Source organism: Sapajus apella, unplaced genomic scaffold, assembly GCF_009761245.1.
Source record: "Sapajus apella isolate SASKATOON/1434 unplaced genomic scaffold, GSC_monkey_1.0 scaffold68, whole genome shotgun sequence".
Lineage (NCBI taxonomy): Eukaryota > Metazoa > Chordata > Mammalia > Primates > Cebidae > Sapajus > Sapajus apella.
In genome coordinates, this window is record NW_022437008.1 from 1,721,366 (window position 1) to 1,791,176 (window position 69,811).

General features: G+C 50.4%; 2 protein-coding genes and 1 pseudogene across 12 annotated transcripts in view; 2 read left to right on the plus strand and 1 right to left on the minus strand.

The window, feature by feature from the left end:
- The first annotated feature begins 2,809 nt into the window (after positions 1-2,809).
- On the plus strand, positions 2,810-31,786 carry CUNH19orf47 (chromosome unknown C19orf47 homolog). Of its 7 annotated transcripts, none has more exons than XM_032248757.1 (9): positions 2,810-2,942; positions 9,500-9,551; positions 14,301-14,388; positions 14,482-14,596; positions 19,175-19,256; positions 23,516-23,653; positions 25,549-25,701; positions 28,800-28,870; positions 30,471-31,786. In XM_032248757.1, exons 2-9 carry the CDS (start codon positions 9,533-9,535, stop codon positions 30,963-30,965), a joined length of 1,161 nt encoding a protein of 386 aa, XP_032104648.1. In that variant the 5' UTR covers positions 2,810-2,942; positions 9,500-9,532; the 3' UTR covers positions 30,966-31,786. The 7 variants fall into 7 exon arrangements, with proteins under 7 accessions (XP_032104648.1, XP_032104647.1, XP_032104651.1 ...); XM_032248756.1 differs by lacking the exon at positions 2,810-2,942 and adding an exon at positions 3,563-3,646; XM_032248760.1 differs by lacking the exon at positions 2,810-2,942 and adding an exon at positions 3,657-3,761 and having other exon boundaries at positions 9,500-9,604.
- An 8,679-nt stretch (positions 31,787-40,465) lies between these two features.
- LOC116530622 lies at positions 40,466-41,321 on the minus strand (annotated as a pseudogene).
- A 6,390-nt stretch (positions 41,322-47,711) lies between these two features.
- Positions 47,712-69,811, plus strand: part of AKT2 (AKT serine/threonine kinase 2) — a 57,183-nt gene continuing 35,083 nt past the window's right edge. For 2 of the 5 annotated variants that reach the window (XM_032248762.1, XM_032248768.1), the window contains exon 1: positions 47,712-47,916. The gene's annotated coding sequence lies outside the window, so the exon portion shown is untranslated. Of the gene's footprint in view, positions 47,917-52,008; positions 54,266-61,330; positions 61,352-68,289; positions 68,560-69,811 lie in introns of those variants that run through there. The other 3 variants (XM_032248765.1, XM_032248763.1, XM_032248766.1) reach the window with 3 other exon arrangements.

A 69,811-nucleotide genomic window follows, 5' to 3' on the forward strand; every position in this document is an offset into this window, starting at 1 on the left:
GGTGATCCACCTACATTGGCCTCCCAAAGTGCTCGGATTATAGGCGTGAGCCACCGTGCCTGCCAGAGATATTTTTGTCTGTATTGTTCACTGAGGAGTCCCAGTGCCTAGCAGTGTTGGGCACATACACAGTACATGCTTAAGAATTATGTGCAAAATTAAAAAAAAAAGTGAATTAAAATAAAATAAAAAACAACAACAACAAAAAAGAATTATGTGCAGAATGGTTAATTTGTGTTTTCACCCCTATATTGCAGATGCAGTAACTGAGGCACAGGGAGGTTAAGCCACCTGCCCAAGAGCATGCAGCTTTTTTTTTTTTTTTGAGACGGAATCCCACTCTTGTTACTCAGGCTGGAGTGCAGTGGCATGATCTCGGCTCACCACAACCTCTGCCTCCCAGGATCAAGTTATTCTCTTGTCTCAGCCTCTGAGTAGCTGGGATTACAGGCATGCACCACCATGCCCAGCTAATTTTGTATTTGTAGTAGACATGAGGTTTCTCCATGTTGGTCAGGCTGGTCTCAGACTCCTGACCTCAGGTGATCCACCTGCCTCGGCCTCCCAAAGGGCTGGGATGACAGGCGTGAGCCACTGTGCCCGGCCCATCATGCAGCTTTTTAAGTACTAAGTGCTAGAACCAAGATTGGAGCCAGAGAGTTCCAGGCCCTGGGCTCACATTGGGAACCACTGTACAATACTGCCTTGCTAAGATATGCTGAGAATAAGACAGTTTCCTCTCCACTTGGGGATTTTTTTTTTTTTTTTGAAAAACAATTAATTAATATTTTTTTGAGATAATGTCTCACACTGTCGCCCAGGCTGGAGTACAGTGGCAACATCGAAGCTCACCGCAGCCACAAACTTCTGGGCTCAGGCAATACTCCCACCTCAGCCTCCCAAACAGCTGGGACTACAGGCATGTGCCAGCACACTTAGCTGATTTAAAAATTTTTATTAACTACTTTTTTTTTTGCTTTTATTTTATTTATTTATTTTTTTTTTGAGACAGAGTTTCGCTCTCGTTACCCAGGCTGGAGTGCAATGGCGCGATCTCGGCTCACCGCGGCCTCCGCCTTCTGGGTTCAGGCAATTCTCCTGCCTCAGCCTCCTGAGTAGCTGGGATTACAAGCACGCGCCACCATGCCCAGCTGATTTTTTGTATTTTTAGTGAGACGGGGTTTCACCATGTTGACCAGGATGGTCTCGATCTCTTGACCTTGTGATCCACCCGCCTCGGTCTCCCAAAGTGCTGGGATTACAGACGTGAGCCACCGCGCCCGGCTTTTTTGCTTTTAAATATGTTTTATTGGTTTACTTTGTCTATGGGATTTTTTTTTTTTTTTTTTTTTTTTTTTTTGAGATAGAGTCTCTATTGCTCAGGCTGGAGTGCAGTGGTGTGGTCTCAGATCACTGCAACCTCTGCCTCCCAGATTCAAGCGATTCTCCTGCCCCAGCCTCCTGAGTAGCTGGGATTACAGGATTCTACCACCACGCCAGCTAATTTTTTGTATTTTTAGTAGAGAAGGGGTTTCACCATGTTGGCCAGGCTGGTCTCGAATTCCTGACCTCATGATCTGCCCACCTCGGTCTCCCATAGTGCTGGGATTGCAGGCATGAGTCACAGTGCCCAGCCAAACAATGTTTTTTTAGAAGATATATATTCAGGTGTGAGCCAATCATTGCACCTAACCACTTAAAAAAAAATTAATGTTTTTTAGAGATGGGGTCTCACTCTGTCACCCAGACTGGAGTGCAGTGGTACAATCATAGCTCACTGCAGCCTTAAACTCCTGGGCTTAAGTGATCAGCAGCTGCGACTACAGGTGTACACCACGGTGTCCAGTTAATGTGTTTAAAATTTTTTTTTGTAGACATGGGGTCTTGCTATTTGCCCAGCCAGGTCTGGCCTCCACCTCCAGGGTTTAAGGGATTCTCCAGCCTTAGCTTCCCGAGTAGCTAGGAGTACAGGCATGTGACACCACATCTGGCTAATTTTTTGTATTTTTAATCGAGATGGGGTTTCACCAAGTTGGCCAGGCTGGTCTCGAACTCCTTGCCTCAAGTGATCTGCCCATCTTGGCCTCCCAAAATGCTGGGATTACAGGCATAAGCTGTTACGTCTGGCCTAGGACTGATGAGATTTGACTTAAATGTGGGAGAAACCTGCCTCATCTCTCCAAAGCCCCAATTCTAAAAACCCTCGGAGGTCTTGGCCTAAGCTACCATAATCTTCCCCTCACCAAGCCCTCCTTGACTCTCACAGCACTAGCTAAATGCTCTCATTTTTGAGGGTGGAGGAAATCACTCAGTCCAAGATAATGAGATAGGGATTAAGTATTTACAGAAGCAAGGTTAGTGATGGCCGATGGCCCACTGCCACAGGTGTGGTGACATGGCAGAGGTGAGGGCAACATGGAGACTGTGGGGTGGTGTGGCTGCAGTGGCAGAGTATCCTGATACGAGGTCTGTGACGACACCCCAGGAATGCCTAGGGCAGCTGGGGAGAGAGACCATGAGGATATGATGAAGGTGACTGGATGAGGGTGAAGGTGACATGGTTAATAGCAATATTAGCCAAAAACACCATGTCAAGCTGAGCCTGCCACAAGAATAAACTCACAGAATCGTCACACGCAGCCCTGATGTGGATGTCCCTGAGTGCATTCTGCAGATGAAGCTGGGATTGGAAAGGTGGCCTAAGGTAATCAAGGTATCCAGAAGTGTAGCGGTGGGGCTGGGCTTCTGACACACCCCAGGTAATGGGCTGCGGTACCCCGTATGTTATGTGAGATGTGACACGGGGAAATGACAAAGACACGGAGGGAAGAAAAATAACTGTAAGGCTGGGTGGCTCCTTATGGGGAAAACCGGAAGCACGAGGAGTGGATGGTGACTGTCAGAGGAACAGTGATGACAAGGGAGGGACAAGGATATAAGGGGTAAGGATGACCTAAGGGTTGCATGAGCGCCATGTCAGAAGAGCGATGGGGACAGTAGCCGTGCGAAGGTGACCTGGGAGTATGATGAGGGTTTAAAGAGAAATGAAGATTTTACAAAGGAGAAATGACAACAAAAGAGGGGTGCAGGTAACATAGGCGATGACGAATTTAAAGGAAGCGATTACGGCCTATGGTGGCAAAGAGGGCTTAAGAGGAACGAAAGCGAGTTAAAGGGGTTGATGGCGATATTAAAAAGGGTGATGGCGACAGCAGAGGAGTGGTGAGGATTTAAGGGGGATGAGACAGAAGGAGAGGAATGACATAAACGGACGGAAGACGACATATGGGAGGAGATGCATTATAGGCAGGAGGACAACACAAGCAGGGCTGAGGCGCCGCGCCTCCAGATCGCACAGTACCTGCACTCCACGTCTCCCACTCCGGGCCCCAGCCCCACAGGCACCTTCCAGGCTGGAGCCCCGCCTGACCGCCCCCCAGCCGCGCGCAGGCGTACTACGGCTAGACTGCGGGCCGGCGGGGACCAGGCATGCGCTTTTCTCATTGGCCGCGCCGCTCGCTAGCGTCCGGCAGAGGCGAGCCCCCGGCCGGAGGTGGGCGGTCACGTGACTGTTATGGTCGCGCTCTCTCTGGTGGCGGCCTGGTAGGCTAGAGCGGCCGCGGGAGGATCAGTTCAGCTTCCGGCGGTGAGGCGGTTGCTTCCGGGGCGGGCAGTTCGGGCCGGAGGAGTGTCTGACAGTTGGCGCTGCCGGCCGGGAGGGAGGGCGGGCGGCGCGAGTGGGCGCGGGCCCGGTGGGCCAGGTGAGGCGCGGGTCGTGGGTGGTGGGCTGGGCCGGATGCGGTGGGGACAGGTGGCGTCCGGGGCTCTGGACTCAGTTCCGGCTCCGCTGTACGGTTTCGGACATACGATTTGTTTCTCTGAGCCTCAGTTTCCTCCCCTGTGGAATGGGGGTCAGAATCCGACTGTAGCACCTGCTTTATAAATGGGTGTGAGAAGTCAGCTGGTGTTCGTCGGAACCCATAGCTCAGCGCCTCCGCATAATGCTCACTTCGTTACACTACTGTTATTGTTAGTATTGATGTTTGCGCTTAGTATGAAAAATTGTTGGGTTTGGAAGCCGTCGGATTTTGGTTCAAGTCCCAGCTCCACTGTGCGGCAGTGGGGCCTGTGTCTTCGCCTCCTTGAACCCCATTTTTTCTCATCTGTGCAATGAGAGCTAATAGTCCCAGTATCATAGGGTCGTTTTGAGGATTCTGAAGAAATGTGTGTGTAAAGATTTTAAGCACAGAGGCTGGCACAGTGAGAGCTCGTGGATTGGGACTATAAAGATGATGATGATTCTGAGAGTCATTGGTGTTGCTGGGAATTCCAGGGAAGTGGAGGGAAAAAGCTCAGAGACAGCAATAGGAAAAACTTAGAACTGGAGTCGGGAAAATCGACATCCTGCCACTTACTGTTTGACCAATTTTGCTGAGTCCTGAAGTATTCGTTTTTTTCTTTTTTTTTTATAATGACTAGTGGATTTTTTTTCCAGTCAATTAGTTTGAGAAGGCAGATTTACATTGCTGTCTTCAATGGAAAACTAGCATTGCTGGCCATGACAGGAAGGAAAAGTTAAGGTAAAATACAATGGAAATTGAACATTGTAAACTGAAATGGAAATATAATTGCGTATTCCCTTTGAATAGGAATAGTGTTTAGAACTTGTACTGCGTGATTCCCTGTTGTCAGATCCCATGGACCCCCATCAAGTTGTCCTTATACTTGGTTCCCAGCTCACGCTTTGTATACAACTAGCATTAGGTTAGTGACTGGCCCACTGCTTCCCTAGCTCACTGAAGATTTGTTTGTTTTATTTGATGCACACTTAACATTGCACCACCTGCCATGCATCTTCGTTCTAAGGACGCTGATTATTAACTCGTTTAATCCCCATAACACCTTTAAGAATGGGTCCTCTTTTTTCTTTTTGAGATGGCGTTTTTAAATTTAAATTTTATTTTATTTTTTTGAGACAAGGCATTGCTGTCATTCAGGCGCCGGCCAAGAATGGGTACTCTTACTTTTTGGGGGCGTTGGAGGGATGGCGTCTTGCTCTGTTGCAAGGCTGAAGTGCCGTGGTATGATCTTGGCTCACTGCAACCTCCGCCTCCCGGGTTCAAGCAATTCTTCTGCCTCAGCCTCCCGAGTAGCTGGGACTACAGGCGCGTGCCACCATGCCTGGCTAATTTTTTGTATTTTTAGTAGAGATACATTTTCACCATGTCAGCCAGGATGGTCTCGATCTCCAGACCTCGTGATCTGCCCCCCTCAGTCTCCCAAAGTGCTGGAATTACAGGCGTGAGCCACCGTGCCCAGCACTTTTGGTTTTTTTTTTTTTTGAGATGGAATTTTGCTCTGTTGCCCAGGTTGGAGTGTAGTGGTATGGTCTCAGCTCACTGCAACCTCTGCCTCCCGGGTTCAAGTGCTTCTCCTGTCTCAGCCTCCCGAGTGGCTGGGATTAGAGGTGCCTGCCACCATGCCTGGCTAATTTTTGTATTTTTAGTAGAGATGGGATTTCATCATGTTGGCTAGGCGGGTCTTGAACTCCTGACCTCAAATGATCCACCTGCCTTGGCCTCCCAAGGTGCTGGGGTTACAGGCTGAGTCACTGTGCCCAGCCTTTTGCTGTGTGATCTTGGACCTGCCATTCTCCTCTGTAACTTAGGGCTCAGTTTTACTTTTTTCTGAGGGTGGTTGTGAGGAGTCACTGAGATGTGTATATACTCAGTTCCTAGTAAACACTCAATGGGAGCTACTCCCTGGGCATCAGAATCGGGGAGAACTTGTTTTTGAATCCCAGTAAGATCAGTTGCTAGATGTGCGATTTGACTGCACCTCAATGAGTTGGGTTTTTTTTTCATTGATAAAAACAGGGCTAAGGTGACTTGGTGTCACGAGAAAAAAAAACAACAACAGGGCTAATGATAGTCCTCACTGACTGAACTGTTGTGAGGCATCTGCAGGATGCTTGGCCCTGGTCCTGATGCATAGTATTAGGTTTGTGAGATGTTCTGTCTGACGTACTGGGACCTTTCTGTGCCTTGTTCTTTGAGAGATGTATGTTGAATTATTATTATTAGTATTATTATTATTTTTTTTTTTTTGAGGCAAGGTCTTGCTCTGTCACCCAGGCTGGAGTATAGTGGCGCAATCTTGGCTCACTGCAACCTCCACCTCCTGGGTTGAAGTGATTCTTCTGCCTCAGCCTCCCGAATAGCTGGGATTATAGGCGCCCACCACCATGCATGGCTAATTTTTGTATTCTTAGTAGAGACAGGGTTTTGCCATGTTGGCCAGGCTGGTCTTGAACTCCTGACCTCAGGTGATCCACCCACCTCAGCCTCCCAAAGTGCTGGGATTACAGGCATGATCCACAATACCCAGCCTCTATTATCTTTGGCCAGTAGTAACATTCAGAAGGGAAATTGGATCTAAGAGTGTTGAGTGCAGGACAGAGTGATGTCTGTGGTCGTATTCATCAATAAGAGATTGCACAGAAGGCTGGGTGCCTGTAATCCCAGCACCTTGGGAAGGTGCTGTGGACTGATGACTTGAGGTCAAGAGTTCAAGACCAGCCTGGCAAACATGGTGAAACCCCATCTCTACTAAAAATACAAAAATTAGCCAGGCATGGTGGCAGGTACCTGTAATCCCAGCTACTCGGGAAGCTGAGGCAGGAAAATCGCTCAAATCCAGGAGATGGAGGTTGCAGTGAGCCAATATCGCACCACTGCACTCCAGCCTGTGCTACAGAGTGAGACTCAATCTTAAAAAAAAAATCGAGCAGAAGCCAGCTTAGAAGGGCAAGATGAACCCTGTCTGAGGATAGAGGAGAGAGTCTCATATGTGGGGACTTAGGGAAAGTATCACAAAGTAGATGGCAGTGGAGCAGAAGGAAGGAGAGGTTGCCAGGAGGAAACAGGCATTCCAGGCACAGGTGACATCCTCTAAAAACGGGGAGGCCGCCAAAGCACCTGTGTGGGGAGGGAGGCCTGGAGGATGAGACCAGGAACACCTCCAGGGTGCTTGGTAGGCACCAGGCACTGTCTCAAGTGCCTTTATTCATAGAAACTCATCCAGCCCTTACAGCAGTCCTCTAAGGTAAGTCACGTTTGTACCTCTCAATTCACAGATGGGAACACCAGGGCCTGACTGGTGAAGTAACTTGCCGAGATCACACAGCTAATCTAGTGGTAGAGCTGGATTTGAACCCTGCAGTCTGGTTACAGAGTTCTTATTCTTTCTTTCTTTTTTCTTTTTTTTTTTTTTTTTGAGATGGAGTCTTGCTCTGTTTTCCAGGCTGGAGTGCAGTGGCACAACCTCGGCTTACTGCAACCTCTGCCTCCTGGGTTCAAGCAATTCTCCTGCCTCAGCCTCCCAAGTAGCTGGGACTACAGGCACCTGCCATCACGCCCGGCTAATTTTTTGTATTTTTAGTAGACAGGGTTTCACCATGTTAGCCAGGATAGTCTTGACCTTCTGACCTTGTGATCTGTCTGCCTCGGTCTCCCAAAGTGCGAGGATTACAGGTGTGAGCCACTGCACCTGGCCTAGAGTTCTTACTCTTGACCACTCCATTATACCACCAAAATCAGCTAGTGGATGGGACAGATTATATGGGGCTGTAAACAGGAAGGTTCTGGGACAGAAGGCTTCTGTACCCTGTGGAGGGTGAGGGAGAAGGATCAGTACTGGGGGCTGTGGTAGACAGAAGGGAGCAGAGTGAGGGGAGAGGGCAGAGGAGCGGGGTCAGGGAAGAGGCAGAGTGCTAAGCAGGAAGGAAGTTTGGGCCAGGGCAATGTGGGCCCATGATCCTGGAACCAGATAGCATTGAATCAGCACATGAAAAAGTTATTTCCTTTAGTTCCCAGTCAACACTGCTTTTAATGGAGACAGTCTCCATGGGTGCTAATATGTCTTTAACACCACCTTTCTACCATCTGCTAATGTAAGGGAAAATTGGTTTCCATGTCTTTTCTGGAGCGCCTCATGATCAGGTCGCCACCTCTGTGGCCTGTCTCCTCCCAGTGTCCTCCCTGCTTGCTCCACCGCAGCCACACTGGCTCCTTGCTTTCCCCCCAGTGTGCCAGATGAGCCACTGGCTCAGGGCACTGGACTCACTGTATCTTCTCCTGGAACACTCTTCCTCTGTAAAACCCCATGGCTATTGCTTCCCTTCCTTCAGGTCCCTAAATTCGCTTTAGATCTGCCCTGATGACTGTATTGAAAATTACAATCCCTCCCTTCCCAGGTCCTTCATGTCTTCTCCATGATGGTAAAGGCTTCCTAACCTACTATATTAACTTTTGCTTGTTTACTCTCTGTCTCCTCTGTCTCTTGTCCCAACTAGCTGCTAAGCTCTATGGCTTTGTTCACCTTGGTATCCCTAAGTGCCTTACACATAGGTTCTCAGTGAATAGCGTTTTGGGTTTGTTTGTTTGAAGACTAGTCAAGTGCAGTAGTGAGAAAGTGGGGAAGAGTAGAATAAGGAGTTCCATCTGTAATGGACTATGAACATTCGCTTGAGATAATTCACTACCCTAGGACCAGCCCTTTTGAGACAGAGCCTTGCTATATTGTCCAAGCTGGTCTTGAACTCCTGGGCTCAAGGGATTCTCCCACCTTAGCACCCAGAGTAGCTGGGACTATAGGCATAAGCCACCAGACCTAGCTGGTTCTCAGTGAATAGTTTCTGAATTGATGAATGAATTGAATGAATGGGTATTTATTGTGTTTTTTTTTTTTTTGTGACGGAGTTTCGCTCTTGTTGCCCAGGCTGGAGTGCAATGGCGTGATCTCGGCTCACCGCAACCTCTGCCTCCTGGGTTCAGGCAATTCTCCTGCCTCAGCCTCCTGAGTAGCTGGGATTACAGGCATGCGCCACCATGCCCAGCTGATTTTTTGTATTTTTAGTAGAGACGGGGTTTCACTATGTTGACCAGGATAGTCTCCATCTCTTGACCTCGTGATCCACCCACCTCGGCCTCCCAAAGTGCTGGGATTACAGGCGTGAGCCACCGCGCCCAGCCTGTGTTGTGTTTTGTAAACTTTTTTATTTGAAGTAGAAATGTGGTGTTGCTGTGTTGCTCAGGCTGGTCTCAAACTCCTGGCCTCAAGCCCTCCCTCCTTGGCCTCCCAAAGTGCTGCGATTACAGGCATGAGCCAGCATGCTTGACTGGTATTTATTGTTAAAGTCTTGGGCAAGAGTGTCTTATTTCTGTCCCACTCCTTTTCCAATTAACCAGTTAACCTTTTGGGGTGTGTGAGAATGGAGCTGTAGACATTTGCTGTCTCTGGGCCTTGTCTCAGGCACAAGTGATCGTGGTGGTGGCAGCTCTGTCCCAGGCTGACTTCCTGCCAGCTGCTCCAGGCTATTCCTGGGCGGTGAGCCCCTAGCCCAGGAACGTTCCCCTGGCATGCAGACAGACAGGCACAGGAGAGGGGCAAACACTCAACCGGCAGTGACTCATGGGCCCTCTCCTCTCTTCTCTTTCAGGCTCCAGGGAGCAGTGTCAGGGCCAGGGAGACGATGGTCTCCGTGACTATGGGTGAGTCTGTGGCCTTCTCTCCAGGGCCCCCTCTCCCTACTGCCCTTTTTGAGGTATGGCCTTGGTGGGAGACGATGGGGTGGGGGAGGGAGGGCTGGGTCATTGGCAGGAACAGCTGTACTCTGAGGACCATGGCGGGGTGGGGCTGGGACTGCTTGAGCCTGCCCGCTTCCTTGCTGAATCTGTCTCCTATGTAGTTCAGCTGTGAAGAGCGTGGGTTATGAAGTCCAGCAGGTCTCCCACATGGCCTCACAGAGCCTTGGTTTTCTCACCTGTGAAATGGAAATGATATTTCCACATTCTAGGATTAAGGAAATTATGGCATACAAAAGCTTGGGCATAGTTCTAAACAAACCTTAGCTGTTGAATCATGAGCCTTAAGCTCTGTATTTGGGGGTTGCTAAGGCACAGAGATTAGTTGGTGGCTTTGAAAATTTTTGACATTTATTATAACATAGAAAAGTACATATATATTTTTATTTTTATTTTTTTGAGACAGAGTTTTGTTCTTATTGCCCAGGCTGGAGTGCAATGGAGTGATCTTGGCTCACTGCAACCTCTGCCTCCTGGCTCAAGTGATTCTCCTGCCCCAGCCTCCTGAATAGCTGGGATTATAGGCATGCACTACCACACCTGGCTAATTTTTGTATTTTTAGTAGAGACAGGGTTTTGCCATGTTAGCCAGGCTGGTCTCAAACTCCTGACCTTGGGTGATCCGCCCCCTCAGCCTCCCAAAGTGCTGGGATTGCAGGCATGAGCCACCACATCCAGCCCATAAAATGCATTTGTATAGTTTTAAGAGTAATTAAAAAGCAAAGTCTGAGTATATCCTTTTATTTTATTTTTTTTTGAGACGGAGTTTCGCTCTTATTACCCAGGCTGGAGTGCCGTGGTGCGTTCTTGGCTTACTGCAACCTCCGCCTCCTGCGTTCAAGCAATTCTCCTGCCTCAGCCTCCTGAGTAGCTGGGACTGCAGGCTCGCGCCACCATGCCCAGCTAATTTTTGTATGTTTTTTTAGTAGGAACGGGGTTTCACCATGTTGACCAGGATGGTCTTGATCTCTTGACCTCCTGATCCACCCCCCTCAGCCTCCCAAAGTGCTGGGATTATAGGCGTGAGCCACTGCGCCAGGCCTTTTTTTCTTTTCTTTTTTTTTTTTTTTGAGACGGAGTTTCGCTCTTGTTACCCAGGCTGGAGTGCAATAGCGCGATCTCGGCTCACCACAAGCTCCGCCTCCTGGGTTCAGGCAATTCTCCTGCCTCAGCCTCCCAAGTAGCTGGGATTACAGGCACGCACCACCATGCCCAGCTAATTTTTTGTAGTTTTAGTAGAGACGGGGCTTCACCATGTTGGCCAGGATGGTCTCGATCTCTTGACCTCGTGATCCACCCACCTTGGCCTCCCAAAGTGCTGGGATTACAGGCTTGAGCCACTGCGCCCGGCCTCTTTTTTTTTTTTTTAAAGATGGGGTTTCACCATGTTGGGCAGGCTGGTCTTGAACTCCTGACCTCAGGTGATCCACCCACCTCAGCCTCCCAAAGTGCTAGGATTACAGGCCTGAGCCACCATGCCCAGCCTTTTTTTTTTTTTGAGACAGACTCACACTCTGTTGCCTAGGCTGCTGGACTGCAGTAGTGCAATCTTGGCTCACTGCAGCCTCCACCTCCCAGGTTCAGGTGATCCTCCCAGCCTATAGCAGGACTATAGGCACGTACCATCATGCCTGGCTAATTTTTGTATTTTTTTTAATGAGATGAGGTTTTGCCCTGTTGCCCAGGCTGGTCTTGATCTCCTGTGCTCAAGTCATTCTTCTGCCTCAGCCTTCCAAAGTACTGGGATTATATACGTGAACCACTGCACCTGGCCTGTATTCTCTCTTTTTTTTTTTTTTTTTTTTTTTTTGAGCCTGGCACTGTTGCCAGACTGGAGTGCAGTGGTACGATCTTAGCTCACTGCAGGCTCTGCCTCCCAGGTTCAAGCGATTCTCCTGCCTCAGCTTCCCAAGTAGCTGGGACTACAGGTGTGCGCCACCATGCCCAGCTAATTTTTGTATTTTTAGTAGAGACGGGGTTTCACCATGTTGACCAGGATGGTCTCGATCTCTTGACCTCGTGATCCACCCGCCTCGGCCTCCCAAAGTGCTGGGATTACAGGCGTGAGCCACCGCGCCCGGCCCAGTCTGAATCTCTTGACCTCGTGATCCACCTGCCTTGGCCTCCCAAAGTGCTGGGATTACAGGCGTGAACCACCTTACCTGGCCACCTGCGTTCTTTATAATTCCATTTATATAAAGCATAGAAGCAAGCAAAATCAATCTATTTTGTTAGAAGGTGGTGGCTGCCTCTGGGAAGGAGTGAGTAGATACTCCAAAGGGAATACAAGGGGGTTCTGAGGTGTTGGAAGTATCTCATTTCTTGATTTGGGTGCTGGTTACATAGATGTGTCTGGTTTAGGGAGATCTATTGACTTGTGTACTTTTGTGCATGTACACTATAGTTCCATAAAAAGATTTTAAAAACCAAACCCTTTTACCCACTCAGGTCAATAAAGAGAATATTATCAGCCCCCTGAGAGTCCTGCCCCAATCTCATTCCCCTTTTTCCTTCATATGGAATAAACCACTCTCTGACATTTTGTGAACATCTTTTCTTACCTTTTTTTTTTTTTTTTTTTTTTGAGATAGAGTTTTGCTCTTGTGGCCCAGGCGGTAGTGCAATGGCACGACCTCGGCTCGCCACTACCTCCACCTCCTGAGTTCAAGCAATTCTCCTGCCTCAGCCTCCCGAGTAGCTGGGATTATAGGCACGCACCATCACATCTGGCTAATTTTGTATTTTAATAGAGATGGGGTTTCTCCATGTTGGTCAGGCTGGTCTTGAACTACTGACCTCAGGTGATCTGCCCACCTTGGCCTCCCAAAGTGCTGGGATTATAGGTGTGAGCCTCTGCGCCTGGCCTTCTTTGCCTTTCTTTCTGGTTGTATTACCAATGGGACATTCTTATTCTATAGACTTTGGTTTTGAATTTACACGACTGAAATCATACTTTGTGTTCTTTTGTATCTGGCTTCTTTTGCTCAATATAATGTCTAAGGGCCATCTATGTTGCCTTCCTTTTCACTGCTATATAGTATTTCACCTGTGAGTGACCACCATATGTTTATCAATGCTACTGTCAATGGATATTGCATTGTTAGTGGGTTGGAGCTGTTGCAGACATACTGCTATGAATATTCTTGTACATGTCTCCTGCTGTGTGCAACACGCCAGTCTCACTGATTCCAAGACTTACATCATTGCACAACTTAACATTTCTGAAGTAGGGTATATCTTTCAGGAAAATGGTATTTTCCTTTCCTGTGGCCTGGCGGAGGAAATCCTAAGGACATGAGCTCCTTGCCAGCCACAGTCCCCAAGGGCCAGTCAGTACCCTGGGTAACCGGCCTGTGGCTGGGTGGGCCTTCACCGGAGCCCTGCACTGCCACCATGTAACATCTGATCTGTAGGGTGTCTGCTTTCCCGCTCTGAGTCTCTATTTTCTTAAAACCAAAATGGGTGAAGTAATAACAAATTTCTTCTAATCTAAAATAGCATGGATTGTTAGATGTACTGAGAAAGAAAAACAGTTTGCTAATTAAACCATGGCACACTGTCAATCATGAAGTAGATCCTAGTTTCAAGGTGTCAAAATGTGAAAAAAAAAAATCTTACTTGGAATCAGTGATCTTAGCTACTACCTGGCCTGGCAGGTTAGGGTCAGTGTGAGGGTCCCACCCACCAAGAAGCCAAGAAAATTTAGAAAGAATAAAGTTTTGTAGGTAGGGTCTGCCTGGTCTTGGCCGTGACTCCGTTTAGTGGTGATGGGAGTGATAGTAATGATAAGAATAATAGCTGACATGGTTTGAGAATGTCCTCTGGGTCAGGCTTCATTTAAAGCCTTTTATATGGAGTTTCTCATTGAGTCTGCACAGTGACACAAAGACATTGGTGCTGTTATCACTAAAATCTCAGCTCCACAAGGCCAGGGACTTCATCTTGTGCCTTGTGATATCCCCAGTGCGTAGGACAGGACCTATCCTTTGCCAAATGCTGGGTAAACACTTGTCAAATCTGTTTTCCCATGGTTTACAGATGAGGAAACCAAGGCACCAAGAGTTAACTTACCCAAAGTCCCTCCATCGGGAAATCGCAGAGTTAGGATTTGAACCCAACTCCAAAGCCCGTATTATTAACTTCCATGCCTATCTCTGAGGGAGATTTGCTACTGTGGCGGGTAGGGGGCTTGGCAAGGCTTATGGGCTGGCGCTGTCACCTGTGGATCCTGTCATCCACTGGGCCTAGGCTGGCTGATGGGGACTAGGGCAGAGAACCCAGAGTCTTAGTTACCCTAAATCAGTCATGGGCCAAGCATGTGTAGTGATGCAGAGAGCCAGCACTGGGGTGGAGCAGAGCTGTAAGGAGAAGGGCTGGGGTAAAGGTTTGGGAGCTCTGTCCCTTGTTAGCATTGTGGCTTTGGGTGGGGTATCCAGCCTTTCCCTGCCTCCATTTCCTTGTTGGCAGCTCAGTGAAGTCTTAATACTGCTTACCTCACCGGGTCAGGAAGGCTCCGTCCCAACGTGCGTGTGTGAAGCCCTCGCAGGGCCTGGCATGTGATGCACATTTAGTTTGTGGGAGCCGCTGTGACTGTGGTTTTGTTAATGCTGTTCTCTGGAGAGGACACTGAATAATGAGCCCTGTCCAACCCCACAGCCACTTCCGAGTGGATCCAGTTCTTTAAGGAAGCCGGCATTCCTCCAGGACCTGCTGTCAATTATGCCGTGATGTTTGTGGATAATAGGTGAGGGGCTGACCTTGGGGAGGAGTGGTGGGGAGCTGGCTGGCCTACCCACTCTGGCCCACCTGGGGCCTCACCACTGACCTTCCCCTTCAGGATTCAGAAGAGCATGCTGCTGGATCTCAATAAGGAGATCATGAATGAGCTGGGTGTGACCGTGGTAGGCGACATCATCGCCATTCTCAAGCATGCCAAGGTGGTGCACCGTCAGGTGGGTGATGTACCCAGCCTCTCTGTCTCTGGGTTTGGCATGGAGGTGGAGGGGCAGTTGCAGAGCCAATGGGATGCCTGGCAGCAGAGGCAGGCCGACCCAGGTTCCAGGGTGGGTTCAGCCTTTTGCTATGTGACACTGGGCACATTGCCCAACCTCTCTAAGCTTACTTTCTCCATCTGTGAAAAAGAGAGAGGCAAACCTATCTTGAAGGGTGGTTTTTTGTGTTTTTTTTTTTTTTTTTGAGGTGGTGTCTCACCATGTTGCCCAAGCTGATATTGAACTGCTGGGCTCAGGCCATCTTCCTGCCTCAGCCTCCCAAAGGGCTAGGATTTCTGGCATGAGCTACCGTGCCCAGCCCTGGTTGTGAGTATCAAGCTATGTAAAGCACTAGCACAGTGGAAACTGCCTGTATTCGGGTCCCTCTGTAATAATTATTATCACAAGGAAGATAATGCTAATCTTTCTTATCATCTCTGGGACAGCAGCTTCCTATGTGGGACCCCGAAGGCAACCTGGCCCACAACCTGGACATTCCAGTCTTGACCCATCCACTTGTAGCGACCAACCTTCCTGGGTCTCTTAGAGTGGGCTTTTCACACAGCCCTGATGCTAGCGTGGCTGTGGCCACCTACCAGATAGTGTATGTGGCTCTGAGCACCAGACCTGTATGAGGTACTCATTAAGTTATTAATATAATAGCTAATACTTATCAAGCACTCGCTGTGGCCTATCAGGCACTGACTCCCTCCCTCCCTCTCTCCCTTCCTTCCCACCCCCTCTTTCTCTCCCCTCCCTTCCTCCCTCCCTCCCTCCCTCTCCCCTCCCCCTCTTTCTTTCTCTCTTTCTCTTTTTATTTTTTTGGTCTTTCTTTCTCCCTTCCTTCCTTCCTTCCTTCCTTCCTTCCTTCCTTCCTTCCTTCCTTCCTTCCTCCCCCACCCCCTTCCTTTCGTCTCTCTCTCTCTGTCTTTCCCTCCATCCCTCCCTTTCTTCCTTTACTTGTTTGTTTTATTTCTGAGACAGCATTTTGCTGCATTGCCCAGGCTAGAGTGCAGTGGCACAATCTCAACTCACTGCAACCTCTGCCTCCCAGGTTCAAGTGATTCTCCCATCCTAGCCTCCCGAGTAGCTGGGACTACAGGCGTATGCCACTGCACCTGGCCTCTTTCATTTATTTTACTGAGATAGAATCCCGCCCTGTTTCCCAGCCTGGAGTGCAGTGATGCTATCTTGGCTCATTGTAGCCTCTGCCTCCCAAGTTCAAGAGATTCTCATACCTCAGTCACCTGAGTGGTTGAGATTACCGCTGTGCATCACAACTCCTAGCTGTGCTTTTTAATTTTAGTAGAGATGAGGTTTTGCCATATTGCCCAGGTTGGTCGTGAACTCCTGGCCTCAGGTGATCCACCTGCCCTGGCCTCCCAAAGGTCTGGGATTACAGGTGTGAGCCATTGTACCCAGCCATCTTTCATCCATTTTTAGACAGGGTCTTACTCTGGCGCCCAGGCTGGAGTGCAGTGGTAAAATCACAGCTTACTGCAGCCTCAAACTCCTGGGCTCAAGCAATCAGTAAGCCCCTTAGTAGCTCGGACTGCAAGTACATGGCACCATGCTTGGCTAAGTTTTAAATTTTTTGTAGAGACGCAGGTCTCACTGTTGCCAAGCTGGTCTCAAACTCCTCAAACAATTCTCTCATCTTGGCCTTCCAAAGTGCTGGGATTGCAGGCATGAGCTATGGTACCTGGCCTCTCCATCCTTCATCTGTATGAACTTACTTCCTCCTCCACTTGATTGAGAAGGAAACTTGCTCTACATCTTTGCTCTCAAGCACTCCACTTACCAAATGGTGGCTGCTGTGGTTATTCTCATTTTTTTTTTTGAGATGGAGTTTTGCTCTGTCACACAAGCTCAAGTGCAGTGGCGCCATCTCGGCTCACTGCAACCTCCACTTCCCGGGTTCAAGTGATTCTCCTGCCTTAGTCTCCTGGGTAGCTGGGACTACAGGCAAGTGCCACCATGCTCAGCTAATTTTTTGTATTTTTAGTAGAGAGGGGTTTTCACCGTGTTAGCCAGGATGGTTTTGATCTGACCTTGTGAGCTACCTGACTCAGCCTCCCGAAGTGCTGGGATTACAGGCATGAGCCACTGCGCCTGGCCTATTCTCATTATTTTTAATGGAATGGCTTCTACCATCCCAGGAATAGGCCTTCATTTCTCTATCATCCAGGACAGGAACCTACAGTGAGGGCTTTCTCAAGCCAGAGGCATTATCTGAGTTGTTATGGAGAAGGTCACTGAGCAAAACATTTTTTTTCCTTTAAACTATAATTTAAAAATAATTTTTTTTTTTTTGAGACGGTGTCTGGCTCTGTCTGAGGTACGGTGATGTGATCTTGGCTCACTGCAACCTCTACCTCCTGGGTTCAAGTGATTCTTTTGGCTTAGCCTCCTGAGTAGCTGAGATTACAGGTGCGTGCCACCACATCCGGCTAAGTTTTGTATTTTTTGATAGAGACGGGGTTTCACCACGTTGGCTAGGCTTGTCTTGAACTCCTGGTCTCAAGTGATCCACCTGCCATGGCCTCCCAAAGTGCTGGAATTACAGGTGTGAGCCACTGCACCTGGCCAAAACTTCTAAATTTGAGAATAATTATGGATTTATAGAAAAGTTCAGATAACAGTATAGAAAGCTTCTGTGTTGGCTGGATGTGGTAGCTCAAGCCTGTAATCCCAGTACTTTGGGAGGCTGGGGCGGGTGGATCATGAGGTCATGAGGTCGAGACCATCCTGGCCAACATCGTGAAACCCCATCTCTACTAAGAAATACAAAAATTAGCTGGGCATGGTGGTGGGCACCTGTAGTCCCAGCTACTTGGGAGGCTGAGGCAGGAGAATTGCTTGAACCCAGAAGGCAGAGGTTGCAGTTAGCCGAGATCATGCCACTGCACTCCTGCCAGGGTGACAGAGCAAGACTCCATCTCAAAAAAAAAAAAGCTTCTGTGTTTTCTTCACCAAGCTTCCTCTGATGTTAACATCTTACATAACCATGATACATTTGTCAAAATTAAGGAATTAACATTAGTATACTACTGTTAACTACATTACAGACTGTGGCTTTATTTTTTTCTTTTTTTTTATGCTTATTATTTTTTTTTTGTCTTTCTGTTTTTTTCTTTTTGTGGAGAACAGGGCCTTGCTATATTCCCCAGGCAGGTCTCGAACTCCTGGGCTCAAGCTATCCTCCCGCCTCTGCCTCCCTAAAAGCCGGGATTACAGGCGTGACCCACAGCTCCCAGCTCTTTTTAAAATAGAGATGGGGTCTCACTTTGTTGCCCAGGCTAGTCTTGAATTCCTGAGTTTAGGCAGTCCTCCTGCCCTAGCCTTCCAAGTTTTTGGAATTATAGGCATGAGCCACCATGTATGGCCCTTTTTTTTCCCCATCTCTCTTTTTTTTTTTTTTTTTTTTTTTGAGACAGAGTTTCACTCTTGTTACCCAGGCTGGAGTGCAATGGCACAATCTTGGCTCACCGCAACCTCCGCCTCCTGGGTTCAGGCAATTCTCCTGCCTCAGCCTCCTGAGTAGCTGGGATTACAGGCACGCGCCACCATGCCCAGCTGATTTTTTGTAGTTTTAGTAGAGACGGGGTTTCACCATGTTGACCAGGATGGTCTCAATCTCTTGACCTCGTGATCCACCCGCCTCGGCCTCCCACAGTGCTGGGATTACAGGCTTGAGCCACCGCGCCCGGCCCCCATCTCTTTTTGAGTATGTGGATTCCATCCGTTTTTCTTTCCACCAGTAATCTGTTTTGACCAGACTCCTCATCTCTACCCAAAATACAAAAAGTTAGCCAGGCGTGGTGGTTTGGCACCTGTGGTCCTAGCTACTTGGGAGGCTAAGAAGGAAGGATCACTTGAGTCTGGGCAACACAGTGAGACCCTGTCTCAAAAAAAAAAGGAAAAGAAAACCAATAATCTGTTCTAAGATCCAATCCAGGATACCACATTGCATTGCATTTACTTATGTTTCCTTTTCTCTTACAATATATGAGTTTTGTAGTATTTTTTGTTTTTGAGATGGAGGAGCCTCACTCTGTTGCTCAGGCTGGAATATAGTGGCACAATCTTAGCTCACTGCAGCCTCTGCCTCCTGGGTTCAATTGATTCTCCTGCCTGAGCCCCCCGAGTAGCTGGGATTATACGTGTGCACCACCATGCCTGGCTAATTTTTGTATTTTTAGTAAAGAGACCAGGTTTCACTATGTTGGCCAGGCTGGTCTCAAATTCCTGACCTCAGGTGACCCACTCGCCTCGGCCTCGCAAGTACTGGGATTACAGGCATGAGCCACTGCACCTGGCCTGATTCTTTGCAATGAATGTGATAGTTTTGTAGGGTATTGGTCAAATATTTTATACTGTGCCCCTCAGTTTGGGGATGTCTGATGCTTGCTTGTGGTTAGGAGTGAAATGTGTTACAATCTTCTCTGGCAATCAGATGCTGATCCTACTGGTGTTGCTTAGATCTCTAGGTCCATGATTCTGCTGTGGTGACCCAGGTGCCTGTTCTTTTTTTTACAGGACATGTGCAAAGCAGCCACTGAGTCAGTGCCCTCTAGCCCCAGCCCCCTCGCAGGCGAGATTCGCCGTGGCACAACTAGTGGTGAGTCCTAACTCTTCAGGCCTCTTTTCCTTGATTTGAGAAAGAGTTTCGCTCTTGTTGCCGAGGCTGGAGTGCAGTGGCGCAATGGTGGCTCACCACAACCTCCGCCTCCTGGGTTCAAGCAATTCTCCTGCCTCAGTGTCCTGAGTAGCTAGGATTATAGGTGTGAGCCACCACCCCTGGCCAGGGGGCTGTTTTAAACAGCAAAATCACCAACAAAAATATGAAAAATGTTCACATTTGTGGCATCAAGTAGACAGGGCAAAGGATACTTGTTTACAGAGTGGGACCTGAAACAAGAGGGTGAGAATGCCTTCTTTGCTCTCATATGGGAACGTGTCTGGAGCGACTCAGATTGTTCCCTCTGTATGTCTGTGAATGACAGTGAAAGCACTGCCTGTATTGATTTTGGGATTACAAAGACATTTTAATGAGTAGGCAAGTTTGCAAATATGGAATCTATGAATGATGAATATTGACTGTATTTATACTTTTTCTTTTTTCTTTTTTTTTTTTGAGATGGAGTCTCACTCTGTCACCAAAGCTGGAGTGCAGTACCGTGCTCTCGGCCCACTGCAACCTTCACCTCTGAGGTTTAAGTGATTCTCCTGCCTCAGCCTCCTGAGAAGCTGGGATTACAGGTGCATGCCACCATGCCTGGCTAATTTTTGTATTTTTAGTAGAAATGGGATTTCACCCTGTTGGCCAGGCTGGTCTCAAACACCTCAGGTGATCCACCTGCCCCGCCCTCCCAAAGTGCTGGGATTACAGGTGTGAGCTGCCACTGCACCTGGCCTCTTTTTAAATTTTTTTTCAGACAGAGTCTCACTGTGTTGCCCGTGTTGGAGTGCAGTGGCACGATGTCAGCTCACTGCAACCTCTGCCTCCCAAGTGCAAGTGATTCTTGAGCCTCAGTCATCCAAGTAGCTGGGATTACAGGTGTGCGCCACCATGCCCAGCTAATTTTTGTATTTTTAGTAGAGACAGGGTTTTGCCACATTTGCCAGGCTGGTCCTTAAGTGATCCATCCATCTCAGCCTCCCAAAGTACAGGCACGAGCCACTGCACCTGGCTATTTTTGCTTTTTAAAAGTAAATTTCTAAATTTTAACATACACGTTAGCTTCCCTTTGATGATAACTAAGCTGCCCCAAAACTGTGCTTTAAAACACAGACATGTGGGCCGGGCGCGGTGGCTCACGCCTGTAATCCCAGCACTCTGGGAGGCCAAAACGGGTAGATCACGAGCTCAAGAGACCGGGACCGTCCTGGCCAAAATGGTGAAACCCCACCTCTACTAAAAATATAAAAATCACCTGGGCATGGTGGTGCGCGCCTGTACTTCCAGCTACATGGGAGGCTGAGGCAGGAGAATCACTTGAACTCGGGAGGCATAGGTTGCAGTTAGCCAAGATTGTGCCACTTCACTCCAGCCTGGCAACAGAGCAAGACTTCATCTCAAAAAAACACACACACCTACACACACACACAGAGACATGTATTTTCATTTCTTGAGATGAGAGTCTCACTCTCTTGCCCAGGCTGGAGGGTAGTGGTGCATTCATAGCTCACTGTAGCCTAAGAGTCCTGGCCTCAAGTGATCCTCCCACCTCAGCCTCCTAAATAGCTGGGATTACAGGCACAAGCCACCATGCCTTGCTAAAACATGGGCGTTTATTTCTCATGATTTCATGGGCTGGCTGGTCCGTTCTGCTGTAGGCCAACTCAGCTGATTTTATTGGTCACCTGGCAGCTAGATTGAAGCTGGGTTTATGGCCTCATTCACATATCTGATGGTTGTCCTCATGTTATCTGGGCCCACAGGGTGACTTGGCTACATGTTCATAATTATCTAGCAGGCTAGCCTGGGCATGTTAACAGTGGTGGTTGCAGGGTTCCCAAAAGCAGCAGAGGAGGCTGGCCCCAGTACGCAAAACACCTCTTAAGCCTCTGCTTGCACAACATTTGTTCTTGTCCTATTGGCCAAAGCAGATTACATGGCTAAGTCCCGAGTCAGTGTGGGCAGGGCCTACCCAAAGGCATGGATGCAGAAAGGCTGAGCAAATTAGGGTTCATTTCTGTAACACTCCCCCATAACGTACATTCAGAAAAGGGTTCAATCATAAGAGTACAGTGGGTGGCTTTCATAGACGTGATACCTATGTAGTCAGTACCCAAATCCAGCCACAGAAATATGACCAGCCTGTCAGAGTCCCCCTGTGCCCTCTCCCAGTGATCACATTGTCTCCAGGGTACCCACTACCCTGATTGCTAACAGCACACATTAGTTTTACCAGTCTTTCAAATCTTTGTAAATGAAATTTTCAGCTGGGTATGGTGGCCTTTGCCTTTAATCCAAGCACTTTGGGAGGCCCACGTGGGAGGATCACTTGAGACCAGCCTGGGCAACATCGTGAGACCCTGTCTCTACACAAGTTATTAAATTAGTTGTGTGTGGTAGCATGTGCCTGTAGTCCTAGCTACTTGGGAGGCTGCGGTGGGAGGATTGCTGGAGCCCAGGACTTTGAGGCCTCAGTGAGTTATGATGGCAGCACTGCACTCCATCATCCTGGGAAACAGAGTGAGACCTTGTCTCTTAGGAAAAAAAAAAAGAGAGAAAAAAATAAAAAGAGAAGGGGAAATAGGCAAAGAAGGAAAGGGGTGGGAAGAATGCCCCAAAAACAGCATTCCTGAGATGATCACTTTTACACACGTCATATCATCAAATGTGTTCTGTCAGGAGGGAGAAAGAGAACAGATTTTTGTTCCCTGATATCCTGACTGCAACTCATATGCAACCGAGTAAAGATAGAGTTGGCTGCTCAACCTCCACCCAAATGGTGCCTGCCTGTCATGACGATAAAGCATCACATTCCTGACATCTTTTCAGCAGCACACTTCCCTCTGGGCACAGCATGAAAGGCAGGGCGCTCTTCACAGCTTGCCTTTTATAGCAGAAAATCCTGATGGTGTTGCACTCAGCTAGGTAAAGAGTGTTGTGAATGGAGATTCTCACAGGACAGATTCTGCATAGCCAGAGAGTTTGCAGCCACTGGATATAAAGCCACCCCATCCAACCTGAGAAATGTCTGAAGAAGCGCTAGGGTATATCCCAAATCATTAACAGAGGAGAGAGAGCAGGCCTGAAGACCAAGAATTTCTTCCTGCAGAGAGGGAGGAGGTCTGATGGGGAGGGATCTGTCCTGGGACTTCTGGGCACCAATAATGCCCTGATGCCTCACCTGGGTGGTGGGTACTTGGGGGTCACATTTTGTTAAATGGGCTGTAATGGTTTAATATAGTTTTCTTTTTTTTTTTTTGACACTGAGTTTCACTCTCTTGCCCAGGCTAGAGTGCAGCGGTGCAATCATAGCTCACTGCAGCCTTGACCTCCTGGGTTCAAGTGATCCTCCTGCCTCAGCCCCCTGAGTAGCTGGGACTACAGGCATGTGGCACCATGCCTGGCTAACTTTTTGTATTTTTGGTGGAGATGGGGTTTTGTCATGTTGCCCAGGCTGGTCTTGAACTGACCTCAAGTGATCCACCCGCCTCCCCCTCCCAAAGTACAGGGATTACAGGTGTGCACCCCCGTGTCTGTCTTCAGAAACTACTTTAGGCACTGGGATACAGCAGTAAACAGACACAGCCTCCTCTTGGAGCTTGCGTTCTTGTGAGTGAATTTACCAGTAAACAAATATAGTTTAATGTCAGGTAGCTGTAAGAGCCGTGAAGAAAATGAAAGTGGTTAAGCGGGTAAGGAGGTGCTGTTTTTGATGGGGAGGTCAGGGAAGTTTTCTCTGAGGAGCTGCCATCAGAGAGGAGGCTTGAATGATGAGACGCAGCAATTCCGCTGTACTTGGGGAACCGCATGTCAGGCAGAAGGAACAGCAAGGACCCTGAGGAGGTGTCTACTTGCTGGGTAAGGAAGATCCTGGAGACAAGCATGGCTGAAGCAACTCAGGGAGGGGAGAGAACTCAGCACGAGGCTGGGTGACTGATGGGTGAGGTGTGATTGGAACTAGTGTGGTCTAGAGCCTCAGGAAAGGCTCCTAGGGTAGGGAGGGATGGGCTAGTTCCTGGGGAGATGCAGCCCACCCTGTCCCCAAGCATCCCCATCACGAGGACTATGCAGCCCCAGAGTGACACCAGCTGACCATCTTATTCAGTCCCAAGGCTCACCTTCTCCATCCTCAGACTGCTGGATTGAGGCCTGTCTCCCAGGATCCCACCTGACCAGACTCTCCCCTTTTCTTCCTGCAGCTGCCTCTCGAATGATCACCAATAGCCTAAACCGTGACTCCCCACCCAACACGCCCCCCAGGCGCCCGGACACTAGCACCTCCAAGATCTCGGTCACTGTGTCCAACAAAATGGCAGCAAAGAGTGCCAAAGCCACTGGTGAGGGCACATGGGCAGGTGGTGGGAGGAGCAGGAGGGGAATGTGGGTTGGTAGGAGGTGTTGGGGGTCATGCTCCCAATACTGTAAAGTGCTTTGAAGGCCACAAGGTATATAAAGCATTTGGCCTGAATCACCTCTATAAACTTGCAAGTTGCCATATGACTGCGGGCCTCACTTTGTACTTCTGTAGCATGGGGGGTGGTGATACCCCACCGGGAGGATGAACAGAGGCACCTGAGTTATTGTGTTGAGGCATGTGTGCATTGCCTTCTCATGCAGGGGTTCAGGCTTTGTAAACAGGTGGTCACCAAGCCCCCGACTTGTGCCCGGCTCTGTGCTTAATGCCTAGGGTCAAAGGTAAAGAACCTCTTGGCCTCTTTTTAGCAGCCAAGGGATCCTTGAAGCCCTACAGTCTGATCCTATAACCCCCTGGGCTGGAACTCTCCAGGGTTTCCCGTTATTCCAGGAATAAAGGGCATCTTCCCCACATGGTCTGTAGGGCCCTGTATCATGTGGATTCATCTCTTGCATCTCCCCACTTTGCATGCTCACTTGCTCCCGTCTAGCCTCCTTGCCATCATGGGCCTTTTGCCTTTGGTGACCCCTTGGCCTGTGCAGTCTTCCTCCCCAGACTGCTCCATGTTGGCCTCTGTGCTCCCCCAGGTCTCAGCTTGAGAACTGGGGTGGGCCTGTAGTCCCTGGCTCCCAAGCCTTCCCATCCACCATGCTCTTATGCCTTTGCTGGACCCATCCCCACAGCAATGACTTCATGGTGTCATAAGGCAAATGTGGAAACTGAGGCCCAGGACACTTCATGTTTCTGACACCCACTCCAATCACACCCCATCCACCTCCATCACAAAGTGTCCCCTTTATCCTGCAGGTTTGGAAGTGCCTCACCCTCTTCTGGCCTTTGATTTGTGTGCCATGAGCAAAAAAGGCTGGGCGTGGTGGCTCACGCCTGTAATCCCAGCACTTTGGGAGGCTAAGGCCGGAACATCGCTTGAGCCCAGGGGTTCAAGACCAACCTGGACAAGATGACGAAACCCTGTCTCTACATTAAAAAAAAAAAAAGTAGGCCAGGTGTGATGGTTTATGCCTGTAATCCCAGCACTTTGGGAGGCCGAGGAGGGCAGATCACCTGAGGTCAGTTCAAGACCAGCCTGACCAACAGGGTGAAACCCTGTCCCTACCAAAAATACAAAAATTAGCTAGGCGCGATGGCACATGCCTGTAATCCCAGCTACTTGGAAGGCTGAGGCAGGAGAATCGCTTGAACCTGGGAGGCAGAGGTTGTAGGGTTGTAGTGAGCTAAGATTGTGCCATTGTACTTCAGACTGGGCAACAGAAACGAAAACTCCATCTCAAAAAAAAAAAGAAGTTAAAATCAGTTTATAAAGTATTGTCAAGACGGTGAGCCTGGGAGCAACTGGCTCTTTTAACCCTTAACACGTTTGAGGGGATTCATTTTTTAAATTAAGATGTAAGTTACGTACAATCCACAACTCATAAGTGTACACACCTCAAGTGCTTGTTGAAAAGTGAGTGCAGCCGTAAAAGCACTGCCTGCTTGGAGCTGTAGAACCTTTCCACCACCCAGCAGGTTCTCCATCTGAGGGGATGTGGGCTGGGCTGGGCCATGAGCCTCCTCGGAACAGGGACAGAGCCACAGGAAGCCTAGGAGGCCTGCCACAGCCTGGGAATCCTGGGCATCTTCTGTGATCTCGTATTGCACAGACCTGAGTTTCTCGGTGGTTCAGTCAGTGGTGATGTGGGTGGTTGGGGATTCCAGTCATGTGAACGTGTGGTGATAAAGAACACCTGGTGTCTGGCCTCCATCCTGGGAGAACATTGTGTCTCAGAAGGTGCTGATACCCCCCCTTTGTTCCCCCAGCAGCCCTAGCCCGCCAGGAGGAGGAGAGCCTGGCTGTTCCTGCCAAGCGGCGCCGGGTCACTGCTGAGATGGAGGGGAAGTATGTAATCAACATGCCCAAAGGCACCACACCCCGCACCCGCAAGATCCTGGAGCAGCAGCAGGCAGCAAAAGGTACTGACCCATCAGGCTGTGCTTGCCTGCAGAGACCGTGTCCTTCCTGCTGCATCACACAGGGCTCGTCATATCCTACAGACGGTGGCAGAGAAGTAGGCTCTAATGGGGGATGCAGGAGCCTTAGGTCAAGGGGACGGCGATGGTGGCCACAGAGGAGGGAGACACAATACCTGTGCCCTCTGATCCTGCAGTTAGTGTAGCTGGGCTCCTTGGCGCCTCTTCCCCAAGGGGCAGGCGCAAGGATAGAGCAAGGGCCTGCTGTAAAATGAGTGACCATGCCTGGCCAAGGGCAAATACTCCAAAATGGTACCATTATTGTGAGCCAGAAGGCGAGTGGAGATATAGTCCAAAGCTAGGCCTTGTAACTGGAAGTACAGAGATGATCTCTTGGCTGGCATGGTGACGCACAGCTGTGATCCCAGAACTTGGAGATTGGGGCAGGAAGATCACTTGAGCCTAGGAGTTCAAGCATGCTGTCTCTATTAAAAAAAACAAAAGGCTGGGGATGGTGGCCTATGCTTGTTGCTCCAGCACTTTCGGAAACATATTCAGTAAAAACAAACTCTTGCTGGGTGCAGTGGCTCACACTTGTAATCCCAGCGCTTTGGGAGGCTGAGGCGGGCAGATCACGAGGTCAAGACATCAAAACCATCCTGGCCAACATGGTAAAACCCTGTCTCTACTAAAAAATACAAAAAAAATTAGCTGGGTGTGGTGGGGCACGCCTGTAGTCCTAGCTACTTGGGAGGCTGAGATACAAGAATTGCTTAAACCTGGTGGGTAGAGGTTGCAGTGAGCCAATATTGTGACACTGCACTCCAGCCTGGCGACAGAGCGAGACTCTGTCTCAAAACAAAACAAAACTCTTAGGCCGGGCGCGGTGGCTCACTACTGTGTAATCCCAGCACTTTGGGAGGCTGAGGCAGGTGGATCACAAGGTCAAGAGATCGAGACCCTCTTGGCCAACATGGTGAAACCCCGTCTCTAAAAAAAAAAACCAAAAATTAAACAAAACAAAACAAAACTCTTTTTCCTCCCTCCCATGTCCCTGTCTCTTGTTAACCTTTCCAGACCAACATCTATGTACGTATATGTACACATATATAGGCAGTTTTTCTTTTTTAGCTTTAATTTTTATTTTTTTGAGACAGGGCCTCACTTCACCCAGGCTGGGGTGCAGTGGCACCATGTCAATTCATTGCAGCTTCCTCAACCTCCAAGGTTCAAGCAGTCCTGCCTCAGCCTCACGAGTAGCTGGGACTACAGGCATGCACCGCCACGCCCACCTAATTTTTGTGTTTTTTTGTAGAGATGGGGTTTTGCTATGTTGCCCAGGCTGGTCTTGAACTCCTGAGCTCAAGTGATCTGCCCACTTCAGCCTTCCAAATCGCTAGGATTACAGGTGTGAGCTACTGCACCTGACCTAGTTTTTCGTTTTTAAATACAAATAGCATTTGTGTTTATAATGTCAGTATTGTTCTATAACTTTTTTTTTTTTTTGAGACAGTCTCGTTCTGTTGCCTAGGCTGGAGTGTTGTGGCATTATCTCAGCTCACTGCAACCTCTGCCTTCTGCATTCAAGCGATTCTCCTGCCTCAATCTCCCGAGTGGCTGGGATTACAGGCGCACTCCACCATGTGCAGCTAATTTTTATATTTTTAATAGAGACGGGGTTTCATCATGTTGCTCAGGCTGTTCTCCGACTCCGGACCTCAGGTGAACCACCTGTCTTGGCCTCCCAAAGTGCTGGGATTACAGGCGTGAGCCACTGTGCCTGGACCTAACATTTTTTTTTTTTTTTGAGACAGAGTCTTGTTCTGTTGCCTAGGCTGGAGTGCTGTGGTATGAACACAGCTCATCGCAGCCTTGAACTCCTGGGTTCCCACCTTACCTCCCCGGTAGCAGGGACTACAGGTGTTGGCCACCATGCCCAGCTAATTTTTTTTTTTTTTTTTTTGAGACAGAGTTTCGCTCTTGTTACCCAGGCTGGAGTGCAATGGCGCGATCTCGGCTCACCGCAACCTCCGCCTCCTGGGTTCAGGCAATTCTCCTGCCCCAGCCTCCTGAGTAGCTGGGATTACAGGCACGCGCCACCATGCCCAGCTGATTTTTTGTATTTTTAGTAGAGACGGGGTTTCACCATGTTGACCAGGATGGTCTCGATCTCTTGACCTCGTGATCCACCCGCCTCGGCCTCCCAAAGTGCTGGGATTACAGGCGTGAGCCACTGCGCCCAGCCCGCCCAGCTAATTTTTAAAGTCTCATCTCTAACTCTTAGGCTCACACAATCTGCCCACCACTGCCTCCCACAGTATTGGGATTACAGACATGAGCCACCACTCCTGTTCTACAACTTTTTTGTTCATATATTTGTGTGTGTGTGTGTGTGTGTGTATATAAAATCTTTGGGACTCAGAATATGTATATATATATATACACACACATACATACATACATACATACATATATATATATGTAGAGAAAAGGTCTCACTACATTACCCAGATTGTTCTCAAAGTCCTGGGTTTCAGGTAATCCTCCTGCCTTGGCCTCCCAAAGGGATTACAGGTGTGCCCTGCCATGCCCGGCCCATGTTCTATAACTTTTTAATTGAGATATTCTCATATTAGTGCAGGTAGATCTGCTTCATTCTTTTTTTAATGGTCATTTTTTATTTCCAGAGTATTTATATACCATAATTTAGTAAACAGTCTATTGATGGCTGTTAGGTTATAATTTATTTAGGGGAGGATGCATTACCACTTATCAGATTCTCTCAGAGGCCTCTGACCCCAAGAAGTGGAAGGAATGTGCAGGGACTGAGAACTGTTCCTGTGCACACAGTGCATGAGCTAGTGCTGAGGTGCAGGGAATCTGCCAGCTGCAGCTGGTCTTTCCCACGTGTGACTCCAGCGAGATATGGGTGGGTTAAGGTCAGCGTGAGCCAACAGGGTAGACATAACACCCAACTCAGCACAGTCTGGCCCTGCCTATCCCATAGCTACTGGTGTCTGGGCTGCCTTGGTGTCTGTATGGTACTCAGCCTAGGGCTGGCCCACCGGGGCCTCTCCCTGATGGCCTCACTTCCCTTGCAGGCCTCCACAGGACATCTGTGTTTGACCGCCTCGGCGCCGAGACCAAGGCAGACACCACGACGGGGAGTAAAGTGAGTGGGGATGGGGAACAGTCCTGGGCATTCGAGCTCTTGTCCTCTCTGAGAGATGCTCCTGACTCTTATGTATCTCACCGATCACTTGGCTGCCTTTCCAGCCTCGGTTCCTGGCTTCGCACTGGCAGTTTGTCCCTGTCTTCTGCCCTGGCTTCTCTCCTAATTTCCAGCCCTGGGGGTCCAGAGACTCCTGAATGCCTCCCACCCACCATGTCCCCTACTGGTCTTAGCATCTTCCCCAAAGTAAGTACTCTCCTGGGCCCCCATCTCAGGGCTGCCCACCCTCCCCATTGCATCTGTCAGTGGGTCTGATGACTCTACCGCTTCTCCCTCCTCTGCCACCTCTCCCTGTCCGGATAGGATGATAGCCTCCTGAATGGTCTCGCACAGCTGCCATGGACCCCCAGTCCCCACAGCAGCAGTGTGTGCGGCCCACAGGACAGGGCCCGTCCCCCCAGCAGAAGCCCTGTAGACACTTTTCACTGTGTTCCTGATGCAGCACGCACTTCCTGCCATGGCCTGCAGTCCCACAGGCCCCAGGCATGGTGTGTGGTTCAGAGTAGACCCTGAAGCCCGCAGGGGCCTGACTCTGTGGCTCTGGCCATGTCACTTAAGCCCTTTGTACTTCATCCTCCTCATCTGCATAGACGCACCTCCTAGGACAGCTGTAGGGTTGAGGTCATCCCTGCATGGTGCTGGGGTGTGCAGACCTGTTGGTGAACTATTGCAGATCTCCCCAGCTGTCTTCCCTGCCTGCCAGTGTCCTGCTCCCCAGGGTGCAGCCACTCAGCTTGCTCACTTCCTAGCATCTCACCACAAGGAGAGTGGGAACACTCGGGATCATGTGGAAGATCCAGGCTTGTGAAGAGCTGGGCCCGTAGTGAGTGCTCCATACGCAGGATTATGCTTCTTGCCTTCAGGGCATAGCGCATGCTCTTTCCTTTGCTAATTCATCTTTGAGGACCTGGCATCAAAGTTGGTGCCTCAGGGAAAGTTCCTCTGGACTGATGATGAGGTGCCTGTGTCTCCTGCCCTCCAGCTCTCCATTCTCCCATCATAGAATATGTTACTGTCATTCTTGCAGAATCATTTGTGTCATTTCTGATGCCAAGCCTGTCTCCCCCACTGGATTGAGCCCCATGAGGGCAGAGCTGAGGCTGTCTTGGTCATCACTGTGTCCCTAGCACTGCTGGCCTAGGACCAGGTACAATATAGATTGCAGACTCAAAGTATTCGTGGAGTGAATGACTAGATTAATCTCTCCACTCCACTCATCCCCACCTACTGACCTTGAAAATGACTTTCCCTTTGCATGGCACACCTGTCCTCTTCCCCCTTCATTGGACCCACTTCCAGCTCAGATGTCCCCTCTCTCAGGGATCCTTCCCTGAACTTCCAGGAAGGTCAGATACTCCCTTTGGGCTCCTCCAGGCCCCTGGACTCCCCCTATCATGGCTCTTGCCACTATCTGGGGTGTCACTGATGGGTGTTTCTCCCAACTGTGAGTCCTAGGAGGCCAGGCACAAAGGAAGAAGCTCTCCATGAATGTGTGTTGAGTGACTCAGTGACTCGTTCGTCTTGTCTCTGACCTCCACAGCCCACAGGAGTCTTTAGCCGCCTGGGGGCCACCCCAGAGACGGATGAGGATCTGGCTTGGGACAGCGACAATGACAGCAGCAGCTCTGTCTTGCAGTATGCTGGAGTCCTGAAGAAGTTAGGACGGGGACCAGCCAAGGCCAGTCCCCAACCAGCACTGACTGTCAAAGCTAAGGCCACAAGCTCAGCGACAACGGCCACTGCCCCGACATTGCGGCGCCTGGCACTTTCCTCACGGTCAGGGCTTGAGAAGAAGCCGGAGTCCTTATCTAAAGTCAGCATCATCCAGAGACTGGGCGCAGCTGCCCTTGTGCCCGAGGCCCAGGACAGCCAGGTCACCAGCACCAAGAGTAAGTCCTCAGCCGAGGTCAAGGTCACCATTAAGAGGACTCTGGTGGGGCCCCGGGGGAGCAGCTCCAGCGAGGGCCTTGGTGCCCAGATGGACCACGCGGGCACTGTGAGCGTGTTCAAAAGACTGGGCCGCAGGACCTTCTAGCCCACGTGTGGGCGGGGTACAGGCAGCAGAGCTCGTGGGCATCTGCCCCCGGCCGGCTCCAGGCTCCTGGCTTCATCATGCCTCCCCGCCAGCTCCTGGATGACATGGCTTGTCTCCCTCGGGCTCTGGAGCTGGGCCCGAGCGTTTGGGGGATTCCCCCATTTCTCCCAGCCTGGGATGGTCGTTGCGGCTGGCCTGGCCCACTCCAGGACTCCCCTTCTCTCATGTCCTCTGTGCTTTCTTTTCTGGCTGTGGCCTTGGCAGAACCCACTTTTCTACCTCTCCCAAGTGCCAGGGGCCCTCTTCCTCTCCTACATTCCCTTCCCCAACCAGGAGGGTCTGCTGCCTCAGACCCCAGCTCATTAGCCTCCCTGTCCTCCAAAACTGAGTGGGTGTCACCTGGAGGGCCTCCCTTCCCCCACTCCCCATCGACCTCCCTCACTCCTCTGCGCCTCCCCCAACTGCTGTGACTTCTCTGTCTCCCTGTCTTCATTCTGTTCATTTCTCTTCTGTTTTCTGTCCCCGTGGCAAGGCCCGACTGTCCGCTGCATCCTGCCCGACCCTCCTGTACCTCCGGCCTCCCAGCGGCCCCCTCGTCGGCGGTGGCGTCGAGCCTGTTGAGACTGTTGGCCGCCCTCCACTCCCAGGCTGGGGGGACCTCTCCAGACCCTGGGCTGCGGCCAAGGCGCATCCGTTTTCCTGCCCTGGGCGTCTTTGTCTCTGAAAGTCTCTGGTGGGTGGTGGGCAAGGGGCACTGGGAAGGGAGGCCAGGGCTTAGGGTGAAGACAGCTGCTGTTTAATATATTTTTGTGACTTTCAAATTGCTTCCCCACCTCCTTCAGGGTGAGTTGCAGGACTATTTCACACCATGCGCAGTGCAGGTGAGGGGTGCTGGCACAGGGTTGGGCTGCGTCTCTGAAGGTCAGGCTTCCTGCATACATGTGGGCCACGTCCCTGCTGCAGCCCTGAGTCGAGGGGAGTAATGGCCACAGTCACCATTCAGTTAGGCTGCCCCTGCCCCCAACAAGCCGTAGTGGTTCTGTCACTCTGTCCCCTCCCCCATGGATTTCACCTGCCTCTGCCACTCTGCCTGTTGGCACCTTTCCAAATGGTGGGCTCCCTTTATGAGACCATGAGTTTCCATTGGTTTGATCGCTTACCCCTCCCTGCTGTACAGTGTCCCTGAGCCAAGCCTGTCCTAGGAGCTGGGAGCAGGCAGTGAGCAGGGCTGGCCAAGGCCCTGCCCGTGGGGCCTCTCCAGGGGTGGGGTGTAGGTGAAGCAGTGGTGCTGGCCAAGGAGTTCAACGGGTAGGAGAAAGTGGCCAAGGCCACTTGAGGGGTTGGGATAGGAAGGGCTTTGAGAAGGGATAACGTGGAGGTTGAGCTGGGAATGTGGCTTCATGAAGTTCAGGAGGAGCTTCCAGGCAGAGGGACAGCCAGGGGCAGAGGTGCTGAGGTGGGACAAGGAACAGGAAGAGGGCTGGTGGCTGTGAGTGAGGGTGGGGCCACTGTACAGCACAAGGCAGAGGAAGGTGGGCAGGAGCCAGGTGGCTGGGGGCGCTGGACCAAGGAGGAGGAATATGCACAGTGAACCAGGAGTGCTAGGTCGGGAGGATTTGGAGCGGGGTGTACTGAGCTGAGTTTCGTTTAGGACCATTGCTCTGGCTTCTGTGAGGAGAAGGAATGGCTGGCAGGGCTGGGGTGGACATAACTGCAGCAGTCCGGGTGGGAAGCCAGGGTGGCTGTGTGAGGGGATGGCAGTGGGGAGCAGGGAAGAGCACTGCTTGGGCTGCTTAGGGTGTGCTTTGGAGGAAGAGCTGTGGGATGTGCTGACGGGTTGGAAGTTGGAGCCGGGAGAAGATAAAAATCACAGGGCCCGCCTAGATGTTAGACCTGATCATTTGGGGGAACGGCTGTTAATGGAGAAGGGGAGACTGGAGGGAGCAGCAGGTCAGGGAGGAGGGGGCTGTGTTCTCATCACATTGTCCCTGTTAGGGCCCCACTGGGGCTCAGGGGGCCACCTGGGCTGGGGGTCCATGGCTGTGGACAGTGCGCAGGGTATAGCTGGAATCAAAGCCAAGGGTCTGATCAGACCAGCTGGAAAAGGAACATAGAGATTGGAGGGGACCTAGGAGGGAATCTGGGGCCCTTTCTCTGTTTAACAGGATCTGACAGAAACAGACAGCCTAGGAGAGGTCGGGGGGGGGTTGGGGGAGAATTAATGAGCGAGCAGGTAAAGATGAGACTAGATCGTAGCCATTTATTTATTATTTTCATTGCGGGAAAATATACATCATGTGAAATTTACTGTTTTAACAATTTTATTTTTATTGTTTTTTTTTTTTTTGAGATGGAGTTTTGCTCTTTTTGCCCAGGTTAGAGTGCAATGGCATGATCTCAGCTCACTTAAACCTCCGCCTGCTGGGTTCAAGCAATTCTCCCACCTTAGCCTCCCTGGTAGCTGGGATTAGAGGCACCTGCCACCATGGCCAGCTAATTTTTGTGTTTTTAGTAGATGGGGTTTCACCATGTTGGCCAGGCAGGTCTCGAACTCCTGACCTTAGGTGATCCGCCTGCCTCCCAAAGTGCTGGGATTACAGGCATGAGCCACTACACCAGGCCCATTTTTACCATTTTAAGCTGTACCATTCGGTGACATTAAGTACCTTCACACTGTTGTGCACCCATCACCACCATCCACCTCCAGAACTTCTTCATCTTCCCGGTGTCATATCTGGGGCCCAACTGTGTGTCACGTACTGTCCCAGGCACTGGGCGTGGGGTGTGAAGGGCTGGACTTCAGGATGAGGGACTGCTGTAGAGAGCAGTGATAGACCCCTCACCCTGTAGCAGCCCAGGATATACCCTCCTGAGACTGGATGAGGCCTGACCTCAAAGGATGGCAAATGCTGGCCCTCAGATTCCGGGGGCCGCCCCTTCAGGGCAGTGCCACCAGGAGGAGCTCACACATGCGCACTTTCCCTGCTGAGCCTCAGCCCTCTTTGTTTCCTAATAATTTCCTCTGATTCCACTTCACGGGTAATTTTAACAACTGCTGGGGTGAACTGGAAATTCTAGTTGCTAAATTAAAGAGCCATAGTAATTTCTTAATGTGCAATAGGAACTGCAATGTAAAAACATATATAGGTTATTTACCATATAAGGCTTAGCTGTGCAAGGTAGATTCTCTTACTGTTGTGCTTTACAGAGGCACAGGGAGGGGAGTTAACTGCTGAAGACCTTACCCAGCCGGCGGGTGGCAGGACTGGGTTTGACTCCAAGGAGCAGACTTCAAGATCCTTGCCTCTTAATCCCTACCCTGTGCTGCCTTTTAAAAATATTTATTTTATATTTTATGGAGGCGAGGTCTCACTATGTTGCTGGTCTTGAACTCCTGGGCTCAAGTGATCCTCTCTCCCTGGCCTCCAAAAGTGCTGGCATTACAGGCATAAGCCACTGCACCCAGCCACCTGTGCTGCCTTGATTGCAGATTTGAAACATAGCCCTTTTGGAGGAGGGGCAGGGCGGGGTCTTAAGACAGAAGTTTTGGGCCGGGCACGGTGGCCCATGCCTGTAATCCTAGTACTGTGGGAGGCCGAGGTGGGAGGATCACTTGAGGTCAGGACTTTGGGACCAGCCTGGCCAACATGGCAAAACCCCATCTCTACAAAAAATACAAAAATTAGCCAGCATATTGGTGCAAGGTTGTAATCCCAGCTACTTGGGAGGCTGAGACATGAGAATCACTTGAACCTGGGAGGCAGAGGTTGCAGTGAGCAGAGATCACACTACTGCACTCCAGGCTGGGTGACAGAGTGAGACTATCTCAAAAGAAAAAAAAAAATAGTGGTTTTGGACTCTCTAGAGTTGTCCATTTGTAGATGTTCGCACCAACCCTATTGGCTTGTCCTAGGAAGCATTTGCAGCTAGGATGCTGTAGGCCTTGAGAGTCATATCCTGTGACCTGAGCTGATGCCTCCTCCACCTCCCAGCTGTTCTGGAATCACAGTGGCCCATCCAATACTCATTTGACTTAGCAGTTCTCCCAAGCCCACCCCAACAGCTGTGACCCACAGTGGTAGATTATTTTTTTCCCTGATTTTATTAAGCACTTTTTGATTTTAGTTTTTTAGAGACAGAATCTATGTTGCCCAGGCTGGTCTCAAACTCCTGGTCTCAAGCAGTCCTCCAATCTCAGCCTCCCAAAGTGTTGGGATTACAGGCAGGAGCCACCGTGCCCTGTCTGTTAGGCATTTTTGAGCATAAATAATACATTCGCAGACAGGTTTAGTGGCTCACGCCTGTATTCCCAGTTACTTGAAAGGCTGAAGTGGGAGGATCCCTTGAGCTCAGGAGGCTGGGGCTGCAGTGAGCTGCGTATCACTGCACTCCAGTCTGGGCAGCAGAGGAAGACTCTGTCTGAGGGGGGAAAAAAAAAGTAAGAATACATTCACATGGTTCAAAATGCAAAAGACACAAAAGTCTCTACAGTGAAAAGTATCTACCAATGTCTCCTAGCCCCCTAGTCCCTTCCCCAGAGGCCACCAATGTTACCAGTTTATTATGTAATCTTTCCAGTGAGGTACACACACACACACACACACACAACCGCAGAGGAACATGTAGGACCCGTGTACAAGCATACATATGCCTTAGTCTAATTTATTTAACCAGTACCCTTTTGAAGGAAATTCAGATTGTTTCCAACCTCCTGCTATTACAGGTAGTCCTAGAATAAACAACTTTCCTTACACATGGGATCAATTCAGGGTGAATTTGAAGAACACATTATTATATTACACTATTTAAGTGCAAATACTAGTAATGAGTCAATCACAGATCTGAACTAGCCTCTCCTCCAAGATGACTGGCATCCTTCAGGTGATTTATTTACGCAGTCACCACCCCACTTCATAAAGGAATGAAGAGCAGCTGGACTCTTCTAATTGGAGCCCACTGGAGGAACCAGGTCAGGGACTGCTGGGAGCTAGCATTGACTACCACCTGTGGGCCAGGAATTACTAAATAAATGCTTGGCTAAGTTGTTGGACTTGTAGAATCCCGAGGGCAACACCATGAAAGGCAGGGACATCCTATTCTAATCCCATAAACAGATGAGGAAATGGTGGTGCAGTGAGCCCAGGGCTCATGCTAAATTGCAGAACCAGACTCGCAGCAGCCCAGCAGTGATTCTGTGTGGATGGTGGTCCTGAGACAAGGTCACCTCTGGACACATCCCTTCCTCTGGTAGCCCACATCAGTGGATACGAAAGCCAGATACAAACTAGCAGTATCTGTGACAGGTGGCCAGGGCCTGGGCCCGCCCCAGCACCCCTTTCTCCAGTGCCCAAGCGCCCTGCTGCTGAGATGAGCCAAGGGTTGAGCTGCAGCCCCCACGACCCCTCCTGTGGGCATCTGACCTGACTTAGTTTGGTAAGTTTGCTGCAACTATACACCCAACTTTGAAGGCTTGCCGGGGCCCTGGAGCAGAGGAGACATCATTTCCCTTTGCAATATCAGGGCTACATCTTTTTATCTTTTTTTTTTTTTTTTTTTAAGTAATAGACTTTATTTTTAGAACAGTTTTATTTATTTTGAGACAGGGTCTCGCTCTGTCACCCAGACTGGAGTGCAGTGGTATGATCTCAGCTCACTGTAGCCTCCACCTACCAAGCCCAAGTGATCCTCCTGCCTCAGCCTCCTGAGTAGCTGGAGCTATGGGCACATGCCACCATGCTCAGCTAATTTTTTAATTAATTAATTAATTTTTGAGATGGAGTCTCACTCTGTGACCCAGGCTGGAGTGCAGTGGTGCAGTCTTTGCTCACTGTAACCTCCACCTCCCAGGTTCAAGCGATTCTCCTGCTTCAGCCTTCTGAGTAGCTGGGATTGCAGGTGCCTGCTACCACACCCAGCTAATTTTGTATTTTTAGTAGAGATGGGGTTTCACTATGTTGACCAGGCTAGTCTCGAACTCCAAGAGTGCAGTAGAATGATCTCCGCTCACTGCAACCTCCGTCTCCCGGGTTCAGCGTTTCTCTGTCAGCCTCCTGAGTAGCTGGGATTACAGGCGCCCACCTTGTATTTTTAGTAGAGATGGAGTTTCACCGTGTTGGCCAGGCTGGTCTTGAACTCCTAACCTCATGATCCACCTGCCTTGGTCTCCCAAAGTGCTGGGATTACAGATGTGAGCCACCACGCCTGGGTGTTTCTTTTCTTGTAGAGACGAGGTCATCACTCAAGCAGTGTACTCACCTCGGCCTCCCAAAATGTTGGGATTACAGGCATGAGCCACTGCACCTGGCGTTAGAATAATTTTAGAGTTGCAGAAAAATTGAGAAGATAGTATAGAGAGCTGCCGTATACCCCACACTCATTACTCCTAATATTAATGACATCTGACATTGAGGTGGAATATTTGTTACAATTAATGAATCAGTGATCCATGAGTATTAACTAAAGCCTGTAGTTTATTCAGACTGCCTTGGTTTTACCTAACTTCTTTTGCTGTTCCAGGATCTCATATGATAGTATGTTTGTCAAATTTGATAACATTGTATCGCCAGACATTTATACCAACAAATAAGGGTTGTCCTGTCTCGTTAGGCTCCTCTTGGCTGTGGTGGTTGCTCAGACTTTCCTTGTTTTTGATGCCTAAGAGTTCTGGTCAAGTATATTATAGGATGCCCCTCAGCTGGGATTTGTCTGATATTTTTCTCGTGATTACACTGGAGTTATGTGTTTTTCGGAGGAAGACCTCAAAGAGAAAGTGTCATTTCATCACATATCAAGGATACACACTCTCCACATGATTCACCACTGTTTTTGTTCATCTTCATCATCTGTTTGTCAAGTTTCTCCACTTTGTAAAGTTATGCGTCTTTCTCCCTTTACACCTTGTCCTCTTTGGAAGGAAGTCACTGCACAGCCCACACGTAAGGAGTTGGGGGGTTTATGCTTCACCTCCTTGAGGGCAAAGAATTTACATAAATTATTTGGAATTCTTCTGCAAAGGAAATGGTGTCTCTTCTCCTCATTTAGTAACTTATTCAGTCATCTATTTTTATGAGTTTGGACTCATGGATATTTACTTTGTACTTGAGGTTATCATCCAATCTGACTTCCTTTATTTTGTCACTCACATTAGTCTGGCTTTGGCCATGGGGAGCTCTTTCAGTTGGTTCCAGAGTCACTTTGACTTGTTATGCCCCCATTGTTTTTGTTTTTTTATTTGTTTTCTTTTTGTTTTGTTATTTTTTTTGAGATGGAGTTTTGCTTTTTTTGCCCAGGCTGGAGTGCAATGGCAGTGATCTTGGCTCACCACAACCTCCGCTTCCTGGGTTCAAGTGATTCTCCTGCCTCAGCCTCCTGAGTAGCTGGGATTACAGGCATGCGCCACCACACCCGGCTACTTTTTTGTATTTTTAGTAGAGATGGGATTTCTCCATGTTGGCCAGGCTGGTCTCAAACTCCTGACTTCAGGTGATCCGCCCCCCTCGGCCTCCCAGAGTGTTGGGATTACAGGCGTGAGCCACCGCGCCCGGCCACTGTATGGTCTTTTCTAATCTAGCATTGGAAGCCACCGGGCTTCACTTCTGCTACAGTTGCTGGCTCGCTCACATTCAGGGGAGGCGTGATAGATCCCACTTATCAATAAGAGGGAGTCGGCCTGGCTGGCCGAGGTGGGCGGATCACGAGGTCAAGAAATCGAGACCATCCTGGCCAACATGGTGAAACCCCTTCTCTCCTAAAGATACAAAAATTAGCCAGGTGTGGTGGCGTACGCCTGTCGTCCCAGCTACTAGGGAGGCTGAGGCAGAAGAATCGCTTGAATCTGGGAGGCGGAGGTTATAGTGAGCCGAGATCACGCCTCTGCACTCCAGCCTGGGCAACAGAGCAAGACTCCATCTGAAAAAATAAAACAAAATAAAAAATGTCCATAGGGAGGAAAAGTAACTTCTTTTTTTTTTTTTTTTTTTTTTTAATTTTCATCTTTTTGCAGAACTGCTGGAATAGGAAAGGTAACTTTAAGGGACAACTTTGCTATGAATTTAGGTTTAAGTGCTCTGAGCCTGCTCCCTTAAGCTGACACTTAAATGATGCAAAAATCAGCCCTAAATTATGCAAGGTTTAACCAAAATAAAAGAGAGAAATAGGCCAGGCATGGTGGCTCATGCCTGTAATCTAGCACTTTGGGAGGCCAAGGCTGGTGGATCACCTGAGGTCAGAAGTTCGAGACCAGCCTGGCCAACATGGTGAAACCCCATCTCTACTAAAAATACAAAAATTAGCCGGGCATGGTAGCAGGTGCCTGTAATCCTAGCTACTCAGGAGGCTGAAGCAGGAGAATTGCTTGAACCTGGGAGTCAGAGGTTGTAGTGACTTGAGACCAAGCCACTGTACTCCGGCCTGGGAGTAAAGAAAAAAGAGAGAGAGAGAAATAAAGTGGCTGCTGATTATGTGGCCGAACCTACTGGCCATTAGCACTGGAGGAGAAATCAGCATATTCTTCAAACAAACCTGATTATTCTCAATATCCACTTTTATTTGTTTGTTTGAAACAGGGTCTCACTCTGCTGCCTAGGCTGGAGTGCAGTGGCACGATTACAGCTTACTGCGGGCTTGACCTCCTGGGCTCAGGCGATCCTCTGGCTTCAGTGTCCCGAGTAGCTAGGACTACAGGCATGTGCTCGGCTAACTTTTTAATTTTTTTGTAGAGATAGGGTCTGGCCATGTTGCCCGGGCTGGTCTCAAAATCCTGGGCCCAAGCAATCTGCCTGCCTTGGCCTCCCAAAGTGCTGGGATTACAGGCATGAGCCACTGTGCCTTTGTTGTATATTCTTAGTATAAAATGTTCTATCTATTCTGGGTGCAGTGGCTCACACCTGTAATCCCAGCACTTTGGGGGACCGAGGCGGGTGGATCACTTGAAGTCAGGAGTTCCAGACTAGCCTGGCCAACGTGGTGAAACCTTGTCTCTACTAAAAACACAAAAATTAGCCAGGTGTAGTGGCACACGCCTATAATCCCAGCTCCTTGAGAATTACCTGAACCCAGGAGGCAGAGGTTGCAGTGAGCCAAGATTGTGCCACTGTACTCCAACCTGGGTGACAGAGTGAGACTCTATCTCCAAAAAAAAAGTTCTGTTCTATTATTATGTGGCTACACCATGATGTATTTAACCAGTCTTATAATTATGGACACTTAAGTGTTTTCCAAGTCCTTTTCTATCACAAATGGTGCCTCTTATATATACCACATTTTGCTCATCTGTGAACATATCCACAGGGTAAATACCTAGGAGTAAAATTGCAAGGTTACAGGGAATGTCCCTTTTTTTTTTTTTTGAGATCTGAAGTGATTTTACTTTATTTCCTTCACTTTAAGCCAATCATGAAATTTCACAGTGATTTCTGGGGTGGGGGCAGAAGGAAGGTGGTGTCAAAAATCATCAGGACTGTGGCCCAGTCAGCCCTCGGAGGTGCAGGCAGGGTGGGCCCTCACTGGGGCAGCCGGAGGAGCACAGACTGCCCCGCCAGCACGTAGGTGATGTTATGAGAGTGTGACATCTGGTACACGATGTCCTCCACAGCTTCAGTTTGCGCAGCTCCACCAGGCCGTCCCCTGCAGTGGCCAGTGAGTTGGCGATCAGCTCAGCTGCCTTGGAGTTGCCCTCAGCAGAGGTGACGGCCGCCTTTTTCTGCTGTTCAGCCTTTTCCACCACAAATCTGGCACTCTCTGCTTCCTGCTGAGCCACCTGTTAGGCTTCTGCCGCTTCTGTTAACTTCTTCCCAAAGGTCAGATGTGTCAAGGACACGTCGACCTGGATGAGCCCAAAGGTGGCTGCTCGCTCCATAAGGCATTGCTCACCTGCCTGGAGACCAGCTCTCTGGGTGATTAGTTCTCTAGCATCAAAGCGAGCCACCACTGACTTGAAGATCTCAGTGGTAATGGACAGCAGCACCAGGTCATCATAGTCCTCTCCGATGCTGGTGAAGATGCGAGGAAGCTGGCTAGTGACAGGCCGGAGGAGGATGCGCAGTGTGATGTTGACGTTCTGTAAATCGTTGCTACCAGTGATGACTGGCACATTACGTGGCTGGGAACGGCAGTCAAGGATAATTGGTGTCTGTACCCATGGGATGAGAAAGTGAGTCCCTTCCCCTACCACAATAACCGAACTCCAGGAAATCGGTCAAAGATGACAGCTGTGTGCCCAGCTTCCACATGATATAAGGCAGAGTTCACCACGCCTCCTGCAACAGCTAAGGCCCGGCCAGACTTGCTGATGGACTCACACGCTTTGGCAGCCATGTTTTCTTCTGCGGGACCCTCTCACACCTGCTTCCACTTTGACCTCCATATGAATTCTCCCCCCCGACCTGTTTTATAAGTTTGAATGTATAACATTTGTGTATCTAAAAGTGGATATTGAGGCCAGCCATGGTGACTCATGCCTGTAATCCCAGCCCTCTGGGAGGCTGAGGTGAGTGGATCCCTTGAGGTGGAGCTTGCAGTTAGCTGAGATTGTGCCACTGCACTCCAGCCTGGTGCCTGGCAACAGAGCGAGACTCTGTATCAAAAACAAAAAACAAAACAAAAAAGCCAAGATGAGAGTAATAATAGCATCTACCCCAAGGAATGGTTGTGGAGATTAAATGAGTCAATTAGTGTGAAAGGCGTAAAACAGTACCTGTTGCCGGTTTAATCTCTGAAGTGTGGGGAAAAAAAAAAAAAAAAAAAAAAAACAATACCTGGCGGCCAGGTGCGGTGGCTCATGCCTGGTAATCCTAGCACTTTAGGAGGTCGAGGTGGGTGGATCACAAGGTCAGTAGATCGAGACCATCCTGGCCAACAAGGTGAAACCCCGTCTCTACTAAAATATACAAAAATTAGCTGGGTGTGGGGGCGCATGCCTGTAGTCCCAGCTACTTGGGAGGCTGAGACAGGAGAATTGCTTGAACCCGGGAGGTGGAAGTTGCAGTTAGCTGAGATTGTGCCACTTCACTCCAGCCTGGTGCCTGGCAACAGAGCGAGACTCTGTATCAAAAACAAAAAACAAAACAAACAAACAAAAAACAGTACCTGGCATACAGTGTTAATACCTAATTTTATCTCCAAAATTGCCTGTAATCTCAGTACTTTGGGAGGCAGAGGCAGGTGGATTGCTTGAGCTCAGGAGTTCAATACCAGCCTGGGCAACATGACAAAACCCTGTCTTTACAAAAAATATATAAAAATTAGGCAGGAACAGCAACTGCTGGGGAGGCTGAGGCAAGAGGATCCCCTGAGCCCAGGAGGCAGAGGTTGCAGTGAGCCGAGATCGTGCCACTGCACTCTAGCCTGGGTGACAGAACGAGACCCCGTCTCAAAAGACAAAAACAAAACACCTGGTTGAGTATGGTGGCTCATACCTGTAATCCCAGCACTTTGGGAGACAGGTGGGTGGATCACTTGAGGCCAAGAGTTCGAGACCAGCCTGGCCAACATGGTGAAACCCCGAGTGTACTTAAATAAAAAAATTAACGGCATGGTGGCACATGCCTGTAATCCCAGCTCAGGAGGCTGAGGCATGAGAATCACTTGAACCCAGGAGGCGAAGTTTGCAGTGAGCTGAGATTGCACCATTGCACTCCAGCCTGGGCAACAGAGTGAGACTCAGTCTCAAAAAAAAAAAGAAAAGAAATTTATATGGATGTGATACTTTTTATCTAATGCACAATTCATGTTCCAATTTCATCAGTTGTCCCAATAACGTTCCTTATTGCTGTTTTTTTCTGGCTTGGAATTCAATTCAGGATCACGCTTTGCATTTACTTATCTTTTCCCGGACACCCTTAACATGTTGCATTTAGGTGTTGTGTAAGAACTTCCTTTTGGACAATGAATGTTAAAATAGAATGGTCCCCCAAATTGCTCTAGAAGACTTGATGCCAGCAAGACGTAAGCTAGGTTTTTCCAGGGATGGCCAGCTCATGTGGTGCCATCTTGTGGCAAGTGTGAATAGACTTTATAAATCACTAGGCAGCTGTGAAATTTTTCTTTCTGATGACCTAAGAAAAGATCAGGTGGTGTTAATATTATCTCAGTTTCTCCTAATAATGTGGGAGGCTATGCTGTAAGGATTTTACTATTTCAGATCTACCTATTTTAGCCAAAAATGGGACTTTGCTGTACTTCAAATCTGGACCCTCACAGAGAAGTCCAGAACTGTGGTGAAAGCGTGAGGCTGGCCTGAGATATCACCAGGAATGGATCAGGGAGTCACAACATTCTGGATGTTGGGTGTTTGGTAAGAGACTTCCCCTCTCTGAGCCTTTGTTTACTTCTGCAAAATAGGCCTTACAGAGACTTGTGCCTGCAGGAACATTTAACGAGGTCATGGATATAGTTCCTCGTACTGTACCTAGTAAGTGCGCATTCTTCAATGAAGGTTGAGAGATTGTTTTATTCAACTCTTGGTAAATATATATATGTATATATTTGAGACAGAATTTTGCTCTGTCACCCAGGCTGGAGTGCAACCTCTGCCTCCCGGGTTCAAGTGATTCTCCTGCCTCAGCCTCCCAAGTAGCTGGAACTGCAGGTGCATGCCACCACGCCCACTTAGCTAATTTTTTGAGATGGAGTTTTGCTCTTGTTGCCCAGGCTGGAGTGCAGTGGCACAATCTCAGCTCACTGCAACCTCAGCCTCCCAGGTTCAAATAATTCTCCTGCCTCAGCCTCCTGAGTAGCTGGGATTACAGGCACGTGCCACCACAACCAGTTAGTTTTGTATTTTTGGTAGAGATGGGGGTTTCCCCATGTTGGTCAGGCTGGTCTCGAACTCCTGGTCTTAAATGATCCACCCACCTTAACCTCCCAAAGTGCTGGGATTACAGGCGTGAGCTACTGTGCCTGGCCAACTCTTGGTAAATAGGCAAGTTCAGACCTGGAATAAAAATCAGCCCAGACAGAGCTTTAACCTTCCTAATCAAAACCACCCTTGGCTGGCCGGGCACAGTGGCTCATGCCTGTAATCCCAGCACTTTGGGAGGCTGAGGCGGGTGGATCACGAGGTCAGGAGTTCGAGAGCAGCCTGGCAAGCATGGTGAAACTCTGTCTTTACCAAAAATACAAAAAATCAGCCAGGCATGGTGGCACGTGCCTGTAATCCCAGCTACTTGGGAGGCTCAGGGAGGAGAATTGCTTGAACCTGGGAGGCAGAGGTTGTAGTGAGCTGAGATTGCGCCACTGCGCTCCAGCCTGGATGACAGAGCTAGACTTCGTCTCAAAGTAAATAAATAACCACATTTGGTCAACAAAGATTTTTTGATCCCCACATCCCAACTATGTGCCTGGTGAAGGGGAGCAAAAAATGGCTTCCCTCTGACCTTCTAGGTTCTTTGGGCTACATATTAAATTGACATAAGGCAGATTAACACAAGAAGAAAACTCGATTATGTAAGTATGCACGGGAGCCCCACAATGTAGGTGATTCAAAGAAGGGTCAGAGAATTGAAGCTTAGATATCATCCTGAGCTACGGGAAAGAAGAGGGGCTTGGGGCTTCTGGGAAGTGGTGGTGAGATAGGTTATGGGAAGGTGCAGGGAGGAAGTGTATGGTGAATAAAAGTTGTCTTGTTATGCAGATTATGTCTCTTAGATAAGAAAAGTTGTCCAAGAAGAATAGGTCAGGGTGTGGTGCCAACCTTCAGTCTCCTCTCTTGTGATCTGAGTTCATCTTCCCTTGATTGAGAAGATTCCTGGGGAGGGGATTCATGACTATGGAGTTCCTTTTGGAGGATCCATGCTTGGGCAGATAAGGGAAAGTCAGAGACTAAGTCCTCCCTGCCCTTGCTGTCCCCCAGGTTCCCTTCCTTTGAAGTAATCAGCATATCAAAGGGGCATATTTTGGGATGGCATTTCTCGAATTTCTTCCTGCCGGGTGGCTCACGCCTGTAATCCCAGCACTTTGGGAGGCTGAGGCAGGTGGATCACCTGAGGTCAGGAGTTCAAGAACAGCCTGGCCAACATGGTGAAACCCCGTCTCTACTACAAATACAAAAACAAAAATTAGCCGGCTGTGGTAGTGCGCACCTGTAGCTCTAGCTACTTGGGAGGCTGAGTCAGGAGAATCACTCAAATGCAGGAGGCAGAGGTTGCAGTGAGTCAAGATTGTACCACTGCACTCCAGCCTGGGTAATAGAGCGAGACCCTGTCTCAAAAAAAAAAGTCCCACACACTAAAAGTTGAGTTGGTGGTGGATGAGAGAAATATCAGATTAGTGTCTGAATAGTAGAGACCTGGGACTAGGTCAGTCCAATTAAACAGCTCTGTCTTGTCCCAGGAGGCGGTGTGGCAGGTGGGCTCCCATCAAAGTCAGGCCTCTGTATGGCACAAGCGCAAACAGGTATTTAATAAGAGGAAACCAAAGGAAAAGGTTAGTTAATGTTTGGGGCACTCTGTAAACTAGTTTCTGAGCCTGGAGGGCAGCCAGTTGAGATGATTTCTAGAGGTTGAGCTCAAAATATCTTCAGTTGGAGTAGGGGCAGGCAGCGATAATTTGACAGATTTCCTGGTTGCAATTTGCATCAGGGGGTTCCAGAGAACTTTTTCTTTTTTTTTTTTCAGATGGTGTTTCGCTCTTGTTGTCCAGGTCGGAGTGTGGTGCTGTGATCTTGGCTCACTGCAACCTCTGCCTTCCGGGTTCAAATGATTCCCCTGCCTCAGCCTCCCAAGTAGCTGGGATCACAGGGATCACTATCACACATGATTGATTTTTGTGTTTTTAGAGATGAGGTTTTGCCATGTTGCTTAGGCTGGTCTCAAACACTTGACCTCAGGTAATCCTCCCACTTCAGCCTCCCAAAGTGCTGGGATTACAGGCATGAGCCACCACACCTGGCTTCAGTAAATTTTCTGATTAGTTTGTATACTAGCAGGCATGAGGTGGTCTACACCTTAGTGTTTGTGGGTGATTTCTCTGAAGTCTCTATCAAGTCTTCCAGTTTTAGCTTGCAAGCCTTCAGAAAAGGAAGTCTTGGCTAACGCCCTTTTCGGCCTTAGCCCACCTGCACCCAGGTGAATTAAAAAAAAAAAGGAAGTCTTAATTTCAATAACTCCAAGTCAGAGGGTGGGAGAAAAACTGGAAATGTCGGTTTGGAGAGTCATAGACAGACATCTGAGGAAACAAAGAATTCAGGATCCAGTCAAGTTTCTAGATAAATAACAAACCCTCCAAAACAATGAACTAGAATCTAATAATGGATACACTATCGTTTTCCTCTGAAACATAATTTTTCTCTCTATAGTCACTCCCATTTCTGCCAAACGCAATCACAATAAGATCAGTTGCTTAGCACGAGTGAGTGACGGCTCATGCCTGTAAACCCAGCATGTGGGGAGCCGAGGCAAGGGCAGATTGCTTCAGTCCCGGAGACCAGCCTAGGCAACATGGCAAAACCCCATTTCTACAAAAAACACACACAAAAAATCAGACGTGGTGGCACAAGAAATACAAAAAAAATTAAGACATGTTGGTGTATGCCTGTAGTCCCAGGTACTCAGGAGGCTGACCTCAGAAGGATCGTCTGAACCTGGGAGGTGGAGGCTGGAGTAAGCTGTGATCCTACCACTGTATTCCAGCCTGAGTGACAGAGCAAGACCCTGTTTCAAAAACTCAAAGATCAATTTGTTGCAAAATAAGGTTAGTTTCTTATTAAACATGATCTGATTGTTTATGTAGGAGCAGTAAGAATAATGATTGATCATACAGGTTCTTTTTTTTTCTTTTTCTGAGACAGAGTCTTGCTCTGCCGCCCAGGCTGCAGTGTAATGGCGGGATTATCAGCTGACTGCAACCTCCGCCTCCCAAGTTCAAGCAATTCTCCTGCCTCAGTCTCCTGTGTAGCTGGGATTACAGGTGCCCACCACCCCACCCAGATAAATTTTGCATTTTTAGTAAAGACGGGGTTTCACCATGTTGGCCAGGTTGGTCTCGAACTCCTGATCTCGTGATCCGCCGCCTCGGCCTCCCAGAGTGCTAGGATTACAGGCGTGAGCCACCGCACCCGGCCGCAGGGTTTTTAAGGCCTTTATGGGCCCAAGTTACAGTATAAAATGTTATATCCCAGATTCGCTGGAATATGTACGACAGCAGGTGGCATTAGTATTTTGCAGTTATGAACTAATTGGTAAAAACCGTTTTGTTTACATTAGGAGTTCAAAAGCCAGCGACACAGCGATGATGTTTCCATTTAGCAGATGTGGATACTGAGGCACAGAAAACGGTCAAGACTTCGGCCTACAGTCACCAGAAAGGAGGAAATTCAAATCTGGGGTTGCGTGGCTTCAGAGCCCAAGTTCAACCATGACGAGCACACGGAAAAGGAAACCCCTCCTAACCCCTGCTCCGGGGTCCTTTAAGAGCCTCGGAACCCAAACAGTAAAACAAGATCAAGGCGTATGTAAATACGGCCAGCGGCTGCCGGGAAATAATCGCTGCCGCGAGTCCCTAGGGAGAGCAGGCGTCGGAGTCCAAGTGCGCCTGCGCAGCCCCCATCTCGCCTTCCGCCTCATGCCTTAGCGAGGCCCATCTCTAACCCACACTGGCCCAAAGTTGTCTAATGTGCGCAGGCGTCCTGCTGTGAACCTGCCTCCTTCCCTGCTCTGCGCTTGCGCTCTCGCTCTCTCTGAGTCCGTCTCCGGTGCTTTGTGCGTCACTTCCTGTTTGTGGCGCGAAAGGGCGGTATTTCCGTCCAGAGGGTGGGAGGGGGCGGTAAGCGGGGGCTGGGGGGAGGGGGCGGGGGGGTAGCGCCGCGCGATCTGTTGGACCTGGCTCGGAGGAGGCGTCGCCGCCGCCTCTGCCTTCGTAGCCGCCGCCGGGAAACACAAGGAACGGGAACCAGCGCAGCGTGGCGATGGGCGGGGGTAGAGCCCCGCCGGAGAGGCTGGGCGGCCGCCGGTGACAGGTGAGTGCGCCAGCGCGTGTCCCGGAGCTCTCCCCCCTCCGCGATGGTCGCGTCCGGGCCCCCCGCGGTGCCGCGATGGGCTGTACCACCGTGCCCGCCGGGGGAACCGCGGCCCTCGAGCCCCCCCTTCCGGAGCTGAGTTGGGGTGGCCGAGCCGGGGCGGTGGGACTAGCCCGGGGGGAACGGAGGCGGTGGCGGCGGCGGCGGACCGCACCACTGAGGCGGCGGGGGGAGCGCCGCGAGTGTGTGGGGCAGGGAGTGCAGGCCCTAGCGTGCGCGGGCTGGGGGCTGGACCCGCGGGCCGCGGCGGGGAGATGGAGTGCATCAAGTGTAGAGGGCTGTACCTTTTTGGCGCTGTGGAAGCCGTTTCTATACTGTATTTACAGGAGCGGGGGCTTCTGCGGAGGAGGCTGTACCAAGTGGCTGGGTTATATCACCACAGCGCTGGGGGAGCCCTGCTTAGAACGTGGGGGAGCCCAAATCAGAGGGCTGTGATGTTTGTGATCTTTGAGGGACTGGGAGAGGGTGGGACAGGGGCGCGTGGGTTTTAGGGGCGCGTTTTGGGAGGACTGTTATGCCTGGTGGTGAGGAGGGGTTTCTGCTTCCTGTATTTGACGTGTGTGGGGTTGGGGGTTTACACTGAACTCAGCCTTCATTGAACTTCTTAATGACTTTGGAGAGAATGGCGTGGTTACTGGGGTGCTTTGGACCACGGAGTGCTCTGATTCCATTACCCTCTCAGATTATTCACCAGGCAATAACACTTCTTTCCTTCCATGATGGAGGGAGGAAGGATGTGTTAGAAATCACTGAAGTTGTCTGAGCTTTAGACTCCACATTTGGAAGAGGAAGAGGGATTGGGCTTGGATTTGAGGAGCCGTGCCCCTGGACCAGCTTGTTAAGACTTGGGAGGAAGCAGTGTTTGGGGGAACACCTCTTCCCCCCGGGGCAAGTTTTCTAGGGGCATCTTGATCTTAAGATTGTGAGGACCTTTTCCGCTCCTTTGGAGACCTGTTGGGGCTCAGCAAGACGCGTGGGGTGGAGTAACTAGGGCCTCCAGTGGGCTGCTTTTCAACCTCATCTGCTCCTCCCTTCCCAGAGAAGCAGCAGGAGTTCAGTCGGGGGCTGACCTTGGTTGGCAGTGGGTGTAAAGAGTCCAGGAACCAACACAGACCACTGAATGCTCCTCCGTCGCTGGCCACGAAGCTGTTTGTGTCTCTGGGTTACCAGCTCAGTCACACATCGTGTTTACACTCCCCACCAAGGCAATAACAGTTGGCCTTGCAGTGAGGCCGAGAGCTGTTTTGCCAGCTGTTCCTCTTTCCATAGGCCAAGGGGACTTGGAGGGGGGTGCCCCTGTCCCAGCCTGCCCCAGCCTGGCCCAGGGAGGAAGACTGCTGTGAAGGGTTTGGGACAGTCAGGTCTCCCATGGATCTGGTGTCTTGCTGTGGTCTGTGGGCTGTGGGCTGGTGCTGGGAGCAGCCAGCTCCAGAGGTCTGTGGCCAGTGTCCCTGCTCCCTAGGCCAGATCATGACCTTGGCTTGCCCTGTAGCCTTTGCTCTGGGTCTGTAGTTCCCGGAGGACTGGCTGCAGTCCCTGATTGACCCAGCAGACCTGGGCTGATGATGTGGTCAAAGGGGGCAGACGGTTGCCCCTGGTCAGCAGCGGTGACTTCCAAGCTGACTGGCTTCCATGCCTCGTGGTTCCTGGAGAGAGAGGTCCCACAGTTTGTAAGGCAGTGGGGGGCTCTGTAGAATTTTTCTCCATTAGGGGTTTGTTCCTTTGGTCCTCTCCTTCTGCCAGCTTTTAGAGGGTTTACCTGATGGTGCTAACAGCAGCAGTGAAAACAGTAATCATGAAATTGGCTGATAGTAACTGTGTGCATTCGGTGGACCACACACTGTTTGGAATGCTTCATATAGATAAACTTGCTGAATACTTGAATTCTAGAGCTGTAAGTGCTGTTGTTATGCTCCCCCTTTTAGATGAGAAAACAGCGGCTCAGAGAGGCAAAGCATTTCCAGAGCTAGTGGATGCCCAGTGTTTATAGCATTCGCCCTATGCCAGGCCTGTGACAGGCCTTTTGCACATGTGACCTCACTGAAGTCCCAAAACACACCTGTGGTTAGGCCTGTTTTATGGAGACCTATGAGCTACTGTGATACCATTTTACAGATGAGGAATCATTTCACTCGCTGTGAAGTGCGAAGATGTCCCCGAGGTCTCATAGCTGAAGTGGTAGAGGTGTGATTGGCCTCAGCTCCTCTTGTCAAGGAGAAATTGGAGCAGTGGCTTTTGTCTGTGAGCATATACTCTGCCCAGCCCTGTGTGTTCGGCTTTATATGGTGTTTGTGTCCTTTTTTTGCAGAGTCCAAAATTGGAAGTTTAGAGGAAAAATTGCCTTCCCCTAGGTCTTATCAGACCCTGTGGGGGCCGGGGTGGGATTTGAACCCAGGTCAGTGGGCCCCTAGTGCCATGCATTCCTTGCTCACCAGGTCCCAGGCTGGGTGAAAGGAAGGAAGGGCATAGGACAGAGGTGACTGTATCCCATGTCTTTCCTTTCACTCCTGAGCCTCAGGCTGCATTGAGCACCTCTGCCTACAGCCAGTCCAGCATTTCTTGGTGCCTCCTCAGGGCTGAGCCAGGGCATCCTTTAACCCTGGGCAGGTGTGTGTGCTGGGAGCAGGAGAAGACAGCAAGAGAGCCATGCAGCTGGCGACACAGATTTTGGGGAGCTGCATTAGCCTGTGGCCAGATGGTGAAGTGGGTTCTAGCTGTGTGGCCTTGGACCACAGTGTTCACTCCCATACAGTGGTCTCAGAAGGACATCCACCTCGGGCTCCTTTGAGGATTAAAGGAATTAATCCATGAGAAGGTCCTAGAATGGTGCCTGGCACTGTGTAAGTCTTGGTTGGCAGTCATGATTATGTTGTTATGGAACGAAGGCATCCAGCCTCCCCCACCTCCTACCTTTGGTCCCCCTGAGCGTTCTGGGATCCAATTCCCCAGCCTGGCCCAGCTGGGCTCCATGACTTTGATGTTCTAGTTTCCAGCCTCTGTGAAGAGCTGCATGGAAGCGAGTCAGAGCACAGGGTTCAAATGCAGCCCTGCTACTCCATGGTTGTGTGACCTTGAGCAGGCTCTCCAACCCATCTGAGCTCATTCCATCATCAGTGTCATAGGGTGATGATAATTCCCACCTGATAGGATTGTTGTGAAGGTTGAGTGGACTAGTTTGTGGGAAGCATTCATAACTGTGCTTTCATAACTGTGCTGGCATACGGTAAGCCTACCAGAAACGTCTCCTCGCTAAGAAGAGTGCCCGACACATGGTGAGCCATCGGTATATCTTTGCAACTGTAATTCTTTTTTTTTTTTTTGAGATGGAGTTTCACTCATGTTACCCAGGCTGGAGTGCAATGGCGCGATCTCGGCTCACCGCAACCTCTGCCTCCTGGGTTCAGGCAATTCTCCTGCCTCAGCCTCCCGAGTAGCTGGGATTACAGGCACGCGCCACCATGCCCAGCTAATGTTTTGTATTTTAAGTAGAGACGGGGTTTCACCATGTTGACCAGGATGGTCTCGATCTCTTGACCTCGTGATCCACCCGCCTCGGCCTCCCAAAGTGCTGGGATTACAGGCTTGAGCCACCGCGCCCGGCCTAATTCTTAATATTTCTGCCAGAACTTTGAAGGCCCCTGCGAGTCCACAGAACCATGTCGAGAGCACTAGGAGGAGATCAGGGCCCAAATTAGCATCTCAGTTTTCCAGATGCAGAAACAGAGGTGAGGGGAGACATACAATCAAGTCGAGGGCAGCTCCCAGGCCCACTTCTCTTGCACACAGTGGCTTTGCAGCCTGAGCCCTTCCCAGGTAGACACATTCAAGTCTTTTCAGTGGTCAGGCTCTGTGCTTTTTTTTTTCTTTTGAAACAGGGTGTCACTCTGTCACCCAGGCAGGAGTGCAGTGGTGTGATCACAGCTCACTGCAGGCTTGACCTCCTAGGCCCAAGTGATCCTTCCACCTCATCCTCTTGAGTAGCTGGGACTGCAGGTGCACACCACCACACCCATTTAATTTTTAAATTTTTTGTGGAGACAGGGTTCTCACTATGTTGCTCAGGCTGTTCTTGAACTCCTGGGCTCAAGCGATCCTCCTGCCTCAGTCTCTGAGTAGCTGGGACTGCAGGTGCATGCTACTGCTGCTGGTTCCCAGTCCACCACAGCTCCGGGAGTGGTGGGAAGGCTGTGCCTGGGCAGGGGGCAGCAGAAATGCCTGTGGGAGTCAGCAGTAGCTGTGCATTGCAGGCGTGTGGGCCTGGGGGAGAGGTGAGGATTGATCCTGAGGGCATTGCGGAGCTGAGGAAAAGCTTTCAGTCATCCGCCACCATTTACTGAGCACTTATGCGCCAGCATTGCATCAGTACTGGGAATGCAGCGTTCTACTTATCAAAGTCCCTATCCTCATGGGGCTGAGGGAGACCCACCTGAAACGCGAATAAGCAAGGAGCTGGTTAGAGGGGAGGTGCTAGGCAGCGAATTTAAATCAGGTGACGACTGGGTGCTTCTTTAGATGCAGGCGGCAGCGGGGAGGGCCTGTGAGCTGATCCCAGTTTGGCAAGGTGAGGCAGTCATGTGGGGTGGGAGGAGAAGGAACAGCCCTCCAGGTGGAGGGAACCACAGTGCAAAGGTCTGAAGGGAGGACAACTTGGTGAGGTGCAGGGACAAGCCTCACGGAGGCCTGTGTGGCTTGGTAGAGTAGGGAAGCACGGAGGAGACCAGACCAGGGCTGTGGGCCTGGCAGGGCCTGTCACTGGGAGCCTTGTGGACTATGAGAAGGAGCTTGGAGTTGCAGCAGCAGCAGCCTGGTCACATTTAGGGTGTTAGCAGGTGACACAGGAGAGAGTCACAGGCTCCTGCCTGGGGATGTGGGGATATTTGACTGAGCCGAGCAGGGTGTTTCACAGGCCTCCCACTTCCCCTCGAGTAGCATCACTGCCTTGGAGCCAGCAAAGGCCCTACGGTTGCCTCCCTCTCTGTGGTTTTCACACCGTGTTCCCCAGAGCCCGTGGCTGTTACTTTTAGGGAGAGAGGCGAGGAGGCTCAGCGGGCCAATTTTTCTGCCCATCCCTCCCCACCCCAACCAACTGGACTAATACTGAATAGCAACGCAGAGCAGCAGTCCACATCTGATACAGACATCACCCGCCGACCCTGCTTCCACGCCGCTGTGGGCTTGCAGGCCTGCACCATTCCCGGTGCTCTTCTGGAATTGGAAAGACCAGGCCTTGTGACTGGTACCCAGCAGACATGTCTCTGGTGGGCATCAGGTGTGGTGATGTTACAAAGGCAAAATAAATGAGGGCCAGATGAGAGTGTGGCCATGTTTCTCCACTGTAGCTGGGTGATCAGGGAGGACCTCCCTGAGAAGGTGACTTGTGGGCAGGGACTGATGGAGTGCTTGTGAGGGAGCCATGGGAGGATCTGGGTGAAGACCCGTTAGACCCAGGAGGAATCTTCTCTGATTCCCACTTTACAGTGGTGAGGCCTGGAGAGCCTCTGTAGCTTGTGCTGGGTCCCCCAACCAGGAAGTGTTGGGGACAGGCTATGAATCTGGGCCTCCAGAGATTCCCCCAGCACAACTTGGTAGCCCCTGGTGCGTGTGACTTCTGATCCCACCCATGGGCTCATCCCTAAGGCTTATCTTCATTTAAAAATTTTTTTCTGGAGCTGGGAGACTCACTATGTGGCTCAGGCTGGTCTTACTTATCTTGCAGGAGCAGGTGCCCTGGCATTTGTTTTTTGAGGTGTGTTCCAGGGTATCTTCCTTGAAGGAGCAGAACCCCTCAGAACAAACCTCTAGGGTCTCCAGAAGCCCCCTGGGATGGGTTGGGATGGAAAGGAATGTCTTTCAGACTTGAGCTCCAAGCCCCTGGAGGGCCCAGGGACACCCCTTCCTGGGCCTCTCTCCAGCTTCCCAGAGCTCTCAGCAGAAGGCCCTCAACCACAGGCCTCCGGGCCGCACGGTGGGGTGGTTCCATGGCAGGCTCTTCTGGACAGCCAGCCAAGCAGTGAGAGGCCCAGCTAGGGGAGACAGCCTGGGAGCGGGACCAGGAGGGAGGGAGCGCACGTGGGAGGGGTGCTGGGTGGGAGTGCAGGCTGGCCCCCTTGGGGCAGGACCCACTGCCAACTCGGCACCTACAGCAGGGCCCGGGTGCACTGAGTGTGCCCAGCAAGGGACAGCAAGCCGGGCCAGCCAAGAGGACAATGGATGTCAGAGGTCCCTGCAGGAGTTTCTCCAGCCCAGCTGTCCTGCTGGAGAAGCTCGTCCGCAGATGTTGTTTCTAAGGGTGAGGCCAGAAACCTAAGCCTGCCTTGGTTTGCCCCCTTGTGGGCCCTTTCCGAACGGGCTGGGGCAGCTGCCGCTCCCTGGTTCTCCTCTCCAGCCTGGCTTCGAGTTCTTCATGATCTGGTGGGTCATTGGTGTACCCTTACTCAGCTGGGGCTGCTGAGTGACCGGGTCCCAGGGACAGCTGACGTGGGTGAGAACCCTGCTCCTGGCACCCCTCTCGGTGGCCGTGGAACCCTGGGGCTTGATTTCATATCCCTAACATGCAGTTTGCTCAGCTGTAAATGGGAACCTTCCTGCTGAGTGGGGCAGTGGGGGGATGCCGGGAGCTGTTGTGTTGGAAAGTGCAGGCCTCCTGAGGAGGTACGGGTTGAATTTGGGCCAGTGCTGCTCGTGGGGATTGCCAGACAGGACTGAGGCACCTGAGAGCACAGAAGAGGCTCTGTCGGGCAGCTGGCAGGGGCTTGTCCTTGGTCCTTGGGAGAGAGTGGTGGGGCCTGATAGCTGATGGGAGGGTTCTGAACAGGAATATGAATTATTCCCACTGCTGCACTCCTGCCCAACCAGACACCGCTCATTAGCTCAGCATACCTGCACGACAGCCTGGAGGTGGGCAGTGTTAGCACCCCATCTCGTAGATAGGAAACTGAGGCACGGGAAGCCGCATAGAATGTCCAGTCATTCTCATGAGTAGTTTGCCTCTCTGTGCTGGGAACTGCTGCACAGTTTAAGGTGTCTGCTCTCATTCGTCCTCACCACAGCCTGGAAGCTCACTGTCACAATTGTCACCATTTTACCGAGCAGGAAACAGGTATGGGAGTTATTGGGTTTGTCTGAGGTCAGTAATAGGTAGGACAGTTGAACCCTGCTCTGTCAGTGAAGCTGCCTTTTGAAGACTGCCTCGTCTCCTTGCCCTGCCCGCTGGGATTGGGGTTGTCGCTGTGGCCATCATGGTTTCTTTCCCACTTTCTCTTCTAGACAGCTGGCACAAAATAGGCCTCAGTCATCCAGAAATGACTCCATTCCGTGCCTGCTCCGGAGGTGGGGTGTGGCTGCTTCTCTCCACCTCCAATACCATGACCTTGGCCCTTCCTTTTCCCAGAGCCCAGGGGGAAGGGATGAGGGTGGGAGGAATCCCCTCCAAACAGCCTCAGGAGCCAGCCCTTGGCTGTTCTTGGTCGTTTGTGTATTCCATCTGTCAACAAATACTGATTGAGTCACTACTGTCTGCCACGTGTAGTTCTGGATGGGGTCGCAGGAGGCAGAGAAGTTGCGTTTGCCTGTGAGTGCTTGTTGTGGCTGAAGGAGGGGATGGAGATCAACTGGACCTGGTGGGAGAGGGACTTGGGAAGCCTGCTAAGGAGCCCCTATGACGTGAGAGCCCGAGGAGGTGGGCTAGGAGGGTAGTATCTGGATGTGCTGGTGGAACAGCAGACCCGTGTGACTGGAGCCGGGGGAGTAGATGAGGGGGAGAGAGCAGGGTGACAGGGCTCAGGGCCTGGGCTGGGTGGGGAGCCAGAGCTTTATCCCCAAAGAGGAGGGACACAGGCGGGTGGGGAGGGACCTGTGTGGGAGAGAGCTGGTTGGATTCAGGTGCTGCCAGGGATGAAGAAAGTAGACCATATTCTGCTTTGGCGACAGGATCCCCTACAGCCCAGCTTCTCAAACTGGTGTTCAAAGGCCTTGGGAGGTGGGCAGAGGTGTCTGCAGGGCGTCAACTTTTTTCAGCTGTGTGTTTTCATTTAGACGATATTTTCAGAAAGTTAATAGGGGAATTTTGGACATAGGATGATTCCTGTAGAACCAACTGGTGACAGTAGTAACATGAGCTTGCTACCCTATGGCTACGACAGGCTCAGGACGGTCCCTGATGTTCTTTAGGTAATTGGCACCTGTTTTTCAAGCACTGGCCCTGTCCCCAGCTGTATGTGAGACCATCTCATTGGGTCCCCAGGACAATGGATGGTTATCAGAAAACTTATCTTTTTTTATTTTTCCTTTTTTTTGAGACAGGGTCTGGCTCTGTCACCCAGGCTGGAGTGCAGTGGCGTCATCATGGCTTATTGCCACCTCGACCTCGTGGGCTCAAGTGATCTTCCCACCTCAGCCTCCTGAGTAGCTGGGACTGCAGGCATGGATCATCACACCTGGCTAATCTTTAAAAACAAATTTTAGTAGAGACAGGGTCTCCCTATTTTGCTCAGGCTGATCTTGAACTTTTGGGCTCACGTGATCCATCTGCCTCAGCCTCCCAAAGTGCTGGGATTACAGGCATCTGACCTACAAAAATTCTTTTTTTTTTTTTTTTTTTTTGTCTGTCTGTGTCTTTGGATTAGGGGATTGAGTTGATTTAAATTTAGAATTAATAATAATATATGTGAGTTTAATACTGCCATTTAATGTTAGCTGGCTGTTTTGCCTATTGATGTAAATTCTTGATTATGTTGATGCTCTTTACTTTTTGGTATTTTTTAGAAAGGCTGATGCTGGTTGTTTCTTTCTATGTGTAGTGGTTCTTTTCAGAAGCTCTTGTAAAGCAGGCCTGGTGGTGATGAAATCTCTGAGTGCTTGCTTGTTCACAAAAGATTTTATTTTTCCTTTGCTTATGAAGCTTAGTTTGGCTGGATGTAAAATTCTGGGTTGAAAGTTCTTTTCTTTAAGGATGTTGAATATGGGCCCCCACTCTCTTCTAGCTTGTAGGGTTTCTGCTGAGAGATCTGCTGTGAGTCTGTTACCCCTTTATGGGTAACCTGACCTTTCTCTCTGGCTGCCCTCAGTATTTTCTCCTTCATTTCAACCCTGGTGAATCTGGCGATTACGTGCCTTGAGGTTGGTCTTCTTGAGGAATATCTTTGTGGTGTTCTCTGTATTACCTGGAGTTGAATATTGTCCTGCCTTGCTAGGTTGGGAAAGTTTTCCTGAATAATATCCTGAAGCGTATTTTCCAGCTTGGATTGATTCTCTTCGTCACATTCAGGTACACCTATCAAGCGTAGATTAGGTCTTCTCACATCACATAGTCCCATATTTCTTGGAGACTTTGCTCGTTCCTTTTTATCCTTTTTTCTCTAACCTTGTCTTCTCGTTTTATTTCATTAAGTTGGTCTTCAACTTCTGATATCTTTTCTTCTGCTTGATTGATTCGGCTGTTAAAACTTGCGCATAGTTCTCGAAGTTCTCGTGTTTTTCAGCTCCATTAATTCACTTATATTCCTCTCTAAATTGTGTATTCTTGTTAACATTTCGTCAAAACTTTTTTCAAAGTTCTTAGTTTCTTTGCATTGGGTTAGAACAAGTTCTTTTAATTCACAGAAGTTTCTTATCATCCACCTTTTGAAGTCTGCTTCTGTTAATGGTACACGCTTGTTCTCCGTCAGGCCTTTTTCCGTTGCTGATGAGGAACTGTGATCCCCTGTAGAGGGAGAGGCGTTCTGATTTTGGGTATTCTCGGCTTTTTTAAGGCTGTTTTCTTCCCTTCGTTATAAATTAATCCATCTGTGGTCTTTATAATTACTGTCTTTATAATTGGGTTTCTGAGTGGACGTCCAACTTGTTGATTCCCAGCGCTAAAATCTGAGCAACCCACTGTGCCAGCCAAAACAGCAGCGTTATGATTGATAGTACTTTTCTGACTCTGCACCAAGAACCACCACACCAAGGCAGCGGCAAAACCGCCTCGCTGGCCACAAGAGTCGCCCTGGCGACCCGTGGGGCTCCTCTGCTGGGAATCTCCTGGTGCGTGAGCAAACAAAAATTCGTCTGAAAGTGTGGCGTTCTCTCACTCTCTGCGCTTTCAATGGGAGCTACAATCCTGAGCTGCTAGTGATCAGCCATCTTGGATCTCTCTCCAAAAATTCTTTTGAGATAACATAAACATGTGCTTGGGCAGATTGGTGTTAAGATTCCATTCTACAGGCCGGCGTGTGGCTCATGCCTGTAATCCCAGCACTTTGGGAGGCTGAGGCGGGCGGATGACGAGGTCAAGAGATGGAGACCATCCTGGCCAACGTGGGGATACCCTGTTTCTACTAAAATACAAAAATTAGCTGGATGTGGTGGCACAAGCCTGTAGTCCCCGCTACTCAGGAGGCTGAGGCAGGAGAATCACTTGAACCCGGGAGGCAGAGGTTGCAGTGAGCAGAGATTGAGCCATTTCACTCCAGCCTGGCAACAGAGCAAGACTCTGTCTCAAAAAAAATAAAAGATTCTGTTCTACAGATGTGGAAGATGAGGTTCAGAGAAGTGACCTGTGTAGCCCGGAAGTGGTAGAGTCAGGATTTGAGTTGACTAGAGGTGTGAGTTTGGGCCTGAGTCCTGCTCCAATTTCCCGGGTAAGCTGCGCTGGGATGCGGGAGAGATGGGCTGTAGCATGCGAGCTTCCAGCCAGGCTGGGATGATCTGGCTTCTCTTGGGCCTGTGAAAGTCACACCCTACCTCCTGCCTTTAAGCTCCCAGTGCTAGTTAGCAGGGATTCCATAGAGTTGCACTCCAAAATGGTAGGTACTAGCCATGTATAGCTTTTAAAATTTTTTTTTTTTTTTTTTTGAGACGGAGTTTCACTCTTGTTACCCAGGCTAGAGTGCAATGGCGCGACCTCGGCTCACCGCAACCTCCACCTCCTGGGTTCAGGCAATTCTCCTGCCTCAACCTCCTCAGTAGCTGGGATTACAGGCACGCGCCACCATGCCCAGCTAATGTTTTTGTATTTTTAGTAGAGACGGGGTTTCACCATGTTGACCAGGATGGTCTCGATCTCTTGACCTCGTGATCCACCCGCCTCGGCCTCCCAAAGTGCTGGGGTTACAGGCTTGAGCCACCGCGCCCGGCCTTAAAATTTTAACTAATTGCAATTAAATAAAAGTAAAAAGTCAGTTCTTTAGTTATCGTTCGAACTAGCCATCATTCAAATGTTCAGTTAACCACATTTCTGTTGTCACAGAAAGGTCTGTGGGTCAGTTCTGCTCTGGTCGCGGCCCCTCTCCTGCACCCACTGGCTGTGACTGTGGTGCGTGTGTCTCTGTCTCCCTGGGCCTCAGTTTTCCCATGTGAGGAATGGGGATAGTAACAGAGACTGGCGCTTCGTGAGTGCTTGCTGAGTATTAGTCACGATGCAGACCCACTGGTTTCTCCTCCTGCCACCCGGCCCTGTCCTGGAGCTCCCAGGGAGGTGGTAGTGATGCAGAGTGACACGGGTCAGGGATGCCCCATGCAGCCTGACTGGAGGGGTCCCACACATGTGTGCACATCAGGGACGGTGAGGGAGGGCTGGCTCGGGTGTTGGAAGAGGCAACACAAGATGGGAGGTGGCTGTTCTCTTGGGAGCAAAGGCAGAGGGAGGTGGAGGCAGCTCAGGGCTCGGAAGCCAGGGTCTGGGCTCCGTGGCCGTGTCCCTGCCGTCTCTTGATGTGGGTATTCACCAAGTCTCTGCCATCCTTGGTTTTCCCATCTGCCACATGCAGGTCCTCATGGTTCTCAGGTGAGGCGCGTGGCTAGCCCATCAGGCTGGTGCCCAGGGCTTATTCTGGGGACAGCTCCTGGAGAGGAAGTCTGCCTCCCTGAGGAGTCCTGCCCTGCTCTGGCACAAGGGGTTCCACCTGCTGCCCCTCCCCCACACCCAGCTTGCCTCAGGCGGACAGTTCCCTTCTCACTCCAAGTAAGAGCCACAGTGCTGACAGTGGCCCCCAAGGCCCTGCCCAGCGGTCCCCGGTCCCCGGCTTCCTCTCTAGTCACATCTCCCGGCCCTCCCCTTCACCAGCTCGTGAGGGCGCCTCGAGCACGCCTCAGCCCTGTTCCCCACCACTGCCTGCAGTGTTCCTCCCTAGTCTCCACCTGGCTCTTTCACCTGCTTCTGGTTTTGCTCAGCCCTCGCCGTCTCCCTCTCTCACCATCCTGTGTAAAATCGGAAACCCCTGCTCCCTTTCCCGTGCACTGAATCTTCCATGTGCTACTTTTCTCCATGACATTTGTCAGCTTTGGATATCCTGTCTAATTTGCTTATATGTTTGTTTTTATTTTGCTGCCTGTTCCCTCGTCCCCTCGACTCCCCAGTGGCTGTTTTGGTCCCTGCTGAATCCCTGGTAACCCAAGCAGTGATGACACAGAGTTGGTATGATATTTGTGGAATGAATGAATGTAGGATTTTTTTTTTTTTTTTTTTTACCTTCGCTTGGCACAAATGCTGTGGTTCTGTTTGCCACTCCCACCTGGAATTAATGAAAGCAGTGGGCCCATCCCTGTGCTGAGTGGAGCTGGGGACACAGTGGGGGCTAGGACAGACTGTGTCCCTGCCTTGTGGAACTCACAGTCCAATGGGAGAGGCGACATTACCCACATAGTCATGCAGGTGACAGAGACAGATACTGTGAGGGGAAGGAAGGGAAGGCCAAATTCTGAGGGTCAGCTGCTCGTGGGAGGGGGTGGTCAGGGAAGGCCTCCCTGAGGAAGATGGGTGAACAGAGTGTCAGGCAGAGGGTATAGCATATGCAAAGATCCTGGGGTGGGAGAGCACAGAGTCTTCATGGGGCCAGGAGAAGGGGAGATTGCGTGTTGGTGTGAGCAGACCAGCAAGGCTGGAGAGCAGGCAGGGCCATGGCAGATGGGTCCTGGCAGCCTCCGTTAGGGCCTTGGGCGTGATCCATGGGCACGAGGGAGAAGTCCCGAGCTGGGGAGGGACAGGGTCAGAGCTGTGTGTGGAGGATCCTGCTGGCCACAGCATGGCGCTTTCGGAATGTTTGGAGCCCGTGGCCAGGCAGACTAGAATACTGACAGAATAGATTTCTATGGATGCTGTACGGCCCTGGGTGGCGTGAGGGGGAAGTTGTGGGGGCGGAGGGCGCAGGGAGGAGAAGGAATCTGCTCTGTGCTTATTCTTGTCCCCATTTCTTTTGCAGCCTGCCCACAGCTTCAGCCTGCCTTCAGTCCCACCTGCTCCAAGCAGACAGATGGGGCGAGTGTGGGGAGCATGTGGTGTTTAAAAGGAAAAAAAAAAGTTTCTTTTTTTTTTTTTTTATAAAAGACATTTTTTGGCGAAAAAAAAAAAAAAAAAAAGTCTCTTCAGTGCCACCCTCTTACCAAGGAGGCATAATAGGTTAAAAAAAATTCACTTGTTCAGAAACGTACAATATAGAAAGTGAAGTTTCCCATGTCTCCACCCATCAGAGGAAAAATGATAATCATATATATATGTGTGCATATATATGTGTATATATACGTGTGTGTGTGTGTGTGTGTGTGTGTGTGTGTGTGTGTGTGTGTTTGAGACAAAGTCTTGCTCTGTCCCCCAGCCTGGAGTGCAGTGTCACAATCTTGGCTCACTACAACTTCCTCCTCCCAGGTCCAAGTGATTTTCCTGCCTCAGCCTCCTGAGTACCTGGGACTAAGAGCACCCGCCACCATGCCCAGCTAATTTTTGCTTTTCATTTTTTTTTTTTTTTTTTTTTTTTTTTTGAGATGGAGTTTTGCTCTTGTTGCCCAGGGTGGAGCACAGTGGTGCAATCTCTGCTCATCACAACCTCTGCTTCCCGGGTTCAAGCAATTCTCCTTTCTCAGCCTCCTGAGTAGCTGGGATTATAGACATTCACCACCATGCCCAGCTAGTTTTGTATTTTTAGTAGAGACAGGGTTTCTCTGTGTTGGTCAGGCTGGTCTCGAACTCCTGACCTCAGGTGGTCCCACCCACCTCAGCCTCCTGAAATACTGGAATTACAATTTTTTGCATTTTGAGTAGAGACAGGGTTTCACCGTGGCCAGGCTGGTCTCAAACTCCTGACCTAGTGATCCGCCCCACTCAGCCTCCCAAAGTGCTGGGATTACAAATGTGAGCCACGGCGCCTGGCCAATGATAATAATATTTGTTATGTGTTGAGCAGTTCCTCTTTCAGGCTCTGTTGGGAGGACTATATGTAGATTAACTCACTGACCTATCCCAATAGCATTAGAGGTATGTGTGGTTATTATCTCTAATACACAGATGAGGAAACAGAGGTGAAGAAAGGGAACGTGACTTTCCCAAGGTCCCACAGCAGGTGACACAGCCAGGGCTGAAACGCTGGCATTTGGTTCCTGAGGCTGCCTTGACTCCACCCACTCCTGCCTCTTTAGTGCGGCGGATTTCCTTCGGATTTCTTTTTTCTGTGCATGTAACATTTGAACACATACTTCTTCATGCCTTGAAGTCTAAGACACTATGCCCTATAAGGTCAGTTATTGATCCTGTAACTGCTTTTCTGAAAAGAATGCCATAGGTGAGTGAGTTCTATCCAGGGATTGCGAGGTGCATGTCAATCTCAATGACGTCAGCATGTGAAACAATCTGTGTATTGTAGAATTGAGGTGATAGGGGAGTGCCTGTGTGTGTTTCAGAAAAGACATCCCACCTAAGCTCTGTCCTGCCGAGAGCCTTCGTTAGCGAATGCTGATGGTCTCAGTGTCGGCACGGTGGGGCTGGTTTCTGTGTTTCAGTGCTCAGGATTGCTGTTGTGTTGCGTGTCCAGCCCCTCCACGTGCTGGGTGCTGTGCTGAGCCTTTCCATGTGTGACCCTGTGATGAAGGCACTGCTGTCTGTCCCTTCAGGGACAGGAGGAAACGGAGGCTTGAGAGACTAGAAAGTGAGGAATTGAGGACCCCAATCAGAAACTGCCTAGCTCTCAAGGCCGTGTGGCACAGTCTCGTGGGGGAGCTGGACCGCCTGTACTTTCTGAGATCAGGTCACAGGGCAAGTCATTTCACTTTTGTGCCTCAGTTTCCTCATTAACGTAGAGACAGTAGGCGTGTCGGCCACCGAGGGTTTCGGTGAGGGTTATATTGATAGGTGCAAAGCACTCAAGTGGGCCTGGCACCTGGTATGGGCTATGCAAGCCTTGCTCTTTATAGTAGAGTCATGGTATTAACCACTGTGATAGCACCAGACCCCTGTTGTGAGCTTGCAGGTTGTTGCCAGGTTTCTCTATTTCAGCAGTATGTACTTAGGACAGCGGTCCTCAACTGGTGGTGGTTTTGTAACCCCGGGAGACATTTGGTGATGACTGAAGACACGTTTGATTGTCACAACCAGGGGAGGGTGTGCTGTTGGCTTTAGTGAGTAGAGACCCAGCATGCTGCTAAACCTCTTTAGGGCACAGAGGAGTCCCCACATCGGGGATTCTCTCTCCCCAAATGTCACTAGTGCTTAGGTGGAGAACTCCCACCTTAGAACCTCTGTGACCCGGCACTAGCATTTTCTGCAGGAGAAATTCCTCCAAGCACATGTGCACTTTCCACTTTATCAATGTCTCCAGAATGCCCTCACAAGACACTGGAGCAGTTTCTAGAGTGGTGAATGGCCAGTGGCAGGTGAGGGAGCTGATTCCTTCCTCACTTGTCCCAGGTGCCTTTCCTCCTGAGTTCCCACCAGCCCAGCAGATGCTGCCTGTTACACCACTAGTTCCCGTGGTCTTTGGCTTTCGTTTGTTTTGTTAGTTTTTTTGAGACAGGGTCTGGCTTTGTCACCTAGGCTGGAGTGCAGTGGCATAGTCTTAGCTCATGGCAACCTCTACATCCCAGGCTCAAGCCAGCCTCCGACCTCAGCCTCCCAGGTACCTGGGACTACAGGTGTACATTACCACGCCTAACTACTTTTAATTTATTTTTATTTATTTTTAAATTTTTTCCCCCGAGACAGAGTCTTACTCGGTAACCAGGCTGGAGTGCAGTGGCACCATCTCAACTCACTGCAGCCTCCACCTCCCAGGTTCAAGTGATTCTCCTGCCTCACTCAGCCTCCTGAGTAGCTGGGGTTCCAGGTGCCCACCACCATACCTGGCTAAATTTTGTATTTTTAGTAGAGACAGGATTTTACCATGTTCGTCAGGTTGGTCTTGACCTCCTGACCTCAGGTGATCACCCACTTTGGCCTCCCAAAGTGCTGGGATTACAGGCGTAAGCCACCACGCCTGGCCTATTTTTTTAATCTTTATTTTTTTGGTAGAGACAGGGTTTCACCGGGTTGCCCAGGCTGGTCTCAAACTCCTGGGCTCAGGAGATCCTCTCGCCTTGGTCACCTGAAGTGCTGGGATTACAGGTGTGAGGTATCATGCCCGGCCAGTTTTTTTATTTAGTTTGTCTGTTTTTTGAGACGTTCTTGCTCTGTCTCCCAGTCTGGAGTGTGGTGGTGCAGTCATAGTTCACTGCAGCCTCAGCCCCCTGGGCTCAAGCAGTCCTTCTGGCTCAGCCTGCCAAGTAGCTGGGACTACAGGTGTGTGCTACCACACCTGGCTAATTTTTGTATTTTTTGTAGAGATGGGCATCTTGCTATGTTACCCAGGCTGGTCTTGAACTCCTGGTCTTAAAAGATCCTCTTGCCGGCTGGGCACGGTGGCTCACACCTGCTGTAATCCCAGCACTTTGGGAGACCAAGGTGGGTGGATCACCTGAGGTCAGGAGTTTGAAACCAGCCTGACCAACATAGTGAAACCCCATCTCTATAAAAAAAAAAAAAAAAAAAAAAAAATAAAAAAAAAAAGACCCTCTTACCTCAGCCTTCCAAAGTGCTGGGATTGCCGGCGTGAGCCACCATGTTCAGCTTTCTGTTGTCTTTGAATTTATCTCCTGAAGGAGACATACAGTGAGTTCTGTAAGGAGAAAGAAAAAACGAAAACAAAAAAGTCCTGAGCCAGTCTTCCTCTGGGCGCTGTAGAAAGGGACAGATCTGAGTACAGGGGACAGAGGCTCCTGAGGGGGTCGCTGCCACCTCCCCGGTGAGCCTCTGCAGCACCAGGAAGGAGCCCCACCCACCAGCTCCCGCTCCTAGAGACGCAGATCTCTGCTTCCCCACCTGCCTCCCTAGCCCATCTGTGCTGTCTGGCATCGAAACCAGGTCAGTGAGAGGGGGCGAGAGAAAAAGGACTTAGCAAGTAGCGAGGAGAGGAATTGAGCTTACTTTGAGCCTGTTCTGGGTACAGGGCTTCACTCTGTACATGTTCATTCCACAGATACTTATTAAGTACCCACTCTGTACCCAACACCGTACAGAGCTCTGGGGTTCCAGCTGTGGCCAAGGCAGCCAAGAGTCCTGCCCTCACCGAGCTGACATTCCGGTGCGGGAGGTGGGCAGTCAGCCTAAGCAAACACGTGTGTATAGTAATGTCGGTGGTGATGGGTGCTTAGGGGAAAATGAAGGGTAAGGGTGAGAGGAGGTAGGGTGGGTGTGCTTTCCCTAGGGAGGTTAGGAAGGCTTCTCAAGAAAGCAATGTGAGCAGAGGCTGAAAACAGTGGGGTGGGGCCCGAGTTTCCACCTGAGTGCCCTGAAGTGGGGTGTCCCGGTGTGTCCTGGCAGCTGAGGGGGCAGGCACCGCTGAAGTGAAGTGCCTTCAGAGAAGCAAAGGGGGATGGCGCAGGCTGTGTAGGGTCCTGGGCTGCTGTGGGGACTTTGGCTTTTACACTGGGAGAAGCATGGGAGGGTTCAAGTGGAGGAGGGGTGGGAGATGATTCCGGTGGTCATAGGGCCCTGGGCTGCAGGAGGGGTGTAGGCAGAGTGCTGGAACTCATGGAGGCCTCAAAGCCCCCTTAGCGGCCAGAACCACAACACCCCCATTTTACAGATGAGCAAACTGAGTTTCGGAAGGACCCACCCCCTTCCCAAGGTTGCCCAGCCAGTATGGGGTGGCTCCCTGAACGCCTCTTTCTGCCCCCCTCTCTCTGCTCCCCTCTGCCTGGGATCAGCCAGCTCAGTCCTGGCAAATCATATAAGTCACCCCTTGTGGGTCTGACCCCGTCATGCAAGACGAAGCTTCTGAGGGGGCCTCTGTTTGGAAACCATTGAGAAATAAGACCCATGAGCCCGATGATGGAAATAATAATGTCTTAAAGAAGTTTTGGCCAGGCGCGGTGGCTCACGCCTGTAATCCTAGCACTTTGGGAGGCCGGGGCAGGCAGATCATGAGGTCGGGAGTTCAAGACCAGCCTGGCCAACATGGTGAAACCCTGTATCTACTAAATATACAAAAATCAGCCAGGTGTGGTAGCGCATGCCTGTAATCCCAGCTATTCAGGAGGCTGAGGAAGGAGAATCTCTGGAACCCAGGAGGCAGAGGTTGCAGGAGCCGAGATTGTGCCACTGCACTCCAACCTGAGCGACAGAGCAAGACTCCGTCTCAAGTTAAAAAAAAAAAAAAAAGAATGTTAAATTAGTGTTAGAGACATAAAGATAGCATTAGTCAGTGATAATCCATCCACCCGGCAGCTATTTAAAAAATAAACCCAGCAGTGCAGTCAGAGCCTGCATGGGGGCCTCTTCAGTTACCTCCCTGCTCAGAGCTGACCACTGAGTGTGGCATTTTTTTTTTTTCTGTTTTTAGAGACGGGGTCTCGCTATGTTGCCCAGGCTGGAGTGCAGTGGCTATTCACAGGTGCCATCCCACTACTGATCAGCACGGTATTTTTGACCTGCTCTGTTTCCAACCTGGTGGTTCACCCCTCCTTAGGCAACCTGGGCCGATTCACCCCTCCTTAGGCAACCTGGTGGTCTCCTGCTCCCAGGAGGTCACCATACTGATGCCGAACTTAGTGCGGACACCCAATTGGCATAGCGCACTACAGCCCAGAACTCCTGGGCTCAAGCGATCCTCCCACCTCAGCCTCCCAAGTAGCTGGGACTACAGGCACGAGCCACCGCGCCCAGCGAGTGTGGCAATTTTTATTCCTGTTCAGATTTCTCCCCTGCCGAGTCAAACATACTCCCCAAACTTCATCCCCTGCCTGGGCTGCGGGGCTGGAACTGTGCCACCCTGCTCCCGTCTGCTGTACAAAACCCTCTGAGGATGTCACTTGCATTTGGCTGCAAAGTCAAGAAACAGCAGAGCCTGAGATTGAACTTGGATCCTCTGGACATGAGACTGCACCTCCTTACCCATGGGTGACTGGGCCTTTTTGAGGGGGAAATTGAGGCAGGCCAGCCTTGCTGGGGAGGCAGAGGAGGGTCCTGCTGTGGGAGCCAGGAGGCCCAGTTTCAGCTCCTCTGGGTCATCTGGACTCCCAGACCCTGGGTTCTTTTGTACAGTTACTTCTTTTATCATAAAATACAGATAATATTAAACACATTTCACATAGTAGATAGAGTGTAACATCTAGGCAAGGCCCTGCGTAACCACAAAAGAACATTGTCAGCTCCCAGGAGGCCTCCCCACTCTGTTACTCCTAAGTGGAACCACTCCTTTGGGGTCTGTGTTTTCCTTGATTTTCTGCCTAGTTTTACAAGCGAGAAAGGCATCCCTACATAGTATTGTTTTGCCTGTTTTGAACTTGCTGTGAGTGGAGTCATCTTTGATGTATGACTTTTTGTCTGGCTTCTTTTAATCCATAACATTCTCCTTCCCTGCTGGATTCAGCAGCAGCTCAGTCCTTTCCATTGCTGAGTAGTGTTCTACTTTGGATCTATGTGTTTTTTATCCATTCTCTTGGGTGGACTCCTGGTCTGTTACCAGTTTGGGGTTACTGTGAATATCGCCACTGTCAGCATTCTAGTACAAGTCTTACTCTAGAATGGAATTACATATACTGATTTCCTTGAGAGGCATTGCTAGGTCATGGGGTAGCTGGATATTGAGCTTTAATTTTGACTGCTTAACAGTTTTCCACAGTGGTTGAACCATTTTGCAACTCCCACCAATAGTGAATAAGGATTTTGATTTCTCTTTGTCCTTGCCAACACTTGGCCTTGTCAGTTTTTAAAATTTGAGCCATCCCAGGTAGGTGGTTGTAATTTGCATTTCCATGTAACTAATGAGATGATTTGTGTTTCTTGGTTGTGTGGGTATCCTCTCCTGTGAGGTGCTCTTGCCCTTTTCACCTTGCCTTCCAGGTGGCTTGCCTTGAGTCAACAGCTGCAGCTCTGGCCCAGGCCCTCAGAAGACTCATGCCCAGCCACCCCCAGTAGTGAGTGGGGTGGGGTCATGCGGGGCCTCCCTTCTGCGGGGCCTCCCCTCTGTGGGTTGTGCTGCAGGGGTTCCACAGGCGAGACTCTGTCCCCCAGCCTAGGTGTCCTCTGTCGGCAGCTCCCCAGTGAGCAGGCCATCTTCTTGGCTGCGGTGGCTGGTATTTCATCACCCCAGGACTGCGTCACGGACACCTCAGCTAGGCGCCACCCTCAGTGGGAGGACAGGGCAGGATCCAGGCGGGACACAGGGGATCTTCCAGTTCCTCCCCCTGCACTCCCTCCAGCTGTGCTGACTCCCTAGTTGCTGAAATGAGATTATAAGAAGCGTCTCTGTTGATCCCAGCAGCGGCCAGGGCCTCCACTGCTTCTCGGCTGGGAGACCCAAGGTAAACAGCTTCCCTCCTCTGAGCTTTTGTCTCACCTGGGCATGGTCACTGACTCTGGTGGGGTGTTGGGAGCGTTCAGGAGTGACTCCATGGGAGCACCGGCACCCTGCCCAAGGCCACCCAGCTGACGGTGACTCTCGGACTCAGGAACCCTGTCCACTCTTGGCCATACCTGGCTGCCCTTGCTTCTCCGGAATAATGGCAGCCATGTGTTTGGCTGTTCGCCGAGCCCTGGGCCCACAGTGGGTGCTTTAGTGCTGCCGATAGCCCAGGTGCTGCCGCATCACGAGGGCCCTGAGAGGTGATGTCTCTGGGGCACTGTGGGCAAGCGGGATGGGAAATGAGACATGGTGCCCCTGTGCTATTCCCACCACATGACAGCCCTTGCTTTGGACTTGGAGTTCTCCCTCCCAGCCATTTGGGAAGTCTTTTGAACTGAGCTCATGTCAGGGAAGGCATGATGTGGGTCTGTGTAGGGAGTCAGAAGGCCTCAGCTTTCTCCCCTGCCCGCCTCTCCCTGGCTTTCCCTCACCAGCCCCCCTCCTGCCTCAGGTCCTTGCATTTTCTGTTTCCCTGAAATGCATTTCCTCATGTGTCTACACAGCTCACTCCCTCACTTAACTCGGGTGTCTGCTCATGAGTCCCCCACACCAAGTTAGCCGCCTATTCGTCCTGCCTCCCCACCACCTGACATTGTCATTTGCATATCTGTGTATTTTTCTGACCCTCCCATCAGACTGTGAGGCTCATGAAGGCAGGGCTGTGTCTTAGTGACATTCTGTTGCTGGTACCGCCTGGAGCCTAGGACGCACCCCAGAAAAGATTGGTGGCATGAAGAGCATCTGGTAGTGTGTCTGGCTGTGTCTGGTCCTAGGGTAGGGGTCTGTCTGTTGGGGACACTTGGCTTCTTTCTTTTCTTTTTTTATTTTTTGAGGTGGAGTTTTGCTCTTGTTGCCCAGGCTGGACTACAATGGTGCAGTCTCAGCTCACCACAACCTCCGCCTTCCAGGTTCAGGCGATTCTTCTGTCTCAGCCTCCCAAGTAGCTGGGAATATAGGCATGTGCTACACTCCCGGCTAATTTTGTATTTTTAGTAGAGATAGGGTTTCTCCATGTTGATCAGGCTGATCTCAAACTCCTGACCTCAGGTGATCTGCCCGCCTCAGCCTCCCAAAGTGCTGGGATTACAGGTGTGAGCTGCCGCTCCCAGCCTTGGCTTCTTTCTTCATGTGCTCAGTAGATACCAGACTCT

What these genes read in the sequence shown, in the direction of transcription:
- CUNH19orf47 (XM_032248757.1), top strand. An exon ending in CCAAGGTGGTGCACCGTCAG is followed by an intron (nt 14,597 to 19,174) that starts GTGGGTGATGTA and finishes TTTTTTTTACAG; the next exon opens with GACATGTGCAAAGCAGCCAC. An exon ending in TCGCCGTGGCACAACTAGTG is followed by an intron (nt 19,257 to 23,515) that starts GTGAGTCCTAAC and finishes TTCTTCCTGCAG; the next exon opens with CTGCCTCTCGAATGATCACC.